The following is a 72,089-nucleotide window of genomic DNA, read 5'->3' on the forward strand; positions in this document are numbered from 1 at the left end:
ACAATTAAATTTAACCTTTGCTTGAATACATTTAAAAATGGCAATGAAAACCATTCTATTAACCAGGATCTATATCTTTTTGGCAGATTATGATTTTTTCTTTTTTTTTTGGGTACTGATTAATAATTAATTAATCATTCCACCGATTCATTTGAAATTGATAAAATAAACGCATATTTTCTTTTGTTGTAATTAAAAAGAAATTTCATTAAATACATAAATATCATAGTTATATCCACATTAGAATTCAAAACATACTAAGTATTACAAATCAAATAACATTTTAAAGTAATATCTGAACATATTAAACTAAAAAGCATGCAGACCCTCCACAGGCTCATGATCACTTTCACATTGGCTGAAAGCATCTTCAACTTCACGTATAGAATCAACCAGAACATGAATCTGAACAAAATTGAAATCCTCTCAGTTATTGATATTTTTAAATACTAATAATTGAACAAATTATAAAAACTATACAACAGACCTTATGCTCATTCATCACAGCAGCAGCTTCAAAAACATTAATAACAGAGGCATCATCCCAAATTTGTTGAACAATATACACAGATCGATTCATCTCATAACCCACAGGCCTAGCATCAACCATGAATACAACTTTTTTGTGCAAAAGACTTGAAATGAGTTTCAATGGAACAACTTTGCAATAAGATCCCTAAAAAAAATACAAAATAGTTAACAAATAGTGTAATAATAGTTTATCTTTTCGTTAGGAATGTCAAAATATACAAACAACTATATCTATATGTATATACTAATTAAAACCACAATTGGATGATAACCTAATTCCACTCTGGGTGATTATCCAAAAAGCTCGAGTATCTTGTCTTTATTATTTGCACGACCTCACGATCTTTAAGAACAAATATATTGTTGCCATTTGTATGAGACACTACAATCTTTAAGCAGAATCTTGAAAACTATGAGAAAACAAGGAAAATTTTAGTAAACAGTGAAATAATAATTAGTTGCCAAAACAAAATAAAATTAAAGAACAAAACACCTTGGGACAGCATCAATGCATTGAAGCTGACATAGATCACATGATAAAATATTTTTATTAGCTGACACAAGAGAACCACATAAACAAGTTGAGACCCACCACTTATGATTCTTCAAAACAGATGATATAGTTCCCAGAATAAAAACGAAACCACCCTGCCAGCAAAGAAAAAATTATTACAGCATTTCAAATTTCAAATAATTTACAAAACTATCATTTACTAACTTTTCAGCATATCATATAACAAGAATAATAAAAACGAATGATCTAAGAGATTTTATTGCAAATAAGGAAAAAATATACGTTCTCAGCATCAGAATAGCAGCGATTGGGTGAAATAAGATCAGTAATAATATCTTCAATTGTTTCTGATTGAATAGAATTATCACACACTACTTGAGTCTTATAATCTTCCCCAGTTGCATACTGTAAATAGGTGTCATAGATTGGTGGAAAAATGGGACTGTGAAGCCTTGCCTGGAATAATTTGATTAGAATAAGTATCCGACGCATAGATTCAGAAAAAAAAATAAAAAATTGCATGAACATGTTCTAACATAGGGTGAGGAATCATACTTTTGATATAATTATTGGTTGCAGCTGGTTTCGAATTATGACTAAAGATATTTACAATTTTAAAGTACCCGGAGTAATCTCGATCAACTGCAGAATTAATTGCAACCTTGAAAACTTTCTTCTCTCCAACAACATCATCAAACATATGTGGAGAATATGACCGACGGACCTTCGGAGATCAATATAAAAATATCAAGAAACTTGAACACAAAAGAAACTTAATAAAGATTAAATGGGTTTGCTATGAAAGAGTTCATACTGCAAGCAGATTAGGATCAACATGAAATTCTTCTTCTATCCTGAGAAATACTTCAGAACAGGTTTATCCAAATAGTTTTGTTACCGCATTATCAAGCAGAACAAACAAAACATCACACCCACCATGGTGAATCTTTACCCGAATACCATATCTAACACAATTAACAACTAAGAATAACAACTAAAACCAAGAAATCTGCTTAACAACACAAAGAGTTGTGCCTAACAAAGAACAAACAAAAAATCCAAAAGATTGATACTTAATCTATTCCATAATAGAGTTACATATGAACCTTACTTGACCATAACATGTTCAATACATGAACCACAAGCATCACAAAGGTAGAGATCCTCATGCTCAACAACGGCATGACCACATACACATGAGTAGTACCACCAATCTGGTTTATCCATAACTTCCTTAATTGTCCCAATAACAAAGTAATGACCATCCTGTAAAATTTTATAAACAATGATATACTGTACAATAATGATTAACAAATCAGATCACGAAACCCGACACGCATGTTTAATAAATTCAAGTTTAAGTATTAAATGGAGAGTTTGCCAATCTAAAATAGTACCCCATTATCTGCATGAAGATTTTGAATATTACTGATCTCTTTGCCATTGAAATAATGACCATCAACTTTAGAAACCAAGCATCCAAGCACATTGGTCACAAGTCTTAAGAATCCATAACTGGCTACACTAAATCTACATACAAGATACAATAACTAATCCTCATAATACAAAACATATACATCAATACCAACAAAATAAGCATAGCAGGTTGTAGGTTTACAATTTTTTTTTATCACAACAGCTGCTTAGAAACTCAACAGACTCAGGAATATCGGGATTAATGAATAACCTAGAGACATTTATCACATTCTGCAGGATTACCCCACCTGCATGCAAGAATCCTACTCTATTAACCTCAAACCATATTTAAATTAAAAGCTCAAAAAATAGAAAAGTAAATATTAGAGTAAAAAATCGATGAATATGCCTGAAACTAACCTTCAATTGCTTTGATTTTAAAAGACTCGAGGACAATCAGCGGATATCTTGGATATTTTTGTAAGTTATCATATTCTAACAGATCACAAGCATTTCCAAACACATTGTATTGTAACTTTTTGCTGAACAAATAAGTTTCAAAAGATCAAAAGGATCTAACTATATATTTATTGTTATAAACATAAAGACTGGAACAAAAAAAAATAGAATTAATAGAAGATAAGTACTGATATGGGAAGAAGTCAGAGAGATATTACCCATCACTAAAAACTTCTAGCACAACTGCTTTGATCAGCTTCCCATATGATGCTACATCTCTTTCTTTTCGAACACCAGTAATGATCCCAATAAAGTCTAATAATTAGATTCAAACATATACAAATTTGAATCAGAAACCACACTTTTTAAAACATAATACTATGATTCTAACAGGGAAGAGCAAGAAACTTGTACGAACTAATGAGGAAATTGTCGTCCTTTGTCCTTTGATCAATTTCATCTATTGATGTAAAACACAAACCCGAATGTAGTATCCTTAGAGATACCACAGAAACAACAGAGGTCTTGCATTGGAACAAAAGTCTGAACTGATGTTTCGTCACTCTGTTCAAACCAGTGTTTGGTACAACTGTAAAATGGGTCATCAAGTACACATCCCCTTCATTTAGAGACACAGCAAAATTTGATGTAAGCTGATCTCTAATAGTTGCTTGGATCTTGTGTAACTGCAGTTGAAAAAAAATGCTTCATATTTTGAATTTATTAACTTATTTAGGTATCCAAACAGCATAAAAATATTTGATTAAAAAAATAAAACAACAAAAACATATCACTTTGCAACTAAAAAAATTCCCTTCTGCATATTTAAAAAAAAAGTTGCAACAACTTAAAGAAATGCTAACATCAAATAAAATTGACCTTCTCATCCATTAATACCATATGCAACAGATTTTGAAAAGGATCCAAAGCAGGATTCTTGTGGTACCACAACTTTACAACTTTAACATGCACTTTCCATGATTCTCTCCACAGAGTGATTTTCTCCACCAGATCAACACGGTTATTCATTCCCAACATATATAGGATAAGAACACCAAAAAGGAGAAAATATAGAGAGAAAAATTCAGAACTAAGATGAGAAGATAAACAGATGAGTTGGAGTTATAAACTCCCGAACTTAACAAACACTAAAGCTTACAATGTAAGCTTCACATATGGGACAGAGATAGACTAATAGGCATATATAGATTGATATGGCTACACACAGTGACGGATCCAAAAAATTTTGATAGTGGGGGCAAAATATATATAACATGAAAATAATTTTTATAATAAAAATATTAAGTTTACATAAAAAATTAGGTATCAAATTATCTACTATAGATTTATGTATAAATATATATATTATTTAACTTATTTTTAATATGTATTTTGTATTTTAAAATTTGTATTTTAAAATTTATTTTGTAGAAGTGATTATTTTATGTATACGTAGTATAATTATTGTTATAATTATATTTTGTTATTGTAAAATATGATTAGGTTTCAAAATATCTAATTACAAATTAAAATACTAAAATGGTAATTTAAATAATAACATATAATTTAAAATTTAATTTTTTATATTTTATATTTTGAAACCTTGACAATATAATCAAAATATCTTTTTTTTGTATATGTTGTTGAACAATCATTTAAAATTCAACTTTCATACAATTAGCTCTTGATGATATTCATTGTTGAAAAAGTTCATTCAATTAGTGTAGTTATAAAAAACTAAAGCTAATTTCAAAAGAAGAAACACAAATGGATAGACAATATTCTTTCGAGTCGATTTCTAAAAAAGAACAACAATCTTATTTAAATTTAAAAATTCATCATTATAATAGACATCTAATATGAAGTACCCAAATTGACTATTAAGCGTCGAAAGTTGAATAAAAAATTATTGTGGGGTCAAATTTAATAATTTAGTGGGGACAAATAAATATTATTATTATATACTACTCAATAAAATTTTAAATTGTAGTGGGGCGCTTGCCCCCACACCGGTAAGAATAGATCCGTCCCTGGCTACACACATCATTTAGGAAGATATCACAAGTAACCAAATACTCATGGGAAAAGAGAAAAAACAATATGGGAAGAGGCCTCTTCCAAATTACCAAATACCTAACACATATAGTTGATTTGACAATTCACAATAAAGCAAAAACAAAATTTTATCAGTCAACTATACCTACCATTACAGTTAACTTCAGCCCAATAGCACAAAGAAAATTATATAATTTATAATGAGAAAACCCCCAACAAGAAAATTATTTCACACAAACACCAAGAGCACAAACATAGGACAGAACCATTGATTTACAAAAATAAGTAACAATCACGATGATTAAATCAAAAACCAAACAATTCAAAATTAAAGGATGAATCCAGAAAAAAGTAACAATTAACACACAAAAAATGAAACTGGAGAAGGAATCGAGAAAGAGATTGAAAAGGAGGAGAATGGAACGATAGCCCACATATATCTCTTGAACGGTGGTGGCAACGTCTGCTATCCAAAATGGAGAAATTGAGATGGAGAATGAGGTATGATAGAGACAGAGAGACAGAGAAACGTTGGGGAGAAGGAACAGACGCGACGAACAGAACAGCACCCTCATGGTGGGATTGAATGGAATCGCAGAGATACCCATAGCTTCTGTGCATGTGGCCAAATCCGAGGATAGAAGCCGAAGCCTCAGTTGAGGATGGGGGTGGCGACATGGTGCGTCCGATGGAGATTGGGTTAGGGATAGAGGAGATGGGGTGAGCCAGTAACGTGGTTTAGGGATCCCTAATCAAGTGAAACTGATGAATTTTACAAAAAAAAAAATTAGAATAACTCAGATTATTTCACTTTAATTACGTTTATGCTTGGACTGAGATGATTATATTAATAAAAACAAAATCCTGCAACAAAGTGTTGTTAGACTGATAGTAAAAAAAATTATCCATACTTTTAAATATTTGATTTTTTAATTGTATACAAATTCAATGTATTAAAAAAAATCTGAATTAATTTTTTTAAAAAACAAATATTTGGTTCATCTGTTAAAAGAGATACGTTTTAAGTAAAAAGAAAAAAATAATAAAATCAATTGAGATCTGGATAAATTAACCAAATTATATAAAGAGATGCCAAGGAAAATTGATATATGACATTATAAAAAAGTTACTACTAATAATATATTTATTACTTAAATATATATGTTAGAAATAACAAAAATAAAATAAAATTGTATGGATAGAGTCTAATTCAGATTAAAATCAAATTATTTTATGACAGATTAAAATCAAATTTGTATTGGTATCATCTAACTGTTTTTTCTATAAAAAGATAAATAATTGTTTTTTATTAATAAAATGGTCATATTTTATTTTTATTGATATATTAACAATACAGTTTCTTTCTGTTTTTTTTTTTTTTGGAAAAAATAATATTAGATTTAAAAAAGTAAATAATCAAGTTTTTTAATAAAATTTAATATTTTCAAAACCACATAGTGAAGTAACTTTTTGATATTAGATAAAATAACTGTATTAAAAAAATGGCATTTTAAACAAAAAAAGGAATCAAAATAAAATATGAAAATATGAACCATCAAATTTATCCACTAAAGAAGAGTGTATCTTTTAAATGAGCACAACAATTATGTGCTTATAGAATATGCCATATTTATATAAACCATTAGATTATATTACATAGAAATCAAAGATTAATATAAAAGAAGAACATTGATAGACTCTAATAAATACATAACATTTTAGTGCATAATTAAGTACTTTAAATGTCAATACTCTAATACAAAATCTTTTCTAATACAAAGAATTTGTATCAAATTTTAGAGTGAAATAATATTAAACTCGTCCAAAATTATTTTGAACTAAAATAAAATATTTAAAATATTAGACATCAAATTAGAATTTGGTCTAAATATTAAAACCAAAATAATAATAAAAAATAGAAAACAGAAGGCACCAAGAAAAATTGATACATAAAACCTGGATGATCATTTTAAAATAATTATGATTGATGATATTTTTTCTTAACGGGTAACTATTAAATTATTTTTGAATAAATTTTTACGTGTTCAACTATTAAAAATTAAATTAGAAAAGTATATTCTAACTTATATTTTCTTATTTCTTACAAATTATGTAAACATGTGACAAGGAAAATTGATACATGACATTATAAAAAAGTTACTACTAATAATATATATTACTTAAATATATATTTTAGAAATAACAAAAATATATATTTCAGCACGACCGCTTATGCTCAAAAGAACCGAAAAAATGTAAAAAAGGATAAAAATTAAAATAGGAGAGGGGCAACCAAGATCCACATCACAGTGAAAAGTATAGCACCTCATCGAGCGAAACTCTTTGAAATCATCGCTTTTGACCAGACAGCTACAGAGGAGAAGCCTGGTAAGTGTTGAACCAGTATTCTCCATAACCGTCACCATTCATCGGTCCAAACCCGTCGCCGGGGCCGACTGGGTTGAAACCTACGGTCCTATTGGGAGAGCGACGTGGCGGGCTTTGGAAGCCCCGGCCGCCAGAGCGAAAGTGCATGGGGCTCAGACAAGAGTTGTGGTACGTCATCAGAGAATCAGAGAAGCGAGAATGAGGCCTCGAAGAGTGACGGTGGCCATGAGAAATATAATTTAATAATGTAAAATAATTTAATTTCTTACATTATTTTATTAAAAATAGTATAGTATAATAATTAATTTTAATAAATGAAAAATATTTTTATATTCATTTTAAAGTAAAAGATTATACTTGCCATTTTTAAAATATTATGTATTAAAATGGTGTTAATGTATATATATATACTAATATATTCTATATTTATAAAGCGTATGAATACTCTTCTTTCATAACATCCTTTAATTTTCATTTAATAGAATCTAATGGTTCATAAAAAATGGTGCATCTAGTGCACACAAAATGGTTGAGACGATTCTAGACATACCCCAAAGAAGATGTCCCTCTCTAAAGAAAACGTAGACCAAAACAAAAATAAAAATTACACAGATAAGATTGAAAAATATAACAAAAAACTACATTATATCTTATCAAAAACTTCCTTAAATACAACGTTTTCAGTCCTGGTAGGATCAACTAATCCTTCATCACAAAGTAAAATCTTAAGACCATTTCTATTCCTAACTCGGGAAAGAGCTACATAAAGTTGACCATGACAAAACACAGGACGACGCAAGAACAAACCGACTGTTGATAATGTCTAACCCTGGCTTTTGTTGATTGTCATCGCAAACGACAAAGAAACTGGGAATTGACGGCGTTGGAATTTAAACGGTATAACCGTATCACTGGAAATCAAATTCATTCTGGTGATAAAAACTTTATCCCCAACATTGCTACCAACTAAAGAAGATATACACACCAACTAAAAAATCATAATCTTGGGTCATGTTCAGCAGCTCAAAAAAAGGAAACATGTTGAAACAAGTCTTAGGGATAACATCTTCATCAACAGCTACAACAGTGATTCGGTGAAGGAAAACCAATTTGAATTCATGAGAAGTTGCTCTATAACTACCATGATTTGACACAATAGTAAAGTATGCCATTCTAAAACTTGACCTTCAACTATATGATCCCTAAACCTATTAAGGAGTGGTTTCTTAACTGTAGCTTGAATTTTTCCACACTGGAAATCCAACAAAAGAGCAAAATCAGATTAGTGAAACACATAATTTAAAGTTGAAAACTTAAAAAACAACAACTAACATCATATTTAAAAGAGAAGCTAATAGGGGCTAACATGCTCATCAAGGAGAATCATCTCCATTGAGTTAGGAACCTCATGGTTACCAAAAGAGGGTACAACACAAAGTCTTAGAACCCTAACTTTCAGCCTCCAAGCCTCTCTAGGAGGATGCATCTTAGAAATCATATCAAATGGAGGAGGCATTGCAGTAAAAAGAAAGGAGATAAATAGAGTTGATGAAATAGATCAAAATGTAAACAGAAAAATTCTGAAATAGATAGAGCTTAGGAGGAAATAGAACACAGCAGAATGTTTTTGTATTGATTGTGGTTCACCAACCATCCTTTTATAGAAAAAATCCAGGACACAAGCTCACCTTTTTTAATTCAAATTGAGGATGGAAATGGAGGGAAAACAAAATCTCAATTCATATACATCTCCATTCAATGGCATAGAGACAACTAATCATAGGAGCAAAACCTGAACCAACACAAAAATAGGAAAAACAAGTGAAACTTCCAAGAAATTAAGAAATAGGGACCAAAAATTGAGATATCACACCATACCTACTACAGTGCACCTACATGTCATTGGACCATAGGGAAGGCAGTCATCAACTATCCCAAACAATGATTCTACTCATGGCAATGAGAGTTGGTAAATGTGTTAGGTAGGGATACATTCGAAACAGCAGATGAATGAGAAAAAAAAGTATAGACAAACATCAATAAAAATCTGTCAATCACATCAACATTCATGAAATGGATGAGATTGAAACCTCATACCTTGATAATGATTCCCAAATTTCTAATGAAGAATATATAGCACAACCTTATTATGTGTGGAGAACACATTTTCATGGAAAGACTAGCTGCTAGATAGATTTTACTTTGGATAAAGAGGTGTGCTAGTTAGACAAACAATACCATGAAGCCATTTTACTGGCACAAGGCCATTCTTTTCTCAATGAACCTCTTAAGTTCAGGGCAAAGAGCTGTATGTACATCCAATGGCTGAAATATAAAATAATTTTTCCACAAACAACAAAAAAATGTAATGCAATTCAGTTGAACTTAAAAAATAAATAAATGACCAACGGACTCTACATCAATTTTTGTCAATCACATCATCACAAATAGAATAGATTAGGTACAAAACCCATTCCTTGATAATGATTCACACAACCCACATGCAACTAGCAATTCACTTTAGGTAAACTTAATGGATTTGTTGAACATACCTTAAAAAAAACAAAGATTCATCAATGGGATTATTGAATCAGAACTGAAATCAGAATGCAAGAGTTGAACAGGAGTGAATGGAATTGGGAATGCAAAACTTGAATGGGAGTGGCACAAGCATATTCCTTTATCAAAGAAGGAAACAAATTCATGACAATCAGCTCTACTTCTTTGCAAGAGGTGAAATATACAACAATTTTTGCATAACCAATAAAGGATTGAAATGCAACTGAGTTGACCAACAAAAGGTTTCATCAAAATACAAATAAATCACTATGAAGCTATCAATCAATTCCTATCAATCACATCACCACTCATCAAATAGATTAGATAGAAGCAGTGTTTTTAAATGGCGGTTATGGCGGCGCCATAACGGTATGGCGTGGCGGGTTTTGACCCTGCCGCCATTTACTCGGCGCCGCAATTGCGGTGGCGCCATGGCGGGACGCAATCTGCATGGCGAAAATGGCCTGGTTTTTTCAGGTTTTTCAAAAAAATTTAAGGGTGGTTTGGGTAATTTAATAAACCTAAGTCAGATCCCACTAACCACTAACCCTAATTTTCAGCCCCTCATTCAAAAACTACCTCCTTTTCCTCTTCTTAAAAAAAATCCCTCTCTTCGTCTCTGTTCTCTCATCCCTGCGACCCAGATTTCTTCACCACGCTGCCATCCGTCTAGCCGCCCGTCGCGCCCCCTGACGCGCCGCTCGTCTCTGTTCTCTCATCACTATTGCTCATCACCTGTTCATCACTGCTGGTTCGTACGTGTTTTATCTTCTCTGCTCCTATTTTTTTCTTTTCTCTCTTCCCTGCTGCCCTTTCTTTATCAATAATCAGTGTTAAACTTCTCTTCTTCCATTTTTTTCTATTCAGTATACTATGTCCACTTCTAGACAAGCCCTTGATTCTAATGCCCCTACCCCTGCCTCTGCTGGTCTTATTGTTGGTGCTGCTCCTGTTGATCCCGCTCCCGCTGCTCTTGTCTGTTCTAATAGAGTTGACCTAGGCTGGAAATATATTAATACGGTAGAAGAAGGAAATACCAATGATACCGTATGTACTTTTTGTGGAAAAATTATGAAAGAAGGCATCATACGGGCAAAAGAGCACTTAATGATCAAGCCTGGAAACATTGCTGGATGTAAAATGGTTCCAAAAGATGTTGTTGCTGAATTATGGGAGTATTACCATCAGAAAAAAGGTCGAGGAAGACAAAATGCCTCCCTGGGAAGCACCGAATAACAGAGTGTCAATGCTAGGGAACTTGACTTAGAGAGTTTGGGGTTCGGATTGTCGGAGGAAGATGCTCAAGGGATTGATGAACCTCATAATCCAGCTCCAATGGCAGCAGCTAGAGGGGGTGCAAGTAGTGCTAGAGGGGGTGCAACTAGCATGAGAGGTCCAATGGACTTGTTTGTTAGAAGACCTGAAACTGCCATTACAAGAAATAAAAGAGATAAATTGAGGCAGCAGAACATCAAGGAAGCATGGAATAAGGAAGCAGTTCGTAGAGTTCATCGATACATAGCACGGTGGTTCTACCAAGCGGGGATTCCATTGAACCCAGTAAAGTTGAAGAGTTTTCAAGAAATGTTGTGGGCTGTTGGAAGCTTTGGTCCTAATTTACCTGCTCCCAGTTATCATGCTCTAAGGGTTCCGCTGCTTAATGAGGAGTTGGAATACACCAAAGGATTATTGAAGGGTCTTAAAGAACAATGGAAAAAGTATGGTTGCTCTATTATGTCAGATGCTTGGACGGATAAAAGGCAAAGGAGCATTATCAATTTTCTTGTAAACTCTCCTGCTGGGACAATATTTTTGAAGTCTATTGATGCCTCTGATTATGGGAAGACGGGTGAAAAAATGTTTGAGCTTCTTGATGGTATTGTTGAGGAAATTGGGGAGCAAAATGTTGTTCAAATTGTAACTGACAACGGGAGCAACTATGTTCTAGCCGGTAAGTTACTGATGGAGAAAAGACCGAATTTGTTTTGGACCCCGTGTGCTGCCCATTGTTTGGATTTGATGTTTGAAGACATTGGGAAGTTACCATTAATCCAAAAAACCATAAAAAGTGCCATTTCTTTGGTTAGCTTCACTTATAGCCACTCTAGCACTTTATCGATGTTGAGACAATTCACAAATGGCAAGGAATTGGTGAGGCATGCAGTCACCCGATTTGCCACTTCATTTCTCTCTTTGAAAAGGCTTTATAAGGAGAAAGGAAATCTAAGAAGAATGTTCACTTCGGATGAGTGGGTAAGGAATAAGTTGTCAAGGGAGGCAAAGGGGAGGGAGGCAACAAAGATTGTTATTAGGCCTTCCTTTTGGAATCATGTCAAGTACACTCTTAAGATCATGGGGCCTCTTGTTGGGGTGCTTCGACTTGTTGATGGAGAGAAGAAGCCACCAATGGGTTATATATATGAAGTAATAGAGAAGGCAAAGGAATGCATCATGAAAATATTTTCTAATGATGTGAGCAAATATTCTGAAGTTTTTAAAATCGTTGACAACAGATGGAATTGCCAACTTCATCGTCCGTTGCATGCAGCTGGTCATTTTCTGAATTCGGAGTTGTTTTATGATAATCCTCGCATTGAGTTGGATTTATAAGTTACAAAGGGGTGGTTTGAGTGCATCACTAGATTAGTGCCAAGTATAGCTGTGCAAGAGAAGATATTGGAGAAGCAAGCACTATATAAGGCTGGCTATGGACTTTTTGGATCATCCTTTGCAAAATCTCAGAGGAAAAATCTTTCACCCGGTAAGATTGTTATAAATTTTACAAAACTTTATAAATTTAGTTCGATTAAAGGCTTAGACAAATTTATTTTAATTTTATAGTATTTTGGTGGCGGACATATGGGCATGAAGCTCTAAATATGCGAGACCTTGCTATCAAGATCTTGAGATTGACTTGTAGTGCTTCTGGATGTGAGCGCAATTGGAGTATATTTGAGCATATTCATACTAAGAAAAGAAATAGGCTTGATCATGAAAGGATGGAGAGTTTGGTCTTCATAAAGTATAACCAACAACTCATCGAGAGGTACAACCTTAAAGATGAAGTTGACCCTATTGCACTCAATGACATTGATGAGTGTAATGAGTGGTTAGTGGGAGAAATTGGGACTGCCACCTTTCGAGATGATGATAATATGGATGATGATGCTGATTTGGTTCATCAAGATGACAATACTTTAAGTTGGAACCTTGTTTTTGAAGCAATAGGAGGACATGAGCCTACGACATATACTAAAAGACAACAAAATAGAAAAAGAAAAGAACCTGCAATTGCAAGAGGTGGTGCAAAGGGTGGACCAAGTGGGTCTAAGGCTTCAAAAAAAGGAAAAGGAAAAGCAGTAATTGTGGAAGAAGAAGAAGAACCAGAATTTGAAGATGAAGAGAATTCTGAAAATGAAGAAGAACAAGAAGAGGAGATTCAATTCAATGATACTGAATCAGAGGATGATGAGGGGGTAGAGGGACACGATAATAATCGTGTTAATTTGGATGAATTTGATGAGAGCTAGAATGTAGATGGTTTATAGTTTTTATGTTTTATGTCTTCTATTTTATGGCTTGCTTATGACTTTTGAGTTATGATTGAACTTGATGTTATATTTATTTGCTAAATTTGCTACTATATTTGCTATATTAATTAGATGTTTTATGAATAGAAAGTTGCTTATATAGATAGATTTTATAATTTATTATATTTGCAATTTTTCTGCATGTTTTTTGGTACATATATGTGTATTTTAGGTAATCCGCCATTTCCGCCATTTTTCGCAACGCCATCCGCTATAACTTTATGGCGGATTTTTGGCTTACCGCCATGAGCCGCCATCCGCAATCAAAAACTATGGATAGAAGAGAATTCTCTAGTAACACAAACAGTGGAGTGATGCCATGTTATTGTGAGAAAGCCACTTCCTTTCTGAATGACATCTTAAATTCAGAACAAAGACCCCATGTCTTTTCAAGAGCTGAAATATAAAATAATTTTTACATAAATAATACAAAAAATGAGAATATAATTGAGTTGAATAACCAAATCTTTCATTTAATGACCAAGAAGCTATGAATCAATTCCTATGAATCACATCACCACTGACCAAATAGATTAGATAGAAAGCACATACCTTGATAGGGATTCCCACATTTTCAGTGAAAAATGTATGGCAGAACATCATTATCTATGGAGAAGACATCTTCAAGGGAAGATAACCTACTCCACGTATCTCTCTTTGTAGGAAGGAATTCCTAGTTAGACAAAAAATTCTTTTATATAAACATTAAAAAATACATAAGGAAATTGACCTGAAATCAAAATATAAATAAACAACCAGGAAGCTATACATCAATTTCTATAAATCACATCACTACTGATAGAACAGATCAGGTACAAAACCCATTCCCTCATAATGATTCACATAACCCACATGCAACCACCAATTCACTTTATATAAACTTAATGGATTTGTTGAATATACACACAATAAAAAAATAAAAATAGATTCATGAAATGTTAATATTGCATTGAATGGGTCTGCTTTCAATATAATTATTTGAGTGCTTCATAAAATTTGACATCAAACATAAATAATAGAACATGATTCTGAATGCAGAAAACAGTATAAAACCTCAATGAATTTGTTGAATATACACAAAGTAAAAAATTAAAAATAGATTCATCAGTTTTTAAATAATGTAACAGAAACTTCCAAAGAATATAACCAAGAACATGAACCCATAAACAAACCAAGTCAGATAAGAGAACATGATTCTGAATGCAGAAAAAATTATAAATTGCTACATTCAGCCCAAACAATTCAAAGGGATTAGTGAATGAGAATGGAAATTGGAATGAAAAACTTGAATAGCAGAGAATGAAATTGGGAATGCAAAACTTGAATAGGAGAAGCTGGGTCTATAAACTGACTTTGTTGAAAAAACTCTGTCAATCACATCACCATGGAGAAAGTAGATTAGGTAGAAACCCCATACCTAAACAATGATTCACAAAACCAAACCCATCATCCATAAATATAAGAAAAGGTAAGTAAGAAGACAATCTTTATAATCATTATAAAATCCCAAAAATTGATGAAATACACAAACCACATGCAACAAACAATTCAACGGGTAGAAAAAGGAGAAATGATAATCATACCAACAAAATCTAAATAACGAAATGAAGAAGAGGAAACAGATTCATAGATCATACTCAAAATTAACAGTAACTTCCAAATAATGTAACCAAGAACATGAACCCAGAAACAAACCAAGTCAGATAGACAATTTACAAATTAGGAATTTCACAAACCCTAGACAATAAGATCTAGCTTAACCGTCGAATAGATACGAAAAATTATCACAATTTGCACAATTAGGACTTTCACAAATCCTAGACAATAAAATCTGGGTTAACCGTGGAATAGATACCAAAATTGATCACAAGAATGTACACAATGAAGGAAAGAAAAAGGATGAAGAGAAAAATAGGTTTGGATGCCTGATTGATTGGTCGGAGATCTTGAATTTGAGACTCCATTGGAAAATCACTAACCTGGATGAACGGCGACGAACCAAACTCCCAAGAAAACAGAGCTCGTACACAGACTTTCATAGGGTAGACGAAACGAAGCTAGGAGAAGAAAGCAAAGCTCCTAAGGTTCCAAGTAATCATTACCTGTTCAAACAAATCCATCAAGAAGGCAGGTTGCGTGAGCGATTCGGTGAAAGCGAAGACAGGTTGCGTGAGCGAGAAGGTGAAAGGGATAGCTGACGGCGGAATGACAGAGGAGCACATGCACCCCTGAAGATAAGAAGCCACACTGGACGAGATGCCACCGTGGAGGAAAGCCTCCACCTGAGACTGTAGCCGGCGTAGAATGCGGGGAGGTCTCCAGCTCGGAGATGAAACCACGGCTATCTAGTGTTTAATGATTAGATTTGACAATGACAAAATAGCTTTTCGTATATATATGAAATAAATTCAACAACTATACACCTAGCGAGGAGTAGAGAAATTCAACAAAGCAAATAACAATATATATATATATATAAAAGATAACTAAGGTAATATTCAATTTTCCAACACTATAAAAAAAGTCAGTAATTCTTGAAAATAATAAAATTAGTTTCTGAATTTATAAATTGTGAATATTTTTCGACTCTAATCAATTGTTGCTAATATAATATTGACATAGTGCGTTACTACAAACTCGAATTCGACAGCATTAAACGCTTAATAATGACCCGATAAAGTGTTCATAATAACTCCACGAATGCCCAAGGCCTATAGCCTCTTACTATCACCCACTTCAGCGCATCTAATAGATTTTTGAATTTGAAAGCCTCGAGATATGCTAATCACTTAGGAGATATGATAAATCACGAACTTATAAAATCAGTTCCTCCAAGTATGATCTATCTGAACCTTTACAAACCCTATCTCTTACGTATCCAATGACTTGGGTCTTATTTGGACCTCATTTTCAAAAAAAAAAAAAATTTAAATGATATTTTTTTAAAAGATTTTTTATAAAAATAAAAAAAATTTTATATTTAAATATTTTATGTAAAAAATATTTTTATTTATTAATTATATTTAAATAAAATAAAATAAAAGTTTTTTTTTTACTCATTTATTATGTAAAAAATATATTTTTTAAAAAAAATTAAAAAAAAATATAAATGGTAACTTCTCAAAAGATATTTTTTAATTTTTGTAATATTTTTTTTTACTATTAAAAAATTGTCAAATACACTAAAAAAAATTATTAAATGTTTTTATTAGTTTAATAACGACGAAACCGAAGAGGACACGGAGTTTTATTTTTGTTTTGTGCTACTTTTTGGAATTGCTTGTCTGTTTTAATTGTTTATTTCTGCTTGCTCCACTTTAATATGTTGAGCTCATTTGTTTTAAAAAAAAATAACGACAAAAAAACACTTAATCGTGAGAATGTCTTTGTAGATCACCCCTACTATTCACACATCAAGACTTCAAGAGTCCGAAGGGCAGAAGAAATCTTGCATCCATAATTGACGATCTCAAATAGGTAGAAACTCAAATGTAGTCGACTTCACGTGAAGTTGATCACTAAGAGCGGTTAGATGATTTGACTTATTTGACTAAATTTTCATCTAATAATTCTCAACTATCAACTTCACATGAAATCAACTGCATTTAAGTTTTCACCTCCCAAATATCTAAGGTAACTCGCGAACAAGTGTTAAAGTATTATCGTAGCATCTTATAATAATAAGGTGACATATTTAGAACTTTAGTATCATCAAACTAGTGTTTGTGACGAAGATATCTTTAAAATTTTAGAAAAAAAAATAAAAATAAAAAAATTAATCAATAAATTAGTTAATTAACAAACTAATTAAAAGCGTAAATTTTATAATTAACAATAAATTATCTGTCAATAAACTGGATTTTTTTATTTAAATTATTTAAATATAATATTTATAAAAATTTGTAATCTGTAACATATTTATCTATATACATAATATTTTATATTTCGAATACAATATCTAAAAATCATGTGTTTAGACATATTGATCTCTAAGATAAAGAATATTATTTTTATTGTGATAAAATTAAAATGGTCAAGATGAATGCCCATTAATATGGGCGGCTGGTTTTATTCTCAATACTTAACTTCTCAAGGCAAACCAAATTAATGAAGTTGAAAAATATAAAATTTTTTTGTCTATAAATAGAGAAGCAACTGAGGAACACTATACACAGCAATAAACAATTCTCTCTCTCTTTTAGGTTGCAATACTTCTTTCTCTCTCTTTATATATATATATATATATATATAAACATATTAACTATCTCTATTATATTGAGATAGTAATTGTGATAAATACTACTACTAGAATTATCTAATTATACTTCTTTATTTTATTTTATATTACTTCATCCTTATTTATTTAGTTGTTTTACAACACGTTATCAGCACGAGACTCTAACCAAATTTTAGAAGACTCCAGGTAACAAATTTTTATTGTGTCGAAGCTCTCTCATCTTGAATTTAATGCTCTTGATATATCTGGACATAATTATTTATCATGGATACTTGATCTTGATTCAATGGATCTTGGAGATACCATTAAGGCTGAAAATAATACATCCCAGAAGAATAAAGCCAAAATCATTATTTTTCTTTGTCGTCATCTTGACGTGTAATTGAAAAATGAATATCTCACATTAAAAGATCCTGCAAATCTGTGGAAAGACCTTGAAGAAAGGTACAACCATGTGATACTTCCTCAAGCCCGATATGTTATAGAAAACTTTCTCGACCTTCTGTTTCGAATGTGCTCCTGCAGCAGCAGTATCGAGAAAAATGATTTAAATATTTTTTGAGCTAATTTCTTGCCTTCTTGTTGCTGAGCGCAACAATGAGTTACTCTTAAAAAATCATGAAACGCGCCCAGCTGGTGCCGCCCCATTTCCTGAAGTAAATGCGGCAAATCATAACCCCAGAAGAGGTAAATGGCAAAATTTTAGTAGCAAGAAAATTTATGGAAGGAAAATGAATTATGTTCATAAGAAAGGATCTCACCAGAAGTGGGATAAAAAAAGAAACAATGGGCAAAGTAAATCAATTGAGGATAAATGCTTCCGTTGTGGTGGAAAGGGCCATTAGTAACGTATCTGTCGTATCTCAAGGTACCTAGTTGATCTTTATCAAGCATCCTTGAAAAAGGATGACAAAGGAAAGGAAACAAATTTTGTTTCAAATTATGAAAATTCCACCACTCATTATGATGTATCTAATTTCTTTGAGGATCCTAAAGGAAATATTGGCTATTTGATCAATGATGAAATAATTTAATATGTGTGTTTGTTAAGTATTCATGTGAATAATTTTACTGTGCATGTACTTTTACTCATTTTATTATTATTATTCTTATTATTATTATTATTATTATTATTATTATTATTATTTGCCTTTGAAGAAAAATAGTAAGGGCATATTGTGAAGATATTTGACTTGCGGATAGTGCAAGTTTGCACACTATTCTTAAAAGTGATATATATTTTACTCATCTTGTGCCAAAAGAAGAATATGTTAATATTATTATTGGCTCAGGCAATGTGATAGAAGGCTCCGGAAGAGCTATAATTTTGTTTTCTGGAGGAACAAAATTCGTAATAAATAATGCACTATTATCTACCAAGTCTCTGAGGAACTTGTTGAGTTTCAAAGATATTCGCCGAAATAGATATCATATTGAAACTATGAATGAGGAAAATCATGCGTACTTATGTATCACAACTCATGATTTAAATAAAAAGGTTATATTAGAAAAGTTACCCTCACTTTCATCTGGGTTATATTATGTCAAGATTAGTGCAATTGAATCACATGCCACTGTAAACCAGTAGTTTACTAGCCCAAATGAATTCATAACTTGGCACGACCGATTGGGTCATCCAGGAACAACCATGATGCAGAGAATTATTGAAAACTCCCATGGACATTCACTAAAGAACCAGAAGATTCTTAAATTTAGTGAATTCTGTTGTGCTGCATGTTCTCAGGGGAAGTTAATTTTAAGGCCATCACCAATAAAGATTGGATTTGAGTCCCCTGAATTCCTAGAAAGGATTCAAGGCGATATATGTGGACCTATTCATCCACCATGTAGATCTTTAGATATTTTATGGTCCTAATAGACGCATCTTCGAGATGGTCACATGTGTGCTTATTGTCTTCTCGCAACCTGGCATTTGCGAGATTACTGGCTCAAATTATTTGATTAAAAGCACAGTTTCCAGAAAATTCAATCAAAGTAATTTGTCTTGATAATGCTGGTGAATTTACTTCCCAAGAATTTGATGTTTATTGTATGGCTAATAGAATAAGTGTTGAACATCCAGTAGCTTATGTTCACACACAAAATGAGTTAGCAGAATCACTTATTAAACGCCTCATTGCTAGACCCTTACTTATGAGAACAAATCTCCCAACCTCGGTTTGGGGCGTGCTATTTACATGCCGCAGCACTTATTCTTTTGAGGCCAACGAGTTACCATCAGTTCTCTTCTATGCAATTAGCTTTTGGCCAGCAGCCAAATGTTTCCCATTTAAGAATATTTGGGTGTGCAATATATGTTCCCATTGCACTACCTAATCGCACCAAAATGGGACCCCAAAGAAAATTGGGGATATATATTGGATATGATTATCCCTCTATAGTGAGGTATCTTAAGATACAAACTGGAGATGTATTTAAAGCCCGGTTTATAGATTGTCATTTTGATGAATCAAAATTTCCAACATTAGGGGAGAGAATAAGCTTCCTTAAAAGGAACTTAATTGAAATGCATCATCATTGATGCATTTAGATCCTCAATCAGGGCAATGTGAACTAGAAGTTCAAAAGATTATACATTTGCAAAGAATAGCAAATGAATTGCCTGATGCATTTTCCGATACAAAGAGGATAACCAAATCTTATATACCAGCGAAAAATGCCCCAATTCGAATTGATTTCCCAGTAGGACAAGTAGCCACTGAAGCAAACTCATGCCAGAAGCGTGGCAGGCCTGTCGGTTCCAAAGGCAAAAATTCTTGAAAAAGAAAAGAGGTAAATACTATTCCTGTTGAAAAAGACATAGTAAAGACACCTGCAGTTGTCCAAAATTCTGATATAGTTTTAATGCCAGAAGACGTTCAGGTACCTGAAAGTTGTGAAAATGACGATATCTCGATAAATTATGTCTTTACAGGAGAGAAATGGGATCGAAATAAGACAATTGTCAATGAAATATTTGCATATAATGTGGCATTAACTATCATGCATGAAAGTAAGGATCTTAAGCCAAGATCAGTCGAAGAATGTCGACAAAGGAATGATTGACCAAAATGGAAAGAAGCCATGAAGGCTGAGTTAGACTCACTTGCAAAACGTGAAGTCTTTGGACCTGTAGTCCGTACACCTGAAGATGTAAAACCTGTTGGATACCGATGGATATTTGTGAGAAAACGAAATGAGACAAATGAAGTTGTGTGCTATAAAGCCCGACTTGTGGCACAAGGTTTTTCACAAAGGCCCAGTATAGATTATGAGAAAACATATTCCCCTGTAGTGGATGCATTAACATTGCGTTATTTGGTCAGTTTATCCGCATATCATAAACTACATATGCATTTAATGGATGTGGTAACAGCCTACTTATACGGCTCATTAGATCGTGATATCTATATGAAAGTTCCTGAAGGACTGAAGATATCTAAACCATCCAATGAATATTCGCAAGGATTATACTTAGTCAAATTGTAAAGATCTTTATATGGTCTAAAGCAATCTGGACGAATGTGGTATAATCGTCTTACTGAGTATCTGACCAAAAACGGATTTAAGAATGATGATATCTGCCCATGTGTTTTCGTAAAGAAATCTGTATCTGGATTCATTATAATTGCTGTGTACGTTGATGATTTAAATATCATTGGAACTCCTGAAGAAATTATTCCAACAATTATAAAAACTCTAAAAGAAGAGTTTGACATGAAAGATCTTGGAAAGACTAAATTTTGTCTCGACTTGCAGATCGAGCATATGAAAAATAGGATCTTTATTTATCAAACAACATACACAGAAAAGATCTTGAAGAGATTTTATATGGATAAGTCACATCCATTAAGTACCCCAATGATCGTAAGATCTTTGAATGTGGAAAAGGATTAATTCCATCCTAAGGAAGAAAATGAAGATATCCTTGGTCCTGAAATACCATATCTTAGTGCCATTGGAGCACTAATGTATCTTGCTAATAATTCACGTCTCAATATATCATTTGCTGTGAATTTACTAGTAAGGTATAGTTCTTCTCTAACCAGAAGACATTGGAATGGAATTAAACAAATCTTTCGATATCTTCGAGGAACGGTTGACATGAGATTGTATTATCCATATGAATCCAAGTCACAATTAGTTGGCTATGCAGATGCTGGATATTTGTCTGATCCACATAAAAGAAAATCTCAAAAAGGATATATGTTCACATATAGTGGTACAGCTATATCATGGAGATCCACGAAATAGACGATAGCAGCAACCTTCTCTAATCATGCTGAAATACTCGCGATACATGAAGCTAGTCGCAAGTATTTTTGGCTCATGAGTTTGATTCAATATATTATGTCATCATGTGGATTGATTGATCATAAGATAGCTCCAACTGTCCTGTTTGAAGATAATACAACATGCATTACTCAACTTAAATGTGGATACATTAAAGGTGATAGAACAAAGTATATTTCTCCCAAATTCTTCTTCACTCATGATCTTCAAAATCAAGGGACAAGTGATATCCAACAGATCTGTTCAAGTGACAATCTGGCAGATTTATTCACAAAGTCACTCCCAAAATCCTCCTTTGAAAAATTAGTACATGAGATTTGGATGCGCCGATTTTGAGACATTAAATGATGTCGACAAGAGGGGGAGACTGTACTCTTTTTTCCTTGATCAGGTTTTTTTTCATTGGATTTTTTTTGACAAGATTTTTAATGAGGCAGTCCCCATCAAAGAATATTGTACTATTTTTCCTTTACTAAAGGTTTTTTCCCATTGGGTTTTTCTTTAGTAAGATTTTAACGAGGCATAATACTGAATGGACATCCAAGGGGGAGTGTTGTGATGATAAGATTAAAATGGTCAAGATGGATGCCCATTAATATGGGAAGCTGGTTTTATTCTCAATACTTAACTTGTCAAGGCAAACCAAATTAATGAAGTTGAAAAATGTAAGACTTCCTTGCCTATAAATAGAGAAGCAACTGAGAAACACTATACACAGCAATAAACAATTCTCCCTCTTTTTTACGTTGCAATACTTCTTTCTCTCTTATATACATCACAATATATAATATTAGTAAACATATTAACTATCTCTATTATATTGAGATAGTAATTGTGATAAATACTACTACTAGAATTATCTAATTATACTTCTTTATTTTATTTTATATTACCTCATCCTTATTTATTTAGTTGTTTTACAACAATTTTATCAATTTTTTACTCTAAAAGAACTTAATCCTTATTTTGTAATGCAACTTAAAAGCTTTTAGCCTTTGGTCATTAAGTAGGGTCTATGATGTACACAACATGAGATTCGTAAATACATGAATTTTAAATTTTTATAAGATACAGAAATATGTATATATATAAAATTTGAAGTATTTTTTAGAAAAATAGTAATGATATTAAAATATAAATTAAATTTTTAATATCTTATTTTATTTATATAAAGTATTTAAAATATTTTTTTGTTTTAATAAATAATAATATATATTATTTCTAAATTTATTACAACAATATACATGTTAAGAATAAAGTTGGACATACTGACACATGATGGTAATTAGGTGTGTCCAAACGTGTCTGATGAAAATTTTTTTATTTTTTATTAAGACACTATTGAATACGGCAGACACGCGTGTCAGATGAGTGTCATGTTCGAAATGTGTCCGACACACAAATACGACAATTCAGCGAAGTATCCGTACTTCATAGAGTAGGGTTGTTAAACGGATTAGTCTAGCCATTTTAAGTTTAGTCCGCTAAGTCTATTTATTTATGAGTCATAATTTTTCAGTCTAAACTATTTATAGTCAATTCAATAGTTCGTTTAACCTTTTAATTTATTTTTAAAAAAATATTTTTTCAAAAAATATAATTTTTAAGTGAAAAAAATTTAAATAAATATTTTGTTAGTTGATAGATCGAATTTTTGAATTGAATAAAAAAATATTAATTAAAAATATTTTTTTAAATGCAAATAAATTAAATAAATTGCCTGTTTAATCTTTAGACTAACCTATTATTTTTTTTGAATTAACTCAACTCAATTCGTTTAATCCAAAATCCGTTTAACCCAAAGTTTAGATAAAGTTAATTTTAGATATAAGTTTGCCTTTATTTTATTTTTTTTCCTTAAATTTGCCGTGTAAATAAATAAACAGTGCCAATAAATTATTACTCAAATGACATAATTTCTATGTTTGGCCAATTTTAACCGTCCTAACCCTGCCATTAAGTACTCCATATGAAAAGTGATTGGGGTAAACAATGCAAGAATCTTTAACGTTACTTTATATTTACTGATTTGCCCTTTTTTAGCTTGGCGACCAAGGATGCAAGGTTAAACTTGTAATTCTGGCCCTTACACGGTTTGCGTCTTTACGAAACTCGATTTTCTCTTTCTGACTCGATATCCGAACCAATAGGCTCGGTTTTGCTTTGGCTCACTTCTTCGACAGAACAGCAATGACGAAGCACAGGTTCGAATGCACAGTCTCTTCCCATTACCAACAAAAACCCCAGGCTACAATTTCCCGCTCACTCTACCGACTGTCGCTTTCTTTGTCTCTCTGTCGATTGAAAATGGGAAACCGATGCTGAAGCTCAATACTCTCCACAGTTCTGCTTCAGCTCAAGCTTCTTCCTCTTCCTCTCTGCAATGGCTAGGTGAGGTTTTAGAATCAGATTCAGATATGGCCACATTGCATAATGAGATACACGTTTTCTTCCTTAGTAACTTTTGTGTGTGTGTTACGCTTTCATTTTTTTTCTTAAAAAATCATTTTTGATTTTTTATTTTAACTTAATTGTGGTTTGGATACATTTTGTGGCATTTTATTTTCCTATTTTGGGGTTATTGACATGGACGTGCTTCAGTTTTTGGAAAGCAAACTGTAGTCTGTAGTGTAGGGTTTGACATGCTTGAGTTTGGTAAATAGCTGCTGCTACTTTTTTCTCTTGTTCCAATTAAAGTAAACAAAGTGTTTCTTGAAGTGGTCCTGATTGCTGAACATGATTACATGAATCCTTATTGGAATATTTCAAATGACATTATGACAGTGTTAGTCACAGTATACTATGTTCTTACACAAGAAGTTACATTTTGTGCTTTGGCTTTGTATGAGTCCTTTTTTCTACCCTGATTGAAGCTGTTGGTGAAGAAAAAGCTTTCTGAAGGGAATTTCATGGTGAAAATCTCACTATGTTGTAAATGATTAATAATGAGTTTCCTGGTATCTTGCCCTTCTAATTTACTCCTTGCCATGCATTTCTAATTTTGATTACATCTGTAATATGCTGTGTTTTTGTGGTCATGGAATCTTTAAGCTGTGTTTGTGAATTGAGGTTTAGAAGGGGAAGGGAAAGAAGTGAAAGGTTTGAAGAGTAAAAGGTAATTGAATCATAATTATATGACTCTCTTTCACTCTACAAGCCCTTCTCATTACTCTTCAAACTCTTCCTATCCCATCTTTCGTTAGAAAACCTCATATTGACATTACTGGCTTCTGGCCTCCGGATTCTGTGCAGTACAGAATTCCCTGTGACTTTGTTTCTTTTTTTCATTTGACTTCATTTCTACTTCTCTTTAACTGTATTTGACCTAGAAATTCGCCATTGTTATTCCTAATTATTTATTCCATTTTCGTATTTATCATGTAAAGAAGCTGAATTTTCACACTTTTATTTAAATCTAGTTATGCTTTTAAAGTTCTTCAGCTAACAATCTCTTCTTTATCTTCCAATGGTATGATGAACTTAGGAATGTTTGCTATTTTATTTGGCAGGAGCTGGCTTATTGACATAGGTGGATTTGCAAAGAAAGTGAAAAGCACTAATTTATCTCCAGCTGATCAAATCAAAGATTGTGGGGCATATCGTGATTGTCCAAACTGCCATTACCGTATTGATAACCGTGATGTACGTTAAAATTCAGCATAATATTCATTCTCATTTTATAGTTGTTAGGTAAATTGACACACACAACTCAACACGGAGTCAACATAGAGGCAATGGACTGGCTTTTATATAATAAAGCCTTCAATGATCATTTGCAGTTTTGTTATGATCCATTCTCTTTTCCCTATATTTTACTTTTTAACTTTGGATTTAGCTAACAAGGGCACATGTTAAAGTTACGAATTAAGAAAGTTATTATAGAAAAATGTGTAGAGTTTAGTTTTCAATGCAAATGTTGTGCATCTATTAAAATAAAACATTTAAGACTTTCTACTAATACTAATCTTAAGTTGTGCCCTTTAGTAAAACCCTTTAACTTTTGGCTAATACAATTCCTTCGTTTATTTGATGTTGTGCTTGTGTGAGTTTGCAAACTTCACCATCATACCAGGATTGAATTCTAGAAAATTTTGGCATGGGTTTGAATGATTGCAGATGTTTAGTTATGAATATTTCTTCTTCTTCTTCTATTTATTTTTTTAAATAGGTTTCTACTGAGTGGCCTGGCTTTCCTGTTGGTGTGAAGTTTGATCCTTCTGATGTAGAACTCCTAGAACATTTAGCAGGAAAATGTGGCATTGGAAATGCTCAGCTGCATATGTTTATTAATGAGTTCATTCCAACAATAGAAGAAGAAGAAGGTATTTGCTATACACATCCAGAAAATCTTCCAGGTGAGGTTTCTCTATGCTTTTGCTTCCAAAAATTTAAACATTAAACATGTGATACAGAAAAGAATCCTTTCACATTGACCTTATCAGACTTGTGTTTTGCACTATAAAGCAAAACCCAATCAATGTTCAGATCATGTTAATTGCCATGTTTGAAATACATTACATGTTGCTTTTACTGTTATATGTTGAGGGTTAGGGATCAACAGGTTTATGCTTGCCGAACTTAATGATGTTGCTTTTATGAATGATAATCATTTCATAATCCCTTATGTGTTCTGAATATTGAGTTTTTCTTGTGGACCTACATTGGCCCACTTTTCTGGAGCTATGTCTCTAATCATCATGACTGTTTTATTTCAGGTGTCAAGAAAGATGGGAGCAGTGCCCATTTCTTTCATAGAACAACCAATGCCTATACTACTGGTCAACGGAAGCGTCGAAAGATTCATCATCAATGTTTGACTGAAGAGCATGTACGGTGGCATAAGACTGGTAAGACAAAAGCTATATTGGAGGATGGAGTGCATAAGGGCTTTAAGAAGATCATGGTTCTTTATATAAGACCTAAGAAAGGGTCCAAACCTGATAAAACGAATTGGGTGATGCACCAATATCATTTAGGAACTGATGAAGAGGAGAAGAACGGTGAATATGTGGTTTCAAAGATTTTTCAGAAGCAAACTGAGAAAAATGAGGAGAATCCAGCGGTCGAAGATTCTGACCAGAATGAGAAAAATGAGAATCGATTGGCTGATGATTCCAACTGTATAGCATCCCGAACCAGTCCTAGAACTCCGAAACCAAATCCCCCAAATCCACCTAGAGCTGGAAATTTTGTTGACAATGATGATAATATTGACGAAACTGAACTTCCATTCACTCAGGTAGTAGCTGTATTTCATAATTATTAATACAACTGTTAAATCATCTTCTAGAAAAATCAAATGGAAAAGAGAAGTCAAATCTGATATATTTCCTCCCTAACTAGTTCGCACATAATCTAAGGATTAACTTGGCTTTCAACATGTATTTATGTATGACTGATGGAACAAGTTCTACGCTTTGTTTTATCTAAAACTTGTCCACATTTAGTTTATAAAATTTGAACTTTTTGAACTAGGATGTGAAATGTGTCCCACAATGTGATGTTCTGGATCAGAACAATGCTGGTGACCCTGCATGGCTGGCAGGTGAATCGCAGGCTGTGGAAAACTTCGACTTTGATGGCTTGGATGACATCTTGTTCTGCAATGAAATATTCGATTCATCATCTCTACTAGATATTTCTGGAACGGAAACCATGATAAATGGATCTGCTTCAAACGATATGCTTGGGAATGATGGTTTATCATACGGAACTTCCGTTCTTGATACCCTTGACTTGGGTACTCCCCCAGATTTTGATCTTTCAGTAAGCATCCAGTTACCCTGCTCCCTGTATCTTTGATTTTGAGTTTGTACATTTACTAACAAGCTCTACGATTCTCACTTTGGATGCAGAATCTGAATTTTTACTCTCAAGATAGTATTTTCGACTGGGTCGACAGATTATGAAGTGATTTCTGAAGTTTGAGTCCATCAGAATGCATGTTTGTTCAGCTCTTAGATGCTTCAGATTCAAATATAGTAAGAGAAACATAGGTTCTCACGTGATTTGCAAGCAGAAATAACAGTATTTGTTTGTCCCTGGTTCTTGAAATTCTGCAAATTTTGTAATCCCACACATTTGGGCATTGTTCAGGTGGGTGTATTGTTCATGTGGATTTTAGGTATTATTCACGTGGGTTGTATTTGTGTCAAATAGCTTTTGTGGTATATGTTGTTTCCATAGCCATCTAAACTTGGTTGCCTCATTCTGTTGTGGTAGATACATCTCTGGTAGCAAAGTCCAAACTTATATAAGTACTTGATATTCGACTGTTTTTATGTCAATACTAGAATAACTATCCGCGGCATAGTTGTCAGAACCGAACCGGTGATCGAACCGGTCAGGTTACTGGATCACTGGGTCACTGGTTCAACCGTTGGATCACTGGTTGAACCGATAGAACCGGTCGTACATAAATAAAAAATATAAAATAGTAAAAAATTGAATAAATTGACAATTAGATCTTTAAAATTTTCGACTTCAGATTAATTAGCTATTGAAAAAAAAATAAAGTACCAATTTAGCCATTCAAGATAGTAAACGATGAACACATTATGTCCCTCCATTAATTTATCATGTGAAATTTAATGGTGATATTTATATGTCCTTACTAATTAGTCCTAAGTCGAAATCTTCGAAAACCTACTAATTCAATACTCTAAAAAAGTTAAAATAAATATCTTTACTAATATTTTAATATGTAAATGTAAATATTAAAATATTTGATACTTATTTTAATAATTTTATAAATTCTAAAGAATTAAAAAAAATTGAATATAAAACTAAATATGAAATAATCCAGTTGTGTTTGTATATAATATATAAATTAATTAGCATATAAAATTACAAGTGAATACCTCAGCTTGGTGGCGTTCCTTGATGGAACTTTCCAAAGAGACCTGGGTTTGACACTCCCTGTATGCATTTTTGGATATTGGGAGCACTATAGGACCGGCCGGTTTGTGTCGAACCGCCCGGTTTTGACCGGTTTGAATCCTTCTTTGGTTCAAAGCTCTAATCGAACCGGCTAGATTATCGGTTCACCGGTTTTCCGGTCGAACCGACCGGTCCGGTCCGGTTCTTACAACTATGATCCGCGGATTCAAATAAATGAGAAGCAATTAATAAATATTATGAAATAATTTTAAATACATAATTATAAATATAAATAAAAAACATTTTTTAAAATAATAAAAATTTAATTACATGAAAAATACATTATAAATTTATGAAAATTCTAAGAGTCATTAATTATTTATATAATGTTTAAGATTGTCTTTATTAAAAACGTTATATATATATATATATATATATAGTTTTATTTCCTTAGTTCCAGGGTGACTTCCAAGATTTCGTTCCGTGACAAGGTTATTGGTTCTACGGTAGCCACAGGGATAAATCGGGCTGAAACTCTAGATGAGGATTCCATGGCAGTGGTCACTGGAAAACAAGGAGATCCTATGCCTCCAAGAGTTTGCTTCTCCGAGGCTAGGAACATCCTTTCTGAACCATACAAGGAAGCAATTGTGATTAAGGTTCTTGGAAAAAACCTTAGTTACACGGCCATGTTTCACAAATTGAAAGGGGTATGGAGGATCACCGGTGGATATGAAATCTTGGATGTGGGTTTTGGGTACTTCCTCGTTAAATTTGATCGCATGGACGATCGAGAGAAGGTTTTACTAGGGGGGCCATGGATGATCTTCGGTCACTATATTGCGGTCAAGCCATGGACACCGGATTTTAAACCTTGTGAGGACACTTTCGGGGAGACTATGGTTTGGATTCGAATCTCTGGTTTGAGCATATGGTACTATCAGGATAAAGCCATGATGAGAATCGCTTCTGCTGTGGGAAGACCAGTCAAGGTGGATCTGGCTACTAAGTTGGCGGAAAGGGGAAAATTTGCTCGGGCTTGCGTGCAAATTAATCTTGGTTTGCCGGTGGTCCGGAGTGTGATTGTCGATGAGTTTGAATATAAGGTGGAGTATGAATGCTTACACCTTATTTGTGACAAGTGCAATTGTTTCGGGCATCCAGCAACTGACTGCAGAATGACCCCAATAGATTCGGAAAGGGTGGATCGAAAGGAAACATCAGTGACTGAGACGGCGGCCCGGGTGGTGCAGCCACAGGAAGCTTCAAAAGAGAAAATTTTTGAATTTGGATGCAATCCCAAAGAGTCAGTGATAGTTGCAGAAATTGGGGAGGAATTAGATGATACGTTGCATGGGAAGGAAGTGGGGTCCCAGCATTTGGAAAATGAGACTGGCTGGACCAAAGTCAGCGGCAAAAGGAGAGGAAAATTGAGCCAATCAAACAAAGCCCAACAAACATCTAAAGATAAAATGCCGGTGCGCTCAAATCAGAAATTGGACCAGAACCGTGACTTTGGGCTACGTATGAGAGGAGCCGAATCAGGGGTGAAGACCGGGTCGGTTAGCGGATCTAAGGCACGCATGGCATCTTCCAAACAGCAAAGGGGTGAAGGGCAAATCTGTCTCCGTTGCGGTGCCGACTTTCACTGCCATTATCAAAAACGGACACAAGAGGTTGCGCCCTTCTTCTTTGCAGAATTCGCCGTCGACTCTGGACTGCCTTGGCGACACCAGCAAGCAGCAAATCGGCAAATTGGAAGGGTTGTCAGTGGAGGGACACAGACAACCCGGGCAACAACCGGACAAGGACAAGCAAGGCTCAGGGGGATATGATGGTGGATCTTCATCATCTCGTTAGGGACTTCAGCTGAGGTTGGTCCTTTTTACAATACAAATTGTTTTATGGATTATTTAGATTTAAGCTTCCTATTTTGGAATATTAGAGGTGCCTCTAATAAATTGGCCCGGGTTCATAGTAAGGAGTTAGCGAATAAATTTCATCCTACTTTTTTCATTCTGTTTGAAACCCATATTGCTTTCGAGAGGATGAAATCTTTTTGGAATAATCTAGGTTACCAGGGTGTTGGTATTGTTGAGGCTAATGGTCATAGTGGGGGTATCTGGGTTCTATGTTCTAATTCAAATATTTCTGTGAGAGTATTGGATGTAGTTGATCAATGTATCAGTTTTGAAATCACTATGGGCAATACATCTAGTTACTGCAGTGCGGTGTATGCTAATCCGCATATACATCGGCGTAAAGAACTGTGGGGTGACTTGACAAGGATTGCTAATATGATCCACGGACCTTGGATTATGTTAGGGGACTTTAATGATGTTTTGTTGCAGAGTGAAGTTAGAGGGGGGCAATTTAGACTTGCCAGAGCAGAACAATTTGCGGAAACATTGGAGGATTGTGGGCTATTTGATATGGGGGCTATTGGGAGAAGATTCACTTGGTACAGGAAGGTGAAAGGTGGGGTGCAGGTGGCCAAGAAGCTTGATAGAGCAGTCATCAACCAGGACTGGCGACTAATGTTTCCAGAGGCTTATACTGAGGTGCTGGCGCGCCTTCACTCTGATCATTGCCCATTATTCACTAGGTGCAAGATGGCAAAGAGGGCTACCAAGGGCCATCGTCCGTTCAGATTCCAGGCTGCGTGGATGACTCATCCTCTTTTTAGGAATGTTGTTGATACAGCTTGGAATAGAGGAGCTCCGGATGTAGTTAAATGTTTGTTGGAGGTTCAAAAAGATGCAACTAGCTTCAATAAAAAGGTTTTTGGCAATATTTTTGTTAAGAAAAGGGAGTTGGAGAGGATTTTGAATGACGTTCAGATTACTCTGGAAAGTCGGGAGGATCAACAGCTTAGGATCAAAGAGCAAGTTTTGCATCAGGAACTGAATGCTGTCCTTCTTCAAGAAGAGTTGTTGTGGTATCAAAAATCTAGAGAACAATGGGTGAGATGTGGAGACAGAAATACAAAATTTTTTCATCTGCAGACAGTTATCAGGAGAAAGAGGAACAAAATTCATGGGTTATTTTTGGAGGATGGGTCTTGGACCACGGAGACTACGACTCTAGAACTGGCGGCAAATTCTTTCTTTCAAAAGCTCTTTTCTACAAGGGAGGATATTGACCTGGACGCCATGGGGCCTTTTCCTTGCCCGTCTCTTAGTACTGAGGCTTGTCGAAAGTTAGTGGAACCGGTGACGTCTGAAGAGGTTAAAAGAGCTGTGATGACTATGAGTTCATTTAAAGCCCCAGGGCCAGATGGATTTCAAGCAATTTTCTACAAAGAGTTCTGGGACTCTCTTAGCAACGATGTGTGTAGACTGGTCAAGCGAGCCTTTGAGGGTGAGCCATTGAATGCGGCTATTTTCGATACTCTCATTGTTCTAATTCCTAAAGTGGAAGTTCCCTCTTCCTTACGGGAGTTTCGGCCTATTAGCTTATGTAATGTAATTTATAAAATTGTCACAAAGGTTCTAGTTAACAGGTTCAGACCTTTCCTGTCGGAGATCATTGGTCCTTTGCAAGGAGGGTTCATTCCAGGAAGAGGAACCACAGAGAATATTATCATTGCTCAAGAGATTATGCACTTCATGAGGAACACCAAGTCTCGAAAAGGGACCATGGCATTCAAGATTGATTTGGAAAAAGCTTATGACAGGGTAGACTGGCGTTTTCTGGAAGCTACTTTGGTCCGGTTTGGGTTTCCAAAGGCTACCATTAATCTTATATTGAATTGTGTGACTTCCTCTTCGTTGGCAGTTTTGTGGAATGGGAACAGGCTCCAAAATTTCAATCCGAAGAGAGGGTTGAGGCAAGGAGATCCTATGTCTCCTTATCTATTTGTACTCTGTATGGAAATGCTTGCCTGCTTTATCTCTCATAGAGTTTCCCAAGGTTTGTGGAACCCAGTTGCGGTTTCTAGGAATGGACCACGACTCTCTCATTTGATGTTTGCAGATGATCTTTTGCTTTTCTGTAAGGCATCAAAAGCTCAAGTAATAGAGGTCATGCATTGTTTGGACTTGTTTTCTAGAGCGTCAGGTTTAAAGGTAAATCTTCATAAGTCAAAGGCCCAGTGTTCCAAGAGGGTGTCAAAGAGGAGAAAAGAGGTTCTCTCAGGGGTCTCTAACATCCGGTTCTGCAATGATTTGGGTAAATACCTGGGAATTAACATCGGTCATGCCAGAGCTTCCAGGAAGACGGCTCAGGAGATTATTGAAAAAATTTCGAGAAAGCTCTCCAGTTGGAAAGGACGCCTACTGAATAAGGCAGGGAGGCTTTGTCTTGTTAAATCGGTTGTGGCCTCTATCCCAGTTTATGAAATGCAAATTTCTCTTCTCCCGAAGTATGCATGTAATAAAATTGATTCCTTGATGAGACAATTCTTGTGGAAAGGTCAAGCGACTGGAAAAGGGCTGCCTCTGGTCAGGTGGGAGGTCGCCATAACTCCTAAAAAGGCAGGAGGATTGGGTATTAGGGATACTTCCTGTGCTAACATGGCGCTTCTGGGAAAGTTGGTATGGGATTGTCTAAATAATAGTGAGAAGTTATGGGTGCAGGTTCTGAAGCATAAATATCTCAGGAATCAATCTGGTATGAACGGAAACAGTAGAAATTCTTCATCGGCTACCTGGAAGAACATTGTTAGTGCCTATGAGCATCTCAAGGAAGGGCTTCATTGGAATATTGGAGATGTCCACAAATCAGTTTGGTATGATGAGTGGACTCCTTTTGGTAAGCTTTGCAACCTTGTTCCTTATGTACATATTTCTGAATCAGATTTCATGGTGGCTGACTTGTGGAAAGGGGTGTCTTGGGAGGTTGATAGTCTTACCACGCCTATTCCGCATGAGATTAAGCAGTTTATTTGTGGTCTGAGATATCCTAGTTTGACTGAGTTGGAGCCACAGTGGGAGTGGTGGCCTGCAGCAACAAAAAAGTATAGTGCAAGGGAGGGTTACAGATGGTTATTAAAGAAAACATTAAATTGGAATGCCAACAGTAATTGGAACTGGTTGTGGAACACAAACATTCCAGAGAAGTTCAAATTTACTATGTGGCTTAGCTTACATGATGCTCTACCAACTGAGACCTTTCGATTCAAGCGGCATTTAGCTTCTTCAGATATGTGTAAGAGATGTAACAAGGCGCAGGAGACTATGGAGCATTGCCTTAGAGACTGTGAACGATCAAAGACAATCTGGTATATATTGGATCCTAGTATCCTGGACTCAACGGCTGGTACTGCTCTTGAAGAGTGGTTTCGGAAGGCCTTGGCTAACAATGAGGCGTCCTTTGGTGCAGGGCTTTGGTGGGTATGGAGACATAGGTGCAATGACATATTCAACACTGACAACCCTTGGACAGACCATAAGGTTGTTGCCTTGGCCAGAATTACCGCCAAGGACTTACAGGTTTACAGGAATCGAAGCAATGCCTTTAGGTCTCTCCGAAATTGCCTGTGTTGGGAACCACCGGTAGGCAATAGTTTTAAAGTTAATTGTGATGCAAGCTTGTATATGGATTCAAATTTAGCGGGATTTGGGTGTATTATTAGAGATTCTAAGGGAGATTGGATCTCGGGCTGCTCTGGAAGCATTTCCCCTTGGTCTATAATTAGATGTGAATTATTTGCTGCTTGGAGGGGGCTGGTTTTAGCTTGGGATTGCGGTTTGAGGGATATTATATGTGAAACAGATTGCCTTGACATTCTGCCCATCATGCATGAGCTTACAAGTGGGTATCTATCTGAAGTAACAGATTTGGTTCACAAGATTCAGGAGCTTTTATCTCGTCCTTGGCTTGTTCACGTTGAATGGGTGTCCCGAGAAGCAAATAGAGCTGCGGATTGGATGGCTAAATATGGTGCCAAGAGTAACTCTAATCATGTTATTTGGTCTGAGCCTAGTGTTGATCTCCAACGAATCATCCGCTCAGATTTAGAATAGTTTTTTGTTTTGTTTCTTTCCTTGTTTAGTCACCAAAAAAATATATAGTTTTATTTTCAATGTGTATCTTATATTTTAATAAGTATTTTATGTACGTGATTGTTTTTTTTTATGTATATAGTATGGTTGTATTTTTATTAATTTTTATTTCAAAAATTATAGTTTCATATATATATATAATATTCATTATTTTGATAAGTATAAATATATTATATGTTTTATTAGATAAAATTAAAACACAAATATTAACATAAAATAAAATAATGTTTAATGACTATTTGAATCAGTTCAAAGGTTAGATTTTTAAACTAGTAATTATTATTTTTAATGATTTTTTAATTATGAATTAATTTTTTAAGTATCTTTGATAGTAATTTTAGGATTAAGTACGATTTTGGTCTATAAAGTATAGATCGAAAATTTTTTTCGTCCCCAATCTTTTTTTATACAAAATCGTCCCTAAAGTTTAAAACCAAGTTTTAAAATCGTCATTTTTACTTAAATATTAAAATTTTCGGAGCAAATTACTCATAACAAAAAAAAAAAAAATAAAAAAGAAAAAAATAAGAGAAAAAGAGAGTGTTTCTGCTCTTACAGTCTTACGAAGGAAGAAAGGAAGAAGAAGAAGGGAAAGGAAAGAAGAAGTTGTCCACGAATCCACCTCTTCCTCCACTTTCGCCAAGAAGTTGTCCACGAATCCACCTCTTCCTCCGCTTTCGCCACTACTTTCGTACGATTTTGGATCCTAAGTAAGGACAATTTTAAAACAAGTTAAATCTTAGGGACGATTTTGTATGTAAAAAGAGGTTGGAAAATGAAAAATTTTTCCGATCTTTACCTTAAAAACCAAGATCGTACTTAACCATAATTTTATATAACATTTTTTGTTCTCTTATTTTAAATATCTTATAATATGCAATGCTTTATATTATAATATTAATTTTATAACTCATTCTCTTTATCACTATTTTCTTGACAAATTTTAATATAATATTTGTCATCAATCATCATTATTATGACTTTAAATATTATTTTTAAGACTGCGTTTGTTTTTAAGAATAAGATAAGACAAAATACTAAGAACAAGATATAAAGCATAGAGACACATAATTTAGTATTCTTATATTCTATTTAATAATAAAGTATAACAAATTATGAAAATCTAATTTATTCTATTTTTTTATTCAAAAAATTTGAGAAGATAAATGTAATAATAAAAAGTATAATTATGAAAATTTAACAAGAATAATAAAAGAAAAAATAAAAACTAAATTGTATCTTTTGTTAGTGTCTTTTTTTTGTGAGAATGGACAAAAATACACTAGTTCAATCTCTGGACACAATATTTCTATCCATATCTTATCTACCAAATACAATTTTATATCTCTGTATCTCTATTTTAATGTCCTGTTTTTATAAAGAAACGCAGCCTAATATACGAAAATATATATAAAGTTACTTTGTTAATTATTATAAGAACTGTTATAAAATATTAATTAAGAGGACATTAATATTGTTAAAAAAAATCTAATAGCATAAACTAGCTAATTATTATGAAAATTGTTACGAGAATTTAATATTGAAATTGAAAGGAAGGATCTATTTAGTTTTATAATAGAATGATATATACAATAATATATTTATATAGTAAAAATGTAAAGAATTTATGTATCATGGCTTGAATATAAAATACTTTATTATCAATTTTTGTAAAATATAAATAGATAAATAAATTCTCCATAAATATAGACACAACATGGTTATATACTTATATTTATATATATAAAAAGAAAACTATTACTATTATAATAAAGTTATGTTTAAAGCGTAGAATACAGTGTGACATATCCAACATTGACAAATCTAGTTGCTTCCAAAACAATTTAATATTAATCACATTTTATATAAGTATTGTAACTTGTAAGTTTATTATTATTATTATTATTATTATTATTGTAACTTGTAAGTTTTTTTTTTTTATACCAAAGATAGAGAGACTCGAAATCACAACTTCATAGATAAATATGAGGAGACAATGTAATTTGAATTATTATTATTATTATTATTATTAAATTTAAAAAATAATAAAATAAAAATAAACTGAGATGAAATAAAAGAACAACATTAATTTACGGTGCTTTTTATTTTTAATATTAAAAAAAGATGTATTTTATTGTACCATGAAGATATGAGATATATTACAAAATTATTAAACAAATATAAAAAATAAGAAGATCAAATTTAAAAATAAAAATATTTAAAAATTAGATTTATATTTATAATTTTTTATTTTTTAAAATTATAAATTTAAATCTCAAATTTATATATTCGTAAAATTTTATTATGAAATTCAACCTTAAATTTTTTATCTCGACATGAAAAAATACTCAATTTATTTATATCCATGAATAACGCTAACACATCATATTTGTCCATTTAAAAACAAATAGCCTTTCAGAGCGCACAAAACATCTGAGAGAGACATAGACATACAGTGACACAATTACACACGTCACAGTTTGGGGCATAAGCATGGGGCATAATTATTTGTTTACCGTTCGTCTCCGGTTCCTCCTTCTCCTTCCTCCCTCACTGTTGTTCTCTGTTGCGTTTTCTCCGTCTTCTCCCGAAGCTGCTACTGCCAGTTGCGTGAGCCTTAGTCTCTGTTCGGTCTCAACTTCACGAAATACCGCCGCCAGGAGTAGTGGTGGCTTGGCCACGATTGAGGGAACACGACGGAACAGAACGCCTCCTCTCATCTTCGTCGCTTCGTCAACTCGGGTCGTTGCGAGCTTTCCCTTCGCAGAGGCGCCGCTTGCCACCGGGTCGTTCGTCGCTGTCTTTCTCGCAGCTGTTTAGCCTACGACCGCCGCGTCCGTGAACCAGCAAGACGGCTTTGGTGTCGGTTCCAGATCCAATAGATCTGCCGCCGCTGTTCCAAGTGGTTCTGCCGCCGTGGACGACGTCGTCTTCCTCAGCTGGTTCTGTTCCCACCACGTACTATCGCCGGCGTTCAGAGGTCGTGTTTTGGCATTCAGGTAGGTCGATTCCTGAATCAGAATCTCCCATTGCAGATATGGAATTGTTGTTTTGATGCTAAAAACTGATGTTGAGGTGTTGAATTAGATTGTTGAATTCTTGAGGTTGTAATTTCTGTATCCGCAGTCTGTAATTTCGCTTGATCTTGAATTTCGATTGATGATTCGGCTTCTAATTTTCTGATTTCGTGTTCTGTTGATGGCTTTTCTGTTGTGTCTACTATGGAACACTGGATTTGAATTTTTGCTTGAAATTCTGAATCTGGAATTTGATATTGTGATTGATATGTAATTTCTGTTGATGAATTTTTTTTGAATCTGGATCTGGTATTGATATAATAATTTTGGCTTTGAAATTTCTGAAAAAGGAGTTTTCCATCTTTCTTCATAAAATTTTGCTAAATAAAATGCACCCCGAAGAGTTTTAGGATCATCAAAGATAATTTCTCTGTGGATATAATTGTTCATCCATTGAGAAAATTCTTCAATATATCAGCATCATTCAAATCCAATTTTTGAACCTAAGATAAAAAGGCAGTAAAATACTCAACTACACTTCCAATTTGCTCCATTAGAGGTGAGATCGCCAAACCACCGTGAAAATGGAAAATGGTGGCCAATGAAAGCCCCAATGTAAGGAGGAAGCATTTAAGAGATAGGAATCAATCACTAAAATCATTCATTGCAATTACATTCTTACTAATTACTGTATCTATTTATTTATAGTAGATTAATTACTAGTAAAACTATTTTAATTGGACTATTTGGGCTCATTTTACTCATTACAATTTTTCATCTAGCCGCAGTAGTATAATTGCAGCTTCAATCTTATGTTTTGAGCTGTGTAGCTCAGGCCCATTGTTTTCGAATCGCACGTCGTGGAGGAGACGCCTCTGCTGTTATGTTGAACCTGCAGCAGAAGAAAAGCGAGGCTGACGGTAAGTAACACTAGAACTAGAAATAGTTATGTTTTGAGATCAGCAGAAATGGTGCATCAATGTGTTCGCCTTTTCTTGTTTTGAATATAAGCTATTCCAATGGCCGCTCAAGATGATCCCATGCTGCTTCCCACCCTCTCTCCCCCCAACACCTACCAAGCTGTGGTCAACGGCGGCACCTTTGACCGATTGCACGATGGCCACCGCCTCTTCCTCACCGTCTGTCTCTCTCTCTCTCTCTCTCTCTCTCTCATTTAGAAATTTCCAGATTATATATCTATGTAATGCGAAATGTTGAAACCTTTTTAGCAGGCTTCAGCAAAATTGGCAAGGCAGCGGATTGTGATCGGAGTTTGCGATGGACCTATGCTCGCAAAGAAGCAGGTTAGCCTTTTTTTTTTTTTACACTTTACATATAATAGGTTCAACCAAATCTTGATTTGGATGTGTTTATATAACATTTAATTTTTTGAACCGGCTGATTTGTTGCAAGGTGGATTCTTTTTACCCTCTTAGTTCTATTGAAAATGTGACCCTTTTTTATCTGCTCCACACGGTTGTATCTTTAACTTTAATCAGGTAAGGTTTGTGTTATGGAAAGTCATGGCTAAAGAGCCTGTTACTCCAGGACATGATCATTCATTAGTTGAGACTTGAGAGTTAGCACAAGAAAGAAACAATCAGCCTTTAATTGTTTCATTTTTTCCCCCCTCTTTCGGTGTCATCTTCTCTCACTGGACTCTTGTAACTTACTATTGGTGTCTCAGTCAAATTATTTTCGGATTGATCAAATTAATTGGAAAAGTATGCTTGAATTCAAATTACAGAGTAATTTCAGTAGTCAATGTGCAAAATTTCAAGCAGTGGAACTGAGTATCATGCTTAAACTGACGAAACTGTTAAGCACTTAAATTTTTTGTCTTGAAATTTTTTTGGTAGAGAATTCAGTTTTGAAATTTGGGGATTATTTTTTTTATTTTACAAAAGCTTCTCTATTAAATTGTACAGGAGCTCATTAATTTAACAAAAATGCTATTTGTACACCAAAATCAGCCACTAAAATTAGCCACTAATGTAGTTGTGTATAAATACATGTGTGGTTTAATTTATTTTTAATGTGTGTAGTGTATTTGTATTTCAACATGTATTTTATACTGATGGCTGACTTTAGTGGCTGGTTTTGGTGTACATGTAGCATAGTCGTTAATTTAAACATTGTATAATTGAGCTTGTTAAGTGGTAACACTATAAGATGAAAGATCACCTTATTACCAAGTTATAATTTTTTGTCTATGGATTATACTCACAAAAGAGCCTCTTATCCTCATCTCTTCAGGTTTTGCTTTTGCTTTTAGATTTGAAATTTCCTTATATGATCGTTCTCCACTTTGCAGTTTGCTGAACTGATACAACCCATTGAGGAAAGGATACGCAATGTTGAAACCTTCATAAAGGTACAGAGGCAATGACAGTTTTCCTTACGCTCTTACATATAATTATTAACCAAGAAAAGTTTACCCTCTTCATGATGGATGAAGTTATTTTATTATTTTGTTGACATATGCATGTCTATTTTAAGTGGTGTGCCTTTGTATTGTTAGTTTCTGAGGGTGGATGGGCAAGAAAATGAATGATGTCCTAATCTGCATCCATGCGTCAATTGCATAGTATAATTATTTAAGATTAATGTGAAAGAAAAAAAGTCTTATATAAATTTTTATTTGAATTGGTTTGCAAAAACATGCAGTCTATCAAGCCAGAACTGGAAGTGCAAGCTGTACCAATCACAGATCCTTATGGACCTTCTATCGTGGATGGGGATTTGGAGGCTGTGGTTGTAAGGTTTGTAATTTGCAAGCTTGTGTTATGCCATTTTTATTTGTTGTTTCCTGATGTTGCTGATCGTGATAATTAGAGTGTTGCTCTGATAGATAACTGAGCAGGTTCATAAACAGAAGTGATTTTATGACTTCCAAATTGTCATTACTGATTGTTTCATACCTGACTCGACTTGGTTATCTTACAGCAAAGAGACAGTGCCCGGTGGACTAGCAGTAAACAGGAAAAGAGCTGAAAGAGGCCTTTCACAGTTAAAGGTATAGCTGTTTATTTTATTTTATTTTCTATGACATATTATAAATTGTTTCTGTGGATCTTATGCAGATTGAAGTTGTAGATTTGGTCTCTGGAGGTTTGGGTGAAGTTAAGCTGAGTTCATCGATGTTAAGGAAGCTTGAGGCTGAAAAAGCCAACCAGCAAAGCACAATATCACATACTTAGTAACGAAGAATTTGTTGAGCTTATACATATATTATTTTTCAAACGTAGTTTACACTTCACACTGCCCACGATTGCAACACGCAAGTTTTTGTTTCATCAGAGTTCAGAAAATGGAACTAACAACATTTTAGCAGGGGGAAAATAGGAAGAAACTTGCAAGTCCTTGAGATGGAAGAACTTTTCTCCCTGCAGATAATATTTGTATCATTGAACTTATTTAATGAAATGTTATGTCAAGCGAACGTTGATTTTACCCATTTTAAGTTTTTAACTGAAGTGAATTTTTTCTACGAGAATTAATTAAGTATCTTATAACGTACGATTATTTAAATGTTAATGGCGTAATGCTAAACAATTAACTCTAGTCAAAATTTTTTATCCTTTTTCCTTCTCTCGTTTACTGGGTTTTCGAAATCAATTTGGAAAATATTTTTGTTCATACCCTGGCCCAATAAATAGGGCCCAAGATCTAAGTAAAGAAGCCCAACCCAAAGGGTTGGCCCCCCTCCAGTACCAGCCTTCGTCCCAGAAGTCGGTACTGAACACGACCTACTCCAAAGAAGTCGGACACGAGGGTTAGCTGGCAGATAACATTCATTCGAATGAGTAACTGCCCCTAGAAACTCTCTAACCACTTTATAGAGTCATATCTTAACCTCCCTAAGATATGGGAACGGTTATCCACCTAAAAAGGTGGCACTACTTCAGCGGTGGTTATTGGTTCACCACTATAAATACACTGACACCATTCAGGTATCTCTAAGTTCCAATACTTTCTAACCTGCTCCCACTCTTGCTAACTTAAGCATCGGAGTGTCTTTGCAGGTACCACCCCCCATTCTTTCTCACGCACAAGTCGGACGGAGGAACACCGAGTTTCAGGCTCCCTCGACAGTCACCTCCCTTACACGTTTGGGCCAACCAACGCCATCCGGCCCACTAATCTCCGGTTACCCACCGCAACATTGGCGCCGTTGCCGGGGACCCGAGAGATCAACCAGTGATGGCGGATAGATCCCCTGAAGAGGGTCATGTGGAGACTGATTCTGAACAAGAGAATCTGAACATTGGAAACAATGAGGCAGACCAGACCCTTCACCAGGAAGCCAATGATCAACACAGGGAAGGCACCTCCGGAATCAAAAACCCGAAGGTGAATTCCTCGGAGGGGCGCGAATCAGAAAAAGAAGGACCATCCCACGCAATTGAGCTTATGGGATTAATCCACAGTCGCCTCGAGCAGCTAGAACAGGAACGGGAGCGACAAAAGGAAACCGAAAAGAACCTAAAAGAGGAGATGGAGCGACGAAAAGAGTTAGAAAGAAAACTCTTAAAGTTAGAATCCTCCCTCAAAGGCCAGAACTCCCACGACGGTAGAGAAGATTCTCCCTTAGGGGAGAAAGACCCTTTCAGCGAGGACATAATGAGGGCAAAAGTTCCGAGAAACTTTAGAAGCCCCGATATGGACCTCTACGATGGAACCACCGATCCAAAGCATCATCTGAGCAACTTTAAAAGTCGGATGTATCTGGCTGACGCTTCCGACGCTACGCGATGTAAAGCTTTTCCGACAACCTTGTCGAAAACAGCGATGAAGTGGTTCGACGGCCTCCCTCCGAGGTCAATTACCAGTTTTGAAGACCTCTCCAGAAAGTTCTTGATGAGGTTCTCCATCCAGAAAGACAAAGTAAAACATGCACCAAGTCTCCTGGGAATAAAACAGGAGGTCGGGGAGTCCTTACGGGCCTATATGGAAAGGTTTAACAAAGCATGTTTGGAGATTCAAGACCTGCCCACCGAAGCAGTCATCATGGGGCTAGTCAATGGTCTTAGAGAAGGTCCCTTCTCACAGTCCATATCAAAAAGACACCCCGCCTCTCTAAGCGATGTACAGGAAAGAGCGGAAAAGTACATCAACATGGAAGAGAACGCTAGGCTAAGAGACCCGAGTTTGCGACCCGGTCACCCTCCCCCAACGAAAGAGAGGGAGAGGGAAGCTAAGAAGAAGGAAGAACTCGGCCTCGATAGGCCAAGAAAATACCACTCTTATACTCCACTGAAAATTCCTGTAGTGGATGTATACAGAGAAATTTGCAATACTGAAAGGCTGCCTCCCCCCAGACCCATTAAAAATAAAAAAGGGGGGAGCCGCGGTGATTACTGTGAGTACCATAAGATATATGGGCACTCCACAAACGACTGTTACGACCTTAAAAATGTGATAGAGAAGTTGGCCAGAGAAGGTCGGCTTGACAGATATCTCATAGAAAGGTCGGACGGTCATGGAAAAAGAAAGCGAGAAGATACGGATAGAAGAGACCCACCACCACAAACTCCGGAGAGACATATCCATATGATCTCAGGAGGATTTGCGGGAGGGGGACTCACAAAATCCTCTCGTAAAAGACATCTCAAGAGAGTCTACCAGGTCAAAGAGGGGTCCTCCGACCTTCCGACCATTTCATTCACAAAGGAAGACGGGCGAGGAGTAATCCCTGGGCACGATGACCCAGTGGTAATTACCATGATCCTGGCAAATGCCCATCTACACAGAACATTAGTAGACCAAGGAAGCTCAGCAGACATCCTCTTTAAGCCCGCTTTCGACAAACTAGGTTTAGATGAGAAAGAGTTAAGAGCCTACCCCGACACCTTGTACGGATTAGGTGACACGCCAATAAAGCCACTAGGATTTTTACCCCTCCACACCACCTTTGGAAAGGGGGAAAAATCAAAGACTCTGAGTATAGACTTCATAGTCATCGACGTGGGGTCGGCCTATAATGCTTTAATCGGCAGAGCTACCCTTAATCGACTCGGAGCGGTGGTATCGACGCCCCACCTCTGCATGAAGTTCCCGACCTCGTCGGGGATAGCAACGGTGAGGGGAGATCAGAAGCTGGCAAAGAAGTGCTACAATGAAAGCCTAAACCTGAGAGGAAAAGGCAAAGAAGTCCACACAATAGAACTCGGGGGAGCAAGGGTTAAAGAAAAGCTGCGACCACAGCCCGGGGGAAAAACTGAGGAGATTCAGGTCGGCGAAGAGGAAGGAAAAAACACTCACATAGGAGCCAACCTAGGGGAAACCCTAAGACAAGGGTTGACTAAGCTCCTAAGAGATAACTCCGATCTCTTCGCCTGGAAGGCCTCCGACATGCCTGGGATAGATCCCGAGCTCATGTCTCACAAGCTCTCGGTCTACTCAGGGTCCCGACCTGTGCAACAAAGAAGACGCAAGCTCGGCCCAGAGCGAGCCCTAGTAGTAGAAGAGCAAGTGCAGGCGCTCCTAGAAGCCGGTTTCATCAGAGAAGTCAAATATCCAACATGGCTAGCCAATGTAGTGCTAGTCAAAAAACAAAATGGTAAATGGAGAATGTGCGTCGACTACACCGACTTAAATAAGGCATGTCCCAAGGACCCTTATCCACTACCAAGTATTGACGCCCTAGTGGACTCTAGCTCGGGGTATCAATACCTGTCATTCATGGACGCTTACTCAGGGTATAACCAAATCCCGATGTATGAACCAGACCAGGAAAAAACATCATTCATCACGCCCAGAGCCAACTATTGCTACGTGGTCATGCCATTTGGATTGAAAAATGCAGGAGCCACATATCAGAGGCTGATGAATAAGGTGTTTGCCCCCCACTTAGGGAGCTTAATGGAAGCATATGTCGACGATATGTTGGTAAAAACCAAGGAGGAAGTTGACCTCCTATCCGACCTCTCACAAGTCTTTGACACCCTAAGGTTGCACGGGATGAGACTAAATCCTGCAAAGTGCGCCTTCGCAGTGGAGGCAGGAAAATTTCTAGGATTCATGCTAACACAAAGAGGGATCGAAGCCAATCCCGACAAGTGTAGAGCTATCCTAGAGATGAAAAGCCCGACTTGTTTGAGAGAGGTCCAACAGCTGAATGGCCGACTAGCAGCTCTCTCCAGATTTTTGGCAGGATCAGCATTAAGATCCCTTCCACTGTTCTCCCTACTGAAAAAGGGACACCAGTTTGAGTGGACTCCCGAATGCGAGGAGGCGTTCCAGGAGTTCAAAAAGTTTTTGAGCCAACCTCCTATCTTGACCCGACCTATAGCCGGAAAAGACCTCGTCCTATACCTATCCGTGGCAGACAAGGCTGTCTCAGCAGCCTTGATAAGAGAAGACGAGGTCAGTCAACACCCAATCTATTTCATCAGTAAAGTTCTACAGGGCCCTGAGCTAAGGTATCACAAATTAGAAAAGTTTGCCTACTCTTTAGTAATAGCCTCTCGAAGGCTACGACCTTACTTTCAGGCTCACACAATAAGAGTCCGCACGAACCAACCCATGAAGCAAATCCTCCAGAAGACGGATATTGCAGGAAGAATGGTCCAATGGGCAATAGAGCTCTCCGAGTTCGACTTGAAGTACGAAACTCGGACGGCGATTAAAGCCCAGTGCCTCGCCGACTTCATTGCTGAATATGCAGGGGATCAAGAGGACAAACCAACTACCTGGGAACTCTATGTGGATGGATCCTCCAACAAAGCAGGGAGCGGCGCAGGCATAATATTGGTAGACGAAAGGGGAACCCAGATAGAAGTTTCCCTCAAGTTTGAATTCCTAGCTTCAAATAATCAGGCAGAATACGAAGCCTTGATCGCAGGATTGAAGCTGGCAGAAGAAGTCGGTGCTATGAAGGTGATGGTATACAGCGACTCCCAAGTGGTGACCTCCCAAATAAGTGGGGAATATCAGGCAAAAGACCCAAATATGAAAAGGTACTTGGAAAAAGCCTCGGAGCTCCTGGGGCGCTTTGCAGAAACCGAGGTGAAACACATAACTCGGGATCTAAACAGCAGAGCAGACGCCCTATCCAAGCTAGCAAGTACCAAGCCAGGAGGAAATAACAGAAGCCTGATTCAAGAGACTCTCCAGGAACCTTCAGTGGTAAAAATGGAAGACACACTAGAAGTCTTTGAAGTGGTCGGATTAAACCTCGGATGGATGAACCCCTTAGTCGAATACCTAAAATTCGACATCCTCCCTAAGGAGGAAAAAGAAGCCCAAAAAATCCGAAGGGAAGCACAACACTATACCCTGGTGAAAAATGTTCTCTATAGAAGGGGGATATCAACACCATTGCTAAAGTGTGTACCGACCTCAAGAGCCACCGAGGTGTTGGAGGAGGTACATAGTGGAATCTGCGGGAATCATCTCGGAGCCAGGTCATTGGCCAGGAAAGTGATCCGAGCAGGATTCTACTGGCCAACCTTACGGAAAGATGCCACAGAATTTGTAAAAAAGTGCCAGCCATGTCAGATGCATGCAAATTTCCACGTGGCTCCCCCAGAAGAGCTCATTAGTATCACTTCTCCATGGCCCTTTGCAAAATGGGGAATGGATTTGTTAGGTCCCTTTCCCCAGGCGCCAGGACAAGTTAAATACCTAATAGTGGGAATAGATTATTTCACAAAGTGGATAGAAGCAGAACCACTGGCCACCATCACTGCACAAAGAAGTCGGAGGTTCCTCTACAAAAATATAATCACAAGGTATGGGATACCTTATTCCATTACCACAGATAACGGAACCCAGTTCACCGACTCCACCTTTAGAAGCCTAGTAGCCAGCATGAACATCAAACACCAGTTCACCTCAGTGGAACACCCACAAGCCAATGGGCAAGCCGAAGCAGCCAACAAAGTCATACTGGCAGGGCTGAAGAAAAGATTACAAGATGCGAAAGGAGCTTGGGCTGAAGAGCTCCAACAAGTACTATGGGCTTACAGAACAACCCCCCAATCCGCCACTGGAGAAACACCCTTCCGACTAGTCTATGGCGTAGAAGCCATGATCCCAATAGAGGTCAATGAGCAAAGCCCAAGAGTGATTTTCCACGACGAGATCAGGAATATACAGGGGCACAAAGAAGAGCTCGACTTGCTCCCTGAAGTCCGAGAAGAAGCTCAGATAAGAGAAGCAGCGTTGAAACAAAGGATGACTACAAGGTACAACAAAAAAGTCATTCGAAGGAGTTTCACCCCTGACGACTTAGTCTTAATCAGAAACGACATTGGAGTCAACAAATCGGGGGAGGGAAAACTCGCTGCTAATTGGAAAGGACCATACAAGGTCAAGGAGGTCTTAGGAAAGGGCTATTATAAGGTGACCGACTTAGGCGGCACCGAGTTACCAAGGTCATGGCATGCTTGTAATATGAAAAGGTACTACAGTTAAAAGCGAACTCTACTCCCTGATGTACTCTTTTCCCAGCTTCATGATTTTTTCCCAGAATCAAAGGGTTTTTTCTGGAGAAGGGTTTTTAACGAGGCATCATAGTAGGGACTAAGGGAAATAAATTATCAAAAGCCCTTAGTAGCAATAAGGTACCTCCTCAATTAATAAAGATCTTTTTCATCTTAAATATCTCTTTTAAATTCCCTTTTTATTCTCTTTCCACGAAACGCGCCGATTTAAGCTCGACAAAACGTGAAAATCCCATGAACCGACCAAGATGGTCGTCAGGATAAAACGACGAGGTACAAATCGGCGTAAAGAGGCTATAGAAGTCGATCATGATAAACTCGGAAACAATCTGACTCATGAGTCGGAAAACGAAGCCGAGTAAAGTTAAAATGAATCGCAAAAGTAGCCTAAGCCACGAAAAACTCAATAAAACAAAATTGAGTACTAAAGAATAACAAAAAGAGATAAGGAAAAACTAAGGAAAATAGTAAGGCTGCCTTGAAATTCAGAAAAGCAGGCAAGCCTCAAAGAAAAGTTTTTCTAGAAAAGATCGAAGAGTCAAAAGAACCACGAACAGAAAAAGCATGCGCACATAAGGTAACTCAAAACCCTTATCCAAAAAGGGTACTTATTTTTTAACCTACAAAACCCTTACCAAAAAGGGTATTATAAAGTGTTTTGTTTACGGCCTTAAAAGGCCAAAAAATTGTTCAAACACTACCAAAAATAAATAAAGAGTTCAAAAAAGAGGGGCCCACAGGCCGGGCCCCAATAGCAAAAATCACTTTCTAAGAGGATCACCACCAGCAGAGTCAGGGGGAACGCCAGGAGCAGGAGTCGAAGAAGAAGTCGGAGGAATGGTAGAGGAACTCGGAGCGTCCTTAGAGCGAGGAGGGGACTCTATGATCCTCTGCCCCCGAGTCTTTAAATCAGACTCAGACTCCACCACGGGGACAGGAGGATCCACGATGGCACCATCAATAACAATCTTATCAGGGTCCAAAGGAGAAAGGTCCAAGTCAGGAGCAATAACTCCGACCTGTTCCTTGAAAATCCTCCAAGCCTCGTCAGCACCATCCGCAATAGAGTCCTCCAACTCGGTATAGGCCTTCCGAGCATTCAGCAAGTCATTCTTTACAGACACAAGATCAGCAAATAAACTGTTGTAGCTGGCTTGCGCTGCTTTCCTCAAATCCATCTCCATGTTACATTGGACTTGCAACTTCTTCCCCTTCTTCCGGAGGCTGTCTCTCTCCTCCTTCAGCTTGGTAACTTCCCCCTCCAACTCCTTCTCATGCTCCTGATATATGCGAAGCCTACCCTCCAGCTCCTCGACCCTCGAGGTCGTCCCTAAGGAACTGATGGGAGTCTTCTCAAATATATCCAAGAGTTTGCCACAAACCCCCGCCGTCTTGAGACTCTCCTCAACCACAGTGGTGAGGTAGTGCCGAACAGAAACATCATCCATACTCATGCGAGCATGAGGATAAATGTTCTTCCGGACAAACGCAAGAGCGTCTGCCTCACCAGAAACGCCAGACTCTAAGGTCTTGCGCTTCTTTAGCTCTGGTTCGGGAGTAGGTCGGGCGGAAGGGGGTGGCAGAGAGGAGGCAGAGGAAGAAATCACAATAGGTTGGGAGGAAGTCCCAACATTCCGAGGAGGAGGAGAAGGAGAGACAGCCACCCTAACACCACCAGATCTGGCTCGAGACTTTGCCTTGGCCTCCTGAACCCTCTGGTAAGACTCTTGAGCGTTTTTCTTTGCCATCTCTGCAAAAACAAATTGGTAGCTAAAAATCAGACAAGTCGGTAAAAGAAATCGCAAGTCGGAAATAAGCGAGAAACGTAAAAAGCTACCTAATTGTGACTGGACAAAGGTCGGCGACCCCTGGAGAAATTTTTTAGTATCCAAGTATGGGGCCCTCCCCCACACTTCTCGGAGGAACCCCACAATGGCTGCTTCTACCTCATTTAAGTCATCCAGACCATATTTCTCGCAAGGGGAGGCCTCCAGCCAATATAAAGGAAATCGGGGAGAAGAATGATCATCCAGGAAAAAGGGGTGGTGACCCTCTACAGCTTGCACTTTGAAAAAGTAGTTCTTGAAGTCGTGAAAGGACTCGTCAAAAAGGGTAAAAAGTCTCCGACCTTGTATGGCTCGGAAGGACACCCACTGTTGCTTATTATTTAGCCCACTGAAGGGCTTGGTCATGTGGAAGAGGTAAAAGAAAATCCTCAGAGAAGTCGGAAACTCTAGGGCCTGGCTGATAAATTGATAAATTTTTAGAAAACCCCAAGAGTTGGGGTGAAGCTGGGTGGGAGCAACCCGGCAATGACGCAATACAGACATTTCAAACTCTGAAAAAGGGAGAAAAACGCCCAAACGAGTGACCATACTCTCATACATAAAAAAGAAATGAGGGGCCGTCTCGTCGGCCCTCCCGAAGCAAACCCGGTCTTCTGGACCCGGGACTACCAACTCGTACTTCGGCTCATCTTCTTCAGAAGTGCAAATTCTATAGTGAGTACGAAGGTGGGTAATAAATTCAGTATCAACCGAGGGCTCCTCCCCTAGGACCGTAACATCAACCCACTGGGAGAGAGCATCTACGGAAGCCATTTTCTTTTTCTTAAAAAGGGTAACAAGAAACCTACAAAAGAAAAAGAAAATCAACACACGGTCTCTAAGGGAAGGGGTACGGAACTAAAGCCTACAAACCAACCTACCTACAAGATAAAGGCACGCAAATAGAAAGCATGTCACAGAAAGGGAAAAAAAAGCTAACCTTTAAGTCTGAAACCAAGACTGGAGGAAGTAAAAGCCTTCGAAACGCAAGAATACAGCACGAACGAATGCAAGGGAAATTTGAAAGATCGCAGAAACGAAACAACGAAAGAGTGGGAAAGTATTTATAAGAACGTTAGGGGCATAATGGTAAAATGGGGGCAGTCATTAATGAAGATGCACCGTTACCAAGGCCATTAAATCCCTACGCACACCCCTAACGGACACGACGCTTGATTAGACGTAACTGTCAGAACCGAAAGGTCAAGAAAGATCACGTCGGTTCCTAAACCATCACGTCGGTCCTCCTGCAAATCGGCCAAAACCCCGAGTTGAATACTCGAACCCAACTCTTAAAAAGAAATTGGGCTCGAGTAGGGGCACTGTTCATACCCTGGCCCAATAAATAGGGCCCAAGATCTAAGCAAAGAAGCCCAACCCAAAGGGTTGGCCCCCCTCCAGTACCAGCCTTCGTCCCAGAAGTCGGTACTGAACACGACCTGCTCCAAAGAAGTCGGACACGAGGGTTAGCTGGCAGATAACACTCATTCGAATGAGTAACTGCCCCTAGAAACTCTCTAACCACTTCATAGAGCCATATCTTAACCTCCCTAAGATATGGGAACGGTTATCCACCTAAAAAGGTGGCACTACTTCAGCGGTGGTTATTGGTTCATCACTATAAATACACTGACACCATTCAGGTATCTCTAAGTTCCAATACTCTCTAACCTGCTCCCACTCTTGCTAACTTAAGCATCGGAGTGTCTTTGCAGGTACCACCCCCCATTCTTTCTCACGCACAAGTCGGACGGAGGAACACCGAGTTTCAGGCTCCCTCGACAGTCACCTCCCTTACACGTTTGGGCCAACCAACGCCATCCGGCCCACTAATCTCCGGTTACCCACCGCAACAATTTTTCTACTTCTAAGTTGATCAAATTACAATGAGTTTAATCTCTACACAAGATATTAAATCAAGTATATCACGATGTAGACATAAGTATTTAGTTATAGTATATTCACTCTTGCAAATAATTGTTTTTTATCTAAAAAACATTTGATTAGATGTAAATTTAGAAAAATTTCAAATGTACCTAGACCCGAGTAATAAAATTAGATCATGATGTGCAAATAATGGTTTTAAATCAACGGTATTGACTGCTTGGCGGTTGAAATTGTAACAGTTACGTGAAGAGTGAACAGGAGAGTATATAAGGCAACGAATACTTTAATTTTGAAATTGTAATTCTGAAACAAACTCACATATGCATGCGTTTGTGTTTGCTTTACGAAACTGACTGTGAGTTTGAAAATTGCATTCGAAGTGATTTTTTAAAGGTTTGATCTTCTACTTCTTCTTCAAAGTGCATGCCTTTTTTGGACACTGCCTCTTAAGTTTTTTTTTTTTCATACGTGGTGTATAAAGTCTTTCTGGAACCGCATTTCTCCATGCATGGCGCTAAAGATTTGATTTTTTTATTATCCATTTCCTTAATTATTCTTGGCTCTTTGTGCATTGAAAATGGCGGTTGTTTCTCATGTCTGTTTTTTATAACTGTTTTTCGTAGATCACTTTGGGCCCATACATTGAAGGACAGTAAGGAGAGATTTGTTGATGAGCGGTCTCGCCTCATTCCGTGAGTTTCAATTAATTATAAATTTATAATGTAATCGGTTTAAAGTCAATTAACTGTCATCCTAATTACAACGTGTGTTACAAAGGAAGACTACACGTATAGATTGGAGGCTGCGACCCAGGAATCTCAAACTAGTGGGACAACCCCGACTCCAATGTCTCAGTCATTGATCTTGATAGGGTTTGGCGTGAGACCACATCTGAGCCCTACAAGAATCACGTATATGTTTTGGGGTCATTCTTTGTCAATGGCCTTCGCACCTCCACATTAGCGGCTTCATCTGCCTTTACCTCTGCCACCAGCCCTACCAATTCCGAGGAAGTTGTTGATTTGAGCGAGAAGGTGCAGAAACTTACACAAAAGCTTCACCAACAAGTTCAGCAATCTGAAGAGAGGTACACCGAACTTCTTGCATGCATGGGAGACACTGTTGCCATTAGGTCGGAGCTGACAGAGAAGTTGAAGCGGCTAGAGCGCTTGGGAGACCAGATGGCGGTGTACAACGAACGGATGCACATTGCTAGTGGGGTATCGGCATCAGCACCTAGTCCACCGCCTCTGCAGGGGAAGATGACAACGACAACGATTATCGGGATCCGTAAAGTTTAGGGATTTAATTTTTTCCAGGTACCGTTGAAGTACCAACCTCCAAAACCTCAAAGAGAAAAGCTGAACCATCAGAACATCAGAAAAAGAAGAAGACACAAAAAGCTTCACCAAAAGTCAAGCAAACCAGCAAGATAACTCAAAACACTTTTATTTTATCTTCTTTAGTATGAGTTTTCATACATTCCTTTTTAAACATATATTTTATATATAGGAGGACTCTCCATGTCAAGAACCTACTGATAAGCCTGCTTATCACATAACTAATTCTGCTATTAATTCTGATTGTAACAAATTTGATATTGTTAGAGGGTAGATTTATAATTATAGAATCACAGCTGTAATTGTACATTGTATAAATAGGTACTGTAGCTTGTATATTCTTTTTTAGGGTTTTCATTCATCAAAATCACCTTTACCAAATTCCTTCTTCTTCTCTCGTTCATCTTTCTCTCAGCTCTATGAGGACACACAAAGAAACACCTCTCTGAGCTCACTTTCTACATGGTGCGGTGAGCGTGGAATGGATCGAGGTGGTATGTGACGAGAGTGATCGAAGATCTAGGACGTGATTTTTCAATTTTTTTTGGTTGCTCGTAGATTGACTCTCAAATCTGCAAATCCTGAAACATGGATACTAACAACCCAGAATCGGGAATGAACCCAGGTGCTCTTAGTGCTGAATCTGCAGCAAACCCAGGCACTTTTAGTGCCGAATCTGTAGCTGCTCTTCTCAACCAACTCTCTGCTCAACTTGGACGCAACAATGGAACCTCAAACCCAAGCATTGATCAGACCAGTCCTATTCATCTGTCTGAAAACCCTGGTATTCCTATAACTCCTATAGTTATGAATGGCTCAAATTATGGTGACTGGAGCAGAGCATTGACTTTAGCTCTGTAATCTAAAAACAAATTTGACTTTGTGGATGGAACGATTAAGAAACCACTTGAATCTGATCCTTCGTTTAGGCAATGGAAACGTTGCAACACTTATGCTGTAGGTTGGATTAACTTGTCTTTGAGTCCAGATATTTCACGAAGTGTAATGTGGAATAATCTAGCTTATGAGATCTGGAGTGAATTGCGAAAAAGATACTATCATGGTGATAGGTTCAAAATAGCTGAATTGAAGGAAGAATTGTATGCTGCCAAGCAAGGAGAATTTTCTATTACCGCTTATTTCACGAAATTAAGATCATTATGGGAGGAATTAGAGAGTTTTCAGCCAATACCTGCTTATGAATGCACTCCAAAATGCTCCTGTGGTCTTGGAGTTATTCGAGCATATAGATCTGAGGGATGTCTAGTGAAATTTCTACGGGGGTTAAATGATCAATTCTCAACTATACGTTCACAGGTTATGATGATGGAGCCACTACCCAATCTTGATTCTACTTTTGCCTTGCTCACACAGCAAGAAAGGCAACTTGGATTTCATGGAGAAGAATCTCAAATACTTCTCAATATTGCACAACCCAAATCTCCACAAGGAACCAACTCCAACAAAGGATCAGATTCTACTAAGAGTGATATTGTTGCTGCTAATCGACAAGGCAGAGGAAAGAGCAGAACATATGGAGGCAAAGGATCGGGTAGAGGAAAAATTATTTGCACATATTGTGGAAAGCTTGGACACACAATAGATGTTTGTTATAGGAAACATGGTCTGCCACCACATCTGAAGGAGAGATATAATAGTGGTGGTGCTGCAACATTCAATTATGCAACCACTGATGAACATGCTGATGAAGACAGTGCAGATCAGAAGCAGCGAAGAAGTGACGAGCAATGCTTGGAATTCACTCAAGATTAGAAGATCGCTTTACTAGCCCTTCTTCAGCGCAATGAATTACAGTCCATCCACAGCACCAACCAAATAGTTTGCCAAACTCCAGCAATGAGAGGTAACACTAACCGAGTGATTCAACTATTGCATTTTAAGTCACATGTTTTGGCTGAGAGAAGTGGTGATGAAACAGAAAAGTCAAAATCTTGGATCATTGATACAGGGGCCACTGACCATGTATCATATTATCTTCAAGATTTTGACACTTACCATCATATTCCTACAATTATAGTTAGGCTTCCAAATGGCTCCTACACCACAAGCAACATCATAGGAACAGTTAGATTTTTTGATTCACTCTATCTTACCAACACATCATACATACCTAGCTTTAACTATAAACTTATTTCTGTTTCATCACTTACATCAAATTTAAAATGCAAATTGGAAATAACTGACACAATGTGTGAGATACAGGATTCATCAAAGACGAGGATTGGAGTAGCTAGAGCAGCAGAGGGACTTTATGCATTGGATATTTCAACACAACATGCATTTTCATCTGCATTTTCAATGAATTCTATTATTAGCTTGAATGCCACATATTTTACACACATTTGGCATACTAGATTAGGTCATATACCAGAGGATATGCTTGCTGTAATGAAACAGAAATACAATCTTACAGATTGTGATTTGAATTTCAATAAAATTCCTTGTGATGCTTGTCATTTTGGTAAACAAAAGAAGCTTCCATTTCCTTTAAGCTCTAGTAAGGCAGCCAATTGTTTTGATTTGCTTCATATGGATATTTGGGGGCCTTTGGGAACTGCATCTACTAATGGTCATAAATATTTTTTAACGGTTGTTGATGATAAAAGTAGATTCACATGGATTTTTCTGATGAAACATAAGGCTAAAACATCAAACTTAATTAAATCTTTCGTTCAACTGGTTAAAACCCAATTTGAAAAATCTGTTAAGGCTATCAGATCAGATAATGGACCAGAATTTAAGATGCTTTCTTTTTACAATTCTAATGGAATTGAACATCAAACCTCTTGTGTTGAGACACCTCAACAAAATGGAATTGTAGAACGAAAATATCAACACATATTACAAATTAGCCGCAGCATTATATTTCATTCAAACATTCCAAAGTGTTTTTGGAGCTATGCTATTAAGCATACAGTACACCTCATCAACCGTTTTCCTAGTGTTATTCTCAAAAATGCTTCTCCATATGAAGTTCTTTATTCAAAATTATCTGATATTTCACATTTGAAAACCTTTGGCTGTCTTGCCTATGCAAGTACTCTAACTTCAAAAAGAACTAAGCTAGATGCTAGGGCTTCAAAATGCTGTTTTCTGGGTTATCAAGCAGGAACTAAGGGCTATCTTTTATTAGAATTACCATCGAGAAAAATATTTCTTTCAATTACATAAACAATCCTCATAGATCTGAAGATTTGTTTAATTACAGCCATCATTTATCACCAAATTATCAACATATCACTCATATATCTGCACCTCCTGTTGATAATTATACACATTTGGGACTGATAGCATAGATCCACCTGAGAATGCTCCACAATTAGTACTTGAAATAAATGATTCTGACTTTAGCATTTGATCTCATGGTGTCAATCATGCATCTCCATCTGCATCTTCCTCAAACAGTCAAAATAATGATAATTATCATACATCTTCATCTGCATCTTCCTCAAACATTCAAGATAATGCTAATGTCACAGTAGATACTTCTAGCCCAGTCCTTAGAAGATCCACTCGAACTAGGCATGCACCTGCATATTTAGCAGATTATCATTGCATAAACTCAGTTGCTGCTCCAGCTACTCATCCCAGATATCCATTACATGTGCCTCTTTTCAATTTAAGTGACAGTTTCAAACACCTCTCTCTAGCCATCACAAACACACCTGAGCCAAAACACTATAGGGATGCTGTAACTCAACAGTGTTAGAGAAGTGCTATTAAAGCTGAGCTAGATGCTCTTGAGCAGAACCAAACTTGGGAACTCACTTCTTTGCCAGCAGGAAAATTTCCAATTGGTTGCAAATGGGTGTTTCAAAACAAATTCCATTCTGATGGCACAATTGAAAGGCACAAGACCAGGCTTGTTGCAAAAGGATTCACCCAAGTTGCCGGAGTAGATTATCTTGTCACATTTAGTCCAGTTGTTAAGATGATTACATTAAGAGTAGTTCTGTCACTTGCTGCTGCAAAAGACTGGTTTCTCAAACAACTTAATGTAAACACAGCCTTCTTGCATGGAGATTTGGATGAGAAAATGTACATGATGTTGCCCCCTGGTCTTGAGGTAAATGGTAATGGCTTGGTTTGCAAATTGAAGAAATCGTTGTATGGCTTAAAACAAGCTAGTCGGCAATGACACACCAAACTGAGTTTAGTTCTTCATGAGGCAGGTTTCACTCAATCAAGACTTGATCACTCTCTATTTACAAAGCATAACAATGACGGTATTGCCATCATCTTGGTGTATGTAGATGATCTAGTCTTAACAGGGGACAATTTGACAGAAATCAACAGGATCAAGCACATTCTTGACGGCAAGTTCAAAATCAAGGATTTGGGAGGGGGGGTTTAAAGTATTTCCTTGGTATGGAGGTAGCTAGATCTTCCAAAGGGATTACTATTTACAAAAAGAAATACGTGTTAGACATGTTGAAGGATCACGGATTGCTTGATTGTAAACCGAGCTCAACTCCTATTGACTATACTACCAAATTGTGCAAAGACAATGGTGATGATTTAGCTGATTCTGTTGAATACAGAAAATTAATTGGAAGGCTTTTATACCTAACCAACACAAGACCGGATATTTGCTTTGCTGTGGAAAAATTAAGTCAGTACCTTGACCAGCCCAGGAAGAATCATATGAGTGCTGCCATTAGAATTTTGAAGTATCTCAAGGGCTGTCCAGTAACTGGTCTCCTATTTCCTTCTCATTCGGGCAACAGTGTGGTTGGATTCACCGACTCTGATTGGGCGTCTTGCAGTGATTCCAAAAAATTAGTCTCTGGATATTGTTTTTTCTATGGATTAGCACTCGTCTCATGGAAGAGTAAGAAACAAGCAACAGTGGCGAAATCGTCCACTGAACCTGAATATAGAGCTCTTGCTTCTGCAACTTGTGAGGCCCAATGGTTATTTAATTTATTTACTGAATTGAAATTGCCTCTTACAAAATCTATAAACCTCTACTGTGATAATCAATCTGCCCTTCACTTAGCTGCTAATCCTATCTTTCATGAAAGGACTAAGCACATCGAGGTTGATTACCATATTACACGGGAGAAAGCTCAAATGGGACTAACCAGATTGTTGCCCATTAAGAGTGAAGAACAACTTGCAGATGTTCTCACTAAACCCTTGCCCCTTGGACCTTTCTCTAAATTCTATCTCAAGCTGGGACTGACAGATATTCATGGCATTCTTGGATTGCGGGAGGATATCACATGACCAATAATCATTGATCATTTTTCATCCCTTTTCATTCCCAGCTTGCGGGAGGATATCACATAACTAATTTTGCTATTAATTCTGATTGTAACAAATTTGATATTGTTAGAGGGTAGATTTGTAATTATAGGATCACAGCTGTAATTGTACATTGTATAAATAGGTACTGTAGCTTGTATATTCTTTTTTAGGGTTTTCATTCATCAAAATCATCTTTACTAAATTCATTCTTCTTCTCTCGTTCATCTCTCTCTCAGCTCTATGAGGACACACAAAGAAACACCTCTCTGAGCTCACTTTCTACACTGCTGACTTGTCTATAGAGGACACTCCTACAATTCAAGCAATTTCTCTATCTCTTCGAACACTTTGAGTTCTAACAAAACTGCCACAGATTCTATGAACTCTTCGAGCTCACCAACTCAAGAAATTGAGGTATTTCGATAACCTTTAACTATTTTATTTCACTAAATTATGTTACCAAATATTAACACAACTTTCAACACTTATAACTTAACTATTACAGGTAAAAAATTCCACTAAAGAGCCACCCTTAGTTTCAAACATAACGCCCACAAAAAAAATCTCCTGACAAGAAGAACAAAGAACCTTCACCATCCTCCTCATCAAACGGGCATGTCTTGTCGCATTATTTGCATGATGAAAACGAAATCAATCAGCCTGTCAAAGAGGCAGATTCTAAAAACCAACAGGAACAAGGAAATTTTTTGAAAGCTCAGACCATCAAAAATGAAGCTTCTCCTAAAAGAATCGATGTCGATGTTATAGCCCCTTCTTCTCCTTTCATTGAAAACAGTCCAAAGAGGAAACCAAAAGAAGATATTAATCCTGCCTCGCATGCTGATCCTCAGGCTAATGAGACATCAAACCTTGGTGATGAAGCTAATCTTGGTGTCGACACACACTAATAATGCAAACAATATGCACCGGACCAAGCTCTTAGCCCTCAAAAAGCTGATTTAAAAGAACTTCTTTCTGTTGTTTCTAATTTATCCCATAAAATGGAAGTGACTCTTCAATCTTTATCCATCAACAAGTCACCAGAATTTTAATTTCCAAAAGAGTTAACTCCCTAAGATCTTGAAAGTTTAAAGAGGCTTCTTCATCTATCGAAACACACTGTTGATGAGTGGCTGAATCAGGATGATCTAAATAATTTTGCTCTCTAACATTTTGAGCTCAACTCTTGAGTATCGAGTACCTATCAACTTCTCCGAATAAGTGAAGAAATTCAAGAAAATTATTAATAATTTGCTCATCTCTCACAGCAAGCTTACTAACTACAAGAAAGTCATTACAGAGATCGAGACAGAATTTACACAACTTGAAGCTTTGTATGCATCCTCACAAAAGACTTATCACAAATACAAAACAAATGTTGCTCATGCAGCCTATACTCTTGAACAGCTGGTTCGACGAAGAGAGAAACTTAAAAAAAAACTTGTTCAAGTTCGCACAGATGAAGCTCTACTGCGAGGTCCTTTCCTCAAAGCTGATAAGAGAAAAAAAAGACCTTAACGGAGAACTATGCGAAATGAAAATCACTCGAGCTGAGATAAAAAAAAATACGAGAAGTTACAACTTGAAGAACATGAAAAAATTCTTGTCTATACCTCGATTGATGAGAAAAGAGTGTGTCTTATATTCGACCTAGAAGAACTTTTGGAGCCCTATCTATGAACAAGTCAAGCCAAATTGCTTTGTATTTATTTTCATTTACACTTTTGTTATCTTTATGCTATCGACATTTTGTCTTTTATTTCAAATATTATCTTCTAGAGATCGATATTGTTTTAAATATTTTTCATTAATTGATTTAACTTCGACACCAGTATCAACATATTTAATTTTATAAGCATTTTCTGAATACAACTTGATCACTTGATAAGGTCCTTCCCAATTAGGGGACCACTTTTTATAAACCCTCGATTTATTTTATATGGTAAAATAGTCTTTAAGACTAATTCACCAATATAAAAAACTTTTCCCTTCACCTGTCGATTATAAACACGAGCTATACTCTTTTTTGACAGATAAGATTGTCGAGTGTTAAAATACGCTCACCATCCAAATTATTTAGTTCATCAAACATTGTATTCCAATAGTCTTCGATTGACAAATCATCTTGCCTCATCACTCGCATATTATTAAGATTAATTTTCAAAAGTAACATTGCATCATGGCCATAGACCAATTTATAAGGGGACGTGTTTGTGGATTTTCTTTCCGAATTTCATGATACAAGCTCTATGGGACAAACTAAGAACTGTCATATGTCAATTGGTCCAATTACAAGAGCAACAATTAAGAAAATAAAAAAAAAGGTTTTGCAAACATGGCTAAATCATTATAGGCATTTCGTTATTAGTATTTATTTTAAAACTTATTTTATGTTTATTTTATTTTGTTTTTGTTTGTTCTAGATCCAATTATAATTTGGCCTATTTTGTTTTAGTAAACTTATGCATTAGGATTTTGGAACTAAGAAATATAAAAATATTTAAATTTTGTAGCCACATTTTTTTTTAATTTTGATGAATGAAAATTTTTTGAATTTTTTTGAAAAATTTAGGTGTAAACAGGAGAAGAATAAAGTGATTCTTTTTAACTGCTATATGAGAAAATCAAATTAAGATAGAAGAATCTCTTTCTTTAATTTTTTTCATTTTATTCTAAATTTCATTCTGTATTATTTGGTATCAAATTTCAGATACTAGATTAATTAATCTATATTATTTTTTTTATCTTCATAACAAAAAAAAAAAATTATACGTCAACATCGTTCATTTTTTTTTTTGGTTCTGTGTCTCTATTTTGGTACCTTTGAATATCACAAAAGAACAAAAAAAAAAAAAAAAAAAAAAGTCACGCATCGTCAATTCGTCCTTGGTAGCTTTGTTCCTTTCGTGCTGATTAGCTTGTGTATCCTTTGTTTATTGTTTTTCCTTCTAAGACTTCTAATCTTCTTTTCTCCTTTCTTGTGTTACTTTTTTTTTTTTTAATTCCTTATTTTTCTTCTATTAGAATTTAGAACTGTACCTGTCTTTCTTTTTGAGTTTTTGTCTTTCATTGTTTTTCTCCTTGCTTTTTGTTCGTCGTTTTAGTTAGCTTATTGTTCTTATTTTTGTTATTTTTCTTTTCCAACAATACACTTAAACAAAAAAAAATCTTTAAAATTTAAATAGTAGCATTTCTGCAAAGTAAAACAAAAAAAAAAAGAATTGTATTATCATAAAAAAATATAAAAAATTACAAAAAAAATCTTTAGATAATTTACTATTATTATTATTATTATTATTATTATTATTATTATTATTATTATCTCTTTATATTTGTGTCTTTTGTCTTTTTTCCAGTCTTTTTCCTCTTATCGTTGCATCGGATTTTTTCTATTTTTCTTATTTTTATTTGATTTCTAAAGTATAACAACCAAAGAGATTTAAGAGTGGTTAAAGGCAATAATAGTAAATTCAATAGAGGATAAAAACTAATTTTGAGAATAAATACAAGTGTTCATTTTTGAGTGAAACACGTGAAAGAGTGATTGTGAGATCCTTTCCATAACGGTTTTTTTGTAGGTTCATTGTTATGGCAGCTCACTCAGAAGATACTTTAGTTGACATGGAGATGATGCAAAAGGTCATTCAATACTTAACTAATCGTTTGAATGAATTGAAAAAATAGAGGCAGGAGGTGACACAAACATTGTCCAAGAGTATTAAACATGAAACTTTTAAGAATCGGCGTCAGAATCATGTACATTCTGATGATAACTCTATGGAGCTACAACGCATCGACACAAAAGTCAAGATAGTAATATCAATGACATTAAGATGTAAATACCACCATTCAAAGGGAGAAATGAACTTGAAGTTTATTTAGAGTGAAAACGTATGGTGGAAAGAATTTTTACTTGTCATAATTACTCAAAGGCAAAGAAGGTTCTTTTGGCAGCGATTGCGTTTTTTGATTATGCTCTATTTTGGTGGGATGAACTAGTAAAGACAAGACGGAAGAATAAAGATCACCTTATAGAGACTTGGGATCATATGAAGTGCCTCATGAAGAAGAGATTTGTACCTTTGTACTACTACAGGGAAGTGCATCAAAAGTTACATCGGTTGACTCAAAACTCCAAGTCTGTTGAAGACTATAAAAAAAAATGGAGATGCTTATGATCACTGCCAACATAGAAGAAGATACCGACGTTACTATGGAACGATTTATAGGTGTTTTGAATAGAGTGATTACTGATGTGGTAGAGTTACATCATTATGTGGAGATAGAAGATTTAGTCAGTATGGCAATGAAAGGGGAGGGGCAACAACAAAGAAGAGCACCAAAGGAATTGTCTCATGCTAATTTAAAGTAGGTTCACACAGATTCTCGTAGTGATGACACAACAAAGACCAAGGGTACTAAATCCAAGAGGAAATTATTTAGTGCTACAAAGAAAAAAGGTAATTCTAACTCTTCTTCTTCTGCTACCTCTAGGCATAGAGATATTAAATGCTTCAAGTGTCATGATTTGGGTCATTATGCTAGTGATTGCTCGAATATGAGGATGGTGGTTATTAGAAAAAGTGATATTGTGTTTGATTCTAATCAAGGTGATCACTCTGATAATGATATTATTCCACATTCGAATGGATTGTTCTGATAGTGATATTGAGTATGCAGTCCACGGTGAATCTCTTGTTGTTAGGCGTGCTTTGAATTTGCAGGTGAAAGAAGATAGCCTAGAGCAATGCCAAAACCTTTTTCACAATAGATATTTAGTAGGTGGAAAGGTGTGTAGTTCGATTATTGATAGAGAGTTGGACTAATGTAGCTAGTACGCTTATTATGGTGGAGAAATTGGGTTTGACATGTGTTCAACATCCTAAACCATATACATTGCTGTGGTTGAATAAAAATGGTGAGATAAAGGTTGACAGGCAGGTGATATTGTATGATGTCGTGTCAATGCAAGCTTGTCATTTATTACTAGGGAGTGATGACAAGTCATCTTATGCTAGCTTTTCAAGCATTTTTTACTTGTTTCAGTAGGTTTTATGCACTTTCTTGCATTATAAGTAAGTGATTTGGAGTGGATTTGCATGGTTATGTCAATTCAATCAACCATCAATTATTTGCCACAAAATCATGAGGTTTAAGCTAGAATTAGTTGGTTTTTGAATGATTTAGAAATCTTGTGAATTTGGTGATGCTTTGATTGGTTGTTTCGAATAGAGTGATTACTGATGTGGTAGAGTTCCATCATTATGTGGAGATAGAAGATTTAGTCAGTATGGCAATGAAAGTGGAGAGGCAACAACAAAGAAGAGCACCAAAGGAATTGTCTCATGCTAATTTAAAGTAGGTTCACACAGATTCTCGCAGTGATGACACAATAAAGACCAAGGGTACTAAATCCAAGAGGAAATTATTTAGTACTACAAAGAAGAAAGGTACTTCTAACTCTTCTTCTTCTGCTACCTCTAGGCATAGAGATATTAAATGCTTCAAGTGTCATGATTTGGGTCATTATGCTAGTGATTGCTCGAATATGAGGATGGTGGTTATTAGAGAAAGTGATATTGTGTTTGATTCTGATCAAGGTGATCACTCTGATAATGATATTATTCCACATTCGAAGGGATTGTTCTGATAGTGATATTGAGTATGCAGTCCACGGTGAATCTCTTGTTGTTAGGCATGCTTTGAATTTGTAGGTGAAAGAAGATAGTCTAGAGCAATGCCAAAACCTTTTTCACACTAGATATTTAGTAGGTGGAAAGGTGTGTAGTTCGATTATTGATAGAGAGAGTTGGACTAATGTAGCTAGTACGCTTATTATGGGGGAGAAATTGGGTTTGACATGTGTTTAACATCCTAAACCATATACATTGCTGTGATTGAATAACACTGGTGAGATAAAGGTTGACAGGCAGGTGATATTGTGTGATGTCGTGTCAATGCAAGCTTGTCATTTATTATTAGGGAGTAATGACAAGTCATCTTATGCTAGCTTTTCAAGCATTTTGCATTTGTTTCATTAGGTTTTATGCACTTTCATGTATTATAAGTAAGTGAATTGGAGTGGATTTGTATGGTTATGTCAATTTAATCAACCATCAATTATTTGCCACAAAATCATGAGGTTTAAGCTAGAATTAGTTGGTTTTTGAATGATTTAGAAATCTTGTGAATTTGGTGATGTTTTGATTGGTTGTTTTGAATAGAGTGATTACTGATGTGGTAGAGTTACATCATTATGTGGAGATAGAAGATTTAGTCAGTATGGCAATGAAAGTGGAGAGGCAACAACAAAGAAGAGCACCAAAGGAATTGTCTCATGCTAATTTAAAGTAGGTTCACACAGATTCTCGTAGTGATGACACAACAAAGACCAAGGGTACTAAATCCAAGAGGAAATTATTTAGTGCTACAAAGAAGAAAGGTAATTCTAACTCTTCTTCTTCTGCTACCTCTAGGCATAGAGATATTAAATGCTTCAAGTGTCATGATTTGAGTCATTATGCTTGTGATTTCTCGAATATGAGGATGGTGGTTATTAGAGAAAGTGATATTGTGTTTGATTCTAATCAAGGTGATCACTCTGATAATGATATTATTCCACATTCGAAGGGATTGTTCTGATAGTGATATTGAGTATGCAGTCCACGGTGAATCTCTTGTTGTTAGGCGTGCTTTGAATTTGCAGGTAAAAGAAGATAGCCTAGAGCAATGCCAAAACCTTTTTCACACTAGATGTTTAGTAGGTGGAAAGGTGTGTAGTTCGATTATTGATAGAGAGAGTTGGACTAATGTAGCTAGTACGCTTATTATGGTGGAGAAATTGGGTTTGACATGTGTTCAACATCCTAAACCATATACATTGCTGTGGTTGAATAACACTGGTGAGATAAAGGTTGACAGGCAGATGATATTGTGTGATGTCGTGTCAATGCAAGCTTGTCATTTATTATTAGGGAGTGATGACAAGTCATCTTATGCTAGCTTTTAAGCATTTTTCACTTGTTTCATTAGGTTTTATGCACTTTCTTGCATTATAAGTAAGTGATTTGGAGTGGATTTGCATGGTTATGTCAATTCAATCAACCATCAATTATTTTCCACAAAATCATGAGGTTTAAGCTAGAATTAGTTGATTTTTGAATGATTTAGAAATCTTGTGAATTTGGTGATGCTTTGATTGGTTGTTTTGAATAGAGTGATTACTGATGTGGTAGAGTTACATCATTATGTGGAGATAGAAGATTTAGTCGGTATGGCAATGAAAGTGGAGAGGCAACAACAAAGAAGAGCACCAAAGGAATTGTCTCATGCTAATTTAAAGTAGGTTCACACAGATTCTCGTAGTGATGACACAACAAAGACCAATGGTACTAAATCCAAGAGGAAATTATTTAGTGCTACAAAGAAGAAAGATAATTCTAACTCTTCTTCTTCTGCTACCTCTAGGCATAGAGATATTAAATGCTTCAAGTGTCATGATTTTGGTCATTATGCTAGTGATTGCTCGAATATGAGGATGGTGGTTATTAGAGAAAGTGATATTGTGTTTGATTCTGAACAAGGTGATCACTCTGATAATGATATTATTCCACATTCGAAGGGATTGTTCTGATAGTGATATTGAGTATGCAGTCCACGGTGAATCTCTTGTTGTTAGGCGTACTTTGAATTTACAGGTGAAAGAAGATAGCCTAGAGCAATGCCAAAACCTTTTTCACACTAGATATTTAGTAGGTGGAAAGGTGTGTAGTTCGATTATTGTTTGAGAGAGTTGGACTAATGTAGCTAGTACGCTTATTATGGTGGAGAAATTAGGTTTGACATGTGTTCAACATCCTAAACCATATACATTGCTGTGGTTGAATAACACTGGTGAGATAAAGGTTGACAGGCAGGTGATATTGTGTGATGTCGTGTCAATGCAAGCTTGTCATTTATTATTAGGGAGTGATGACAAGTCATCTTATGCTTGCTTGTCAAGCATTTTTCACTTGTTTCATTAGGTTTTATGCAAATTCTTGCATTATAAGTAAGTGATTTGGAGCAGATTTGCATGGTTATGTCAATTCAATCAACCATCAATTATTTGCCACAAAATCATGAGGTTTAAGCTAGAATTAGTTGGTTTTTGAATGATTTAGAAATCTTGTGAATTTGGTGATGCTTTGATTGGTTGTTTTGAATAGAGTGATTACTGATATGGTAGTGTTACATCATTATGTGGAGATAGAAGATTTAGTCAGTATGGCAATGAAAGTGGAGAGGCAACAACAAAGAAGAGCACCAAAGGAATTGTCTCATGCTAATTTAAAGTAGGTTCACACAGATTCTCGTAGTGATGACACAACAAAGACCAAGGGTACTAAATCCAAGAGGAAATTATTTAATGCTACAAAGAAGAAAGGTAATTCTAACTCTTCTTCTTCTGCTACCTCTAGGCATAGAGATATTAAATGCTTCAAGTGTCATGATTTGGGTCATTATGCTAGTGATTGCTCGAATATGAGGATGGTGGTTATTAGAGAAAGTGATATTGTGTTTGATTCTGATCAAGGTGATCACTCTGATAATGATATTATTCTACATTCGAAGGGATTGTTCTGATAGTGATATTGAGTATGCAGTCCACGGTGAATCTCTTGTTGTTAGGCGTGCTTTGAATTTGCAGGTGAAAGAAGATAGCCTAGAGCAATGCCAAAACCTTTTTCACACTAGATATTTAGTAGGTGGAAAGGTGTGTAGTTCGATTATTGATAGAGAGAGTTGGACTAATGTAGCTAGTACGCTTATTATGGTGGAGAAATTGGGTTTGACATGTGTTCAACATCCTAAACCATATACATTGCTGTTGTTGAATAACACTGGTGAGATAAAGGTTGACAGGCAGGTGATATTGTGTGATGTCGTGTCAATGCAAGCTTATCATTTATTATTAGGGAGTGATGACAAGTCATCTTATGCTAGCTTTTCAAGCATTTTTCACTTGTTTCATTAGGTTTTATGCACTTTCTTGCATTATAAGTAAGTGATTTGGAGTAGATTTGCATGGTTATGTCAATTCAATCAACAATCAATTATTTGCCACAAAATCAAGAGGTTTAAGCTAGAATTAGTTGGTTTTTGAATGATTTAGAAATCTTGTGAATTTGGTGATGCTTTGATTGGTTGTTTTGAATAGAGTGATTACTGATGTGGTAGAGTTACATCATTATGTGGAGATAGAAGATTTAGTCAGTATAGCAATGAAAGTGGAGAGGCAACAACAAAGAAGAGCACCAAAGGAATTGTCTCATGCTAATTTAAAGTAGGTTCACACAGATTCTCGTAGTGATGACACAACAAAGACCAAGGGTACTAAATCCAAGAGGAAATTTTTTAGTGCTACAAAGAAGAAAGATAATTCTAACTCTTCTTCTTCTACTACCTCTAGGCATAGAGATATTAAATGCTTCAAGTGTCATGATTTGGGTCATTATGCTAGTGATTGCTCGAATATGAGGATGGTGGTTATTAGAGAAAGTGATATTGTGTTTGATTCTGATCAAGGTGATCACTCTGATAATTATATTATTCCACATTCGAAGGGATTGTTCTGATAGTGATATTGAGTATGCAGTCCACGGTGAATCTCTTGTTGTTAGGCGTGCTTTGAATTTACAGGTGAAAGAAGATAGCCTAGAGCAATGCCAAAACCTATTTCACACTAGATATTTAGTAGGTGGAAAGGTGTGTAGTTCGATTATTGATAGAGAGAGTTGGACTAATGTAGCTAGTACGCTTATTATGGTGGAGAAATTGGGTTTGACTTGTGTTCAACATCCTAAACCATATACATTGTTGTGGTTGAATAACACTGGTGAGAAAAAGGATGACAGGCAGGTGATATTGTGTGATGTCGTGTCAATGCAAGCTTGTCATTTATTATTAGGGAGTGATAACAAGTCATCTTATGCTAGCTTTTCAAGCATTTTTCACTTGTTTCATTAGGTTTTGTGCACTTTCTTGCATTATAAGTAAGTGATTTGGAGTGGATTTTCATGGTTATGTCAATTCAATCAACCATCAATTATTTGCCACAAAATCATGAGGTTTAAGCTAGAATTAGTTGGTTTTTGAACGATTTAGAAATCTTGTGAATTTGGTGATGCTTTGATTGGTTGTTTTGAATAGAGTGATTACTTATGTGGTAGAGTTACATCATTATGTGGAGATAGAAGATTTAGTCAGTATGGCAATGAAAGTGGAGAGGCAACAACAAAGAAGAGCACCAAAGGAATTGTCTCATGCTAATTTAAAGTAGGTTCACACAGATTCTCGTAGTGATGACACAACAAAGACCAAGGGTACTAAATCCAAGAGGATATTATTTAGTGCTACAAAGAAGAAATGTAATTCTAACTCTTCTTCTTCTGCTACCTCTAGGCATAGATATATTAAATGCTTCAAGTGTCATGATTTGGGTCATTATGCTAGTGATTGCTCGAATATGACGATGGTGGTTATTAGAGAAAGTGATATTGTGTTTGATTCTGATCAAGGTGATCACTCTGATAATGATATTATTCCACATTCGAAGGGATTGTTCTGATAGTGATATTGAGTATGCAGTCCACGGTGAATCTCTTGTTGTTAGGCGTGCTTTGAATTTGCAGGTGAAAGAAGATAGCCTAGAGCAATGCCAAAACCTTTTTCACACTAGATATTTAGTAGGTGGAAAGGTGTGTAGTTCGATTATTGATAGAGAGAGTTGGACTAATGTAGCTAGTACGCTTATTATGGTGGAGAAATTGGGTTTGACATGTGTTCAACATCCTAAACCATATACATTGCTGTGGTTGAATAACACTGGTGAGATAAAGGTTGACAGGCAAGTGATATTGTGTGATGTCGTGTCAATGCAAGCTTGTCATTTATTATTAGGGAGTGATGACAAGTCATCTTATGCTAGCTTTTCAAGTATTTTTCACTTGTTTCATTAGGTTTTATGCACTTTCTTTCATTATAAGTAAGTGATTTGGAGTGGATTTGCATGGTTATGTCAATTTAATCAACCATCAATTATTTGCCACAAAATCATGAGGTTTAAGCTAGAATTAGTTGGTTTTTGAATGATTTAGAAATCTTGTGAATTTGGTGATACTTTGATTGGTTGTTTTGAATAGAGTGATTACTTATGTGGTAGAGTTACATCATTATGTGGAGATAGAAGATTTAGTCAGTATGGCAATGAAAGTGGAGAGGCAACAACAAAGAAGAGCACCAAAGGAATTGTCTCATGCTAATTTAAAGTAGGTTCACACAGATTCTCGTAGTGATGACACAACAAAGACCAAGGGTACTAAATCCAAGAGGAAATTATTTAGTGCTACAAAGAAGAAATGTAATTCTAACTCTTCTTCTTCTGCTACCTCTAGGCATAGATATATTAAATGCTTCAAGTGTCATGATTTGGGTCATTATGCTAGTGATTGCTCGAATATGACGATGGTGGTTATTAGAGAAAGTGATATTGTGTTTGATTCTGATCAAGGTGATCACTCTGATAATGATATTATTCCACATTCGAAGGGATTGTTCTGATAGTGATATTGAGTATGCAGTCCACGGTGAATCTCTTGTTGTTAGGCGTGCTTTGAATTTGCAGGTGAAAGAAGATAGCCTAGAGCAATGCCAAAACCTTTTTCACACTAGATATTTAGTAGGTGGAAAGGTGTGTAGTTCGATTATTGATAGAGAGAGTTGGAATATTGTAGCTAGTACGCTTTTTATGGTGGAGAAATTGGGTTTGACATGTGTTCAACATCCTAAACCATATACATTGCTGTGGTTGAATAACACTGGTGAGATAAAGGTTGACAGGCAGGTGATATTGTGTGATGTCGTGTCAATGCAAGCTTGTCATTTATTATTAGGGAGTGATGACAAGTCATCTAATGCTAGCTTTTCAAGCATTTTTCACTTGTTTCATTAGGTTTTATGCACTTTCTTGCATTATAAGTAAGTGATTCGGAGTGGATTTGCATGGTTATGTCAATTCAATCAACCATCAATTATTTGCCACAAAATCATGAGGTTTAAGCTAGAATTAGTTGGTTTTTGAATGATTTAGAAATCTTGTGAATTTGGTGATGCTTTGATTGGTTGTTTTGAATAGAGTGATTACTGATGTGGTAGAGTTACATCAGTGTGTGGAGATAGAAGATTTAGTCAGTATGGCAATGAAAGTGGTGAGGCAACAACAAAGAAGAGCACCAAAGGAATTGTCTCTTGCTAATTTAAAGTAGGTTCACTGGTACGCGGAATCGTGATTACACTTTAATTATGTAAAGTTCATTGCTCTTTATTTCCCTGGAAATTGTGCCAAAAACATGATGCCAAAACCACGGTTCACAACTCCGTGTAACTGACCAGCAAGTGCACTGGGTCGTCCAAGTAATACCTTACGTGAGTAAGGGTCGAATCCCACGGAGATTGTTGGTTTGAAGCAATCTATGGTTATCTTGTAAATCTTAGTTAGGAAGTCAGTTATGTTTATCAGTTGAATTGCAAATAAATAAGAGAGCATGGATTAAAGTTTACTTGTTATGCAGTAATGGAGAATATGTTGGAGTTTTGGAGATGCTTTGTCTTCTGAATCTTTGCTTTCCTCTGTCTTCTTGTTCACGCACGCATGTCCTCCTATGGCAAGCTATGTGTTGGTGGATCACCGTTGTCAATGGCTACCTTCCATCCTTCCATTGAAAACTACGCTCACGCGCTCTGTCACAGCACGGCTAATCACCGGTTGGTTCTCGATCCGGTTGGAATAGAATCTCTTGATTCCTTTGCGTTTGTCACTAACGTCCAGCCTTCAGGAGTTTGAAGCTCGTCACAGTCATTCAATCCTTGAATCCTACTCGAATACCACAGACAAGGTTTAGACTTTCCGGATTCTCATGAATGCCGCCATCAATTCTAGCTTATACCACGAAGATTCTGATTAAGAGATCTAAGAGATACTCATTCAATCTGATATAGAACGGAGGTGGTTGTCAGGCACACGTTCATGGGTTGAGAATGGTGATGAGTGTCACGGATCATCACCTTCATCACAGTTAAGCGCGAATGAACATCTTAGATAGGAACAAGCGTATTTGAATAGAAAACAGAAATACTTGCATTAATTCATCGAGACACAGCAGAGCTCCTCACCCCCAACAATGGAGTTTAGAGACTCATGCCGTCAAAGAGTACAAAGTTCATATCTGAAATGTCATGAGATACAAAATAAGTCTCTAAAAGTTGTTTAAATACTAAACTAGTAGCCTAGGTTTACAAAAAAAATGAGTAAACTATGATGGATGATGCAGAGATCCACTTCTGGGGCCCACTTGATGTGTGCTGGGGCTGAGATTTAAGCAATTCACGTGCAGAGGCCATTTGTGGAGTTGAACGCCAGTTTTTGTGCCAGTTTGGGCGTTCAACTCCAGCTTTTGATCCTTTTCTGGCGCTGGACGCCAGAATTGGGCAGAGAACTGGCGTTGAACGCCAGTTTACATCGTCTATCCTTGTGCAAAGTATGAACTATTATATATTTCTGGAAAGCCCTGGATGTCTACTGTCCAACGCAATTGGAAGCATGCCATTTCGAGTTCTGTAGCTCCAGAAAATCCACTTTGAGTGCAGGGAGGTCAGAATCCAACAGCATCAGCAGTCCTTTTTCAGCCTGAATTAGATTTTTGCTCAGCTCCTTCAATTTCAGCCAGAAAAATACCTGAAATTACAGAAAAATACACAACTCATAGTAAAGTCCAAAAATATGAATTCTTCCTAAAAACTAATGAAAATAGACTACAAACTAACTAGAACATACTCAAAACTATATGAAATTAACCCCAAAAAGCGTATAAAATATCCGCTCATCACAACACCAAACTTGAACTGTTGCTTGTCATCAAGCAACTAGACAAATAAAATAGAAGACTAATAGGTTGAGAAGCAATAATATCTCAGAGTTTTTGAGTGAAGCTTTGATTCTAATTAGATGAGCGGGACTAGTAGCTTTTTGCTTCTGAATAGTTTTGGCATCTCACTTTATCCATTGAAGCTCAGAGTGATTGGCATCTATAGGAACTCAGAATTCAGATAGTGTTATTGATTCTCCTATTTCAGTGTGATGATTCTTAAACACAGCTATTTTATGAGTCTTGGCCGTGGCCCTAAGCACTTTGTTTTCTAGTATTACCACCGGATACATAAATGCCACAGACACATAATTGGGTGAATCTTTTAGATTGTGACTCAGCTTTGCTAAAGTCCCCAATTAGAGGTGTCCAGAGTTCTTAAGCACACTCTTCCTTTTGCCTTGGACCT

The 72,089-nt window shown here is 36.3% G+C and overlaps 3 protein-coding genes and 1 pseudogene across 5 annotated transcripts; all 4 read left to right on the forward strand.

Annotated features, from left to right (window-relative positions):
- Positions 1-11,317: 11,317 nt before the first annotated feature.
- LOC148562888 (uncharacterized) lies at positions 11,318-13,761 on the forward strand (annotated as a pseudogene).
- A 10,446-nt stretch (positions 13,762-24,207) lies between these two features.
- On the forward strand, positions 24,208-28,299 carry LOC107605087 (SUPPRESSOR OF GAMMA RESPONSE 1). Its single transcript, XM_016306835.3, has 6 exons — positions 24,208-24,433; positions 25,552-25,684; positions 26,211-26,397; positions 26,758-27,281; positions 27,518-27,808; positions 27,898-28,299. Exons 1-6 carry the CDS (start codon positions 24,426-24,428, stop codon positions 27,949-27,951), a joined length of 1,197 nt encoding a protein of 398 aa, XP_016162321.1. The 5' UTR covers positions 24,208-24,425; the 3' UTR covers positions 27,952-28,299.
- A 2,670-nt stretch (positions 28,300-30,969) lies between these two features.
- LOC148562889 (uncharacterized) lies at positions 30,970-32,749 on the forward strand. Its single transcript, XM_088491045.1, has 3 exons — positions 30,970-31,859; positions 32,103-32,385; positions 32,699-32,749. The coding sequence occupies exons 1-3, from the start codon at positions 30,970-30,972 to the stop codon at positions 32,747-32,749; spliced, it is 1,224 nt and encodes a 407-aa protein (XP_088347171.1).
- A 4,562-nt stretch (positions 32,750-37,311) lies between these two features.
- Positions 37,312-41,406, forward strand: LOC107605088 (phosphopantetheine adenylyltransferase). 3 transcript variants are annotated; one of them, XM_088491765.1, is made up of 8 exons: positions 37,312-37,925; positions 38,726-38,863; positions 38,955-39,082; positions 39,176-39,247; positions 40,258-40,317; positions 40,611-40,705; positions 40,890-40,959; positions 41,027-41,406. In XM_088491765.1, the coding sequence occupies exons 2-8, from the start codon at positions 38,827-38,829 to the stop codon at positions 41,141-41,143; spliced, it is 579 nt and encodes a 192-aa protein (XP_088347891.1). In that variant the 5' UTR covers positions 37,312-37,925; positions 38,726-38,826; the 3' UTR covers positions 41,144-41,406. The 3 variants fall into 3 exon arrangements, with proteins under 3 accessions (XP_088347891.1, XP_016162323.1, XP_016162322.1); XM_016306837.3 differs by having other exon boundaries at positions 38,779-38,863; XM_016306836.3 differs by having other exon boundaries at positions 37,358-37,925; positions 38,774-38,863.
- The last annotated feature ends 30,683 nt before the right edge of the window (positions 41,407-72,089 follow it).

The sequence above is a fragment of the Arachis ipaensis genome, chromosome B6 (assembly GCF_059453495.1).
Source record: "Arachis ipaensis isolate K30076 ecotype BB chromosome B6, ASM5945349v1, whole genome shotgun sequence".
Taxonomy (NCBI): Eukaryota; Viridiplantae; Streptophyta; class Magnoliopsida; order Fabales; family Fabaceae; genus Arachis; species Arachis ipaensis.

Excerpts from the sequence above, each read along its gene's own strand:
- LOC107605087 (XM_016306835.3), top strand. Across the intron at positions 25,685-26,210 it reads ACCGTATTGATAACCGTGAT|GTTTCTACTGAGTGGCCTGG; the intron begins GTACGTTAAAAT and ends TTTTTTAAATAG. Across the intron at positions 26,398-26,757 it reads ACATCCAGAAAATCTTCCAG|GTGTCAAGAAAGATGGGAGC; the intron begins GTGAGGTTTCTC and ends GTTTTATTTCAG.
- LOC148562889 (XM_088491045.1), top strand. The coding sequence starts at position 30,970 with ATGAAATCTTTTTGGAATAATCTAGGTTACCAGGGTGTTGGTATTGTT. Across the intron at positions 31,860-32,102 it reads CTTCAAGAAGAGTTGTTGTG|TACTGAGGCTTGTCGAAAGT; the intron begins GTATCAAAAATC and ends CCCGTCTCTTAG. Across the intron at positions 32,386-32,698 it reads GGCCTATTAGCTTATGTAAT|TTTTGTGGAATGGGAACAGG; the intron begins GTAATTTATAAA and ends CTTCGTTGGCAG.
- LOC107605088 (XM_088491765.1), top strand. The coding sequence starts at position 38,827 with ATGTTGAACCTGCAGCAGAAGAAAAGCGAGGCTGACG. Across the intron at positions 39,248-40,257 it reads CTATGCTCGCAAAGAAGCAG|TTTGCTGAACTGATACAACC; the intron begins GTTAGCCTTTTT and ends TCCACTTTGCAG. Across the intron at positions 40,706-40,889 it reads TTGGAGGCTGTGGTTGTAAG|CAAAGAGACAGTGCCCGGTG; the intron begins GTTTGTAATTTG and ends GTTATCTTACAG.